Source organism: Schistocerca serialis, chromosome 6, assembly GCF_023864345.2.
Source record: "Schistocerca serialis cubense isolate TAMUIC-IGC-003099 chromosome 6, iqSchSeri2.2, whole genome shotgun sequence".
NCBI classification, from domain to species: Eukaryota; Metazoa; Arthropoda; class Insecta; order Orthoptera; family Acrididae; genus Schistocerca; species Schistocerca serialis.
In genome coordinates, this window is record NC_064643.1 from 671,306,842 (window position 1) to 671,378,930 (window position 72,089).

Sequence of the window (72,089 nt, forward strand, 5' to 3'; positions counted from 1 at the left end):
CCAGATCTGTCATTGACTATATATTAACAGATCAGGAATTCAGGAAGGCTGTGAGGGACACACGTGTATTCAGGGGATTCTTTGATGACACTGATTATTATTTTATCTGCAGTGAAATTGGTACTGTGAGGCCGAAAGTGCAGGAGGTCAGGTCCATATGTAGGAAGATAAGCGTGGAGAAACTTCAGGATAGGGAAATCAGGCACAAGTACATAACAGTGATCTCAGAAAGGTACCAGTTAGATGAATGTAGTCAATCACAGTCATTGGAAAAGGAATGGATAAGGTACAGGGACACAGTACTAGAAGTGGCTAAAGAATGTCTTGGAACAGTAGTGTGTAAAGGTAGAGTGAAGCAACCAGCTTGGTGGAATGACACAGTCAAGGCAGCCTGTAAAAGGAAAAAGAAGGTGTGTCAAAAATGGCTACATACTATAACTCAGATGGCTACACACTATAACTCAGGTAGACAGAGAATGTTATGTTGAAGAAAGAAACAAAGCCAAACAGATAATTGCAGCATCCAAGAAGAAATCTTGGGAAGAATTTGGTATCAGGTTGGAGACTTTGCGGCAAGCTGCTGGAAAACCATTCTGGAGTGTAATTAGCAGTCTTAGAAAGTGAGGTAAGGAGGAGATGACAAATATTTTGGACAGGTAAGGAAAACTGCTGGTGAATCCTGTGGATTCCTTGGGCAGATGGAGGGACTATTTTGAAGAGTTGCTCAATGTAGGTGAAAATACGATCAGTAATGTTTCAGATTTCGATGTACAATGGGATAGGAATGAGGATGGAAATAGGATCACATTTGAGGAAGTGGAGATAATGGTGAATAGATTGCAGGGTAATAAAGCATCTGGGGTGGATGAAATTAAGTCGGAACTCATCAAATATAGTGGAATGTCAGGTCTTAAATGGCTACACAGGTTAATTGAAATGGCCTGGGAGTCGGGACCGGTTCCATCAGACTGGAGAAAAGCAGTAATCACACCAATCTTTAAACATGGAAACAGAAAAGATGTAACAACTACAGAGGTATCTCTTTAATCAGCGTTGTGTGTACAATCTTCTCAGGTATTGTTGAAAGGAAAGTGCGAGTACTAGTTGAGGACCAACTGGATGAAAATCAGTGTGGGTTGAGGCCTCTTAGAGGTTGTCAGGACCAGATTTTTAGGTTACGACAAAATTCAGTACCAAGACTAAGTTATCTGTGCATCGTTCAATCTTTCGACCAACTTAGTTATATGGGAGCGAAAGCTGGGTGGATTCAGGTTACCTTATCAATAAGGTTGAGGTTACGGATATGAAAGTAGCTAGGATGATTGCAGGTACTAGTAGATGGAAACAATCGCAGGAGGGCGTTCACAATGAAGAAATCAAAGGAAAACTGGGAATGAGCTCTATAGATGTAGCAGTCAGGGCGAACAGGCTTAAATGGTGGGGTCATGGGAGAAGCAAGGTTACCCAAGAGACTCATGGGTTCTGCAGTAGAGGGTAGAAGGAGTCGGGGCAGACCAAGGAGAAGGTACAAGGATTCGGTTAAGAATGATTTTGAAGTAATAGGCTTAACATCAAAAGTGGCACCAATGTTAGTACTGAAAAGGGTAACATGGAGGAATTTTATAAGGGGGACTATGCTCCAGACTGAACGCTGAAAGGTATAATCAGTCTTAAATGATGATGTTGATGATGACAAAAATATCGATTTACGAAAGTGTGTAATTCAAGGTATTAAGGGGCCAGTGTGGTGAGTGATGTTCATAATGGTGAACGAAAACAGATTAAGAATATTCAGCAAAATGCGGAATACGTAATTGAACCAGTCACACTTTCGAATTTAGTTATAAATGACACCGTACGCAGCTGTGTGGAAGTGCAGATATTCGTCCCAACAATGCAAGACTTACATATTTTTTTCGAGAATAGCTTTAAGCGTCGTAATCTAGCTCCGAAACCCACTGGCGAATCAAAAACTACGCTTAAATATTCAAATCCAATTCGATGGTCTAATAGAGTTAACACAATATCTGCAATAAAACTTCTTTTTTCTGAAATCAGAGCATTATTAGAGACATTATTCAAGAGTTCCAGCAAAGAGGAAAGTAGCGAAGCAGTAAGTATTAAAACCAAGATGCCAGATTTCGACTTCACATCCCACTGTGAATTCATGCTGAAAATATCGAATGACATCAATTATGCATCCAAATTTTGACAAAAACGCGAAATCGAATTGGACGAGGAAAGTAGACCCTTAACAGGTGTTATAACAGAAATGACATTTTATACAAACAGTTTCGAATCATTCAAGTGCAAAGCCAGTGAAACTGCAAAAGATACGACGTAGATCACGACTGTAACGAAAAAGTGTAAAGAAAGTTAAAAAATCTTTTGATGAACTGGCTTCTGACCATCAATTTCGAAAAAGAGAATAAATTTTTTTAGTTACTTGTTTCAAAAATGTCCTAGACACAGTTATAGCTCAGTTACATACACATTTGTCTGGCATGAGTGCAGTCTGTCAGATACTTATTTAATAGGCCCCAATTTTTCACATTATCTATACTTATCACCTAGGTATACCTAAATTGACTCTGACATAGACTGTTCACTAAATGTGCAGTGCTAGAATGCGACATTACAGAAGTGTTTACCACAATTTCCTTATGTTATACAATAACAGTCACATCTGCAACAGCCAAAAGATCATTCATCAAATTAAAATTAATCGAAACTTATTTAATGAATAGCATAAGTCAAGGTCTACTCCGACATTTGGTACTCATAGAAGTCGAAAATCAGACTCCATGAAGTCTTTATTTAACTGTGCCTATTGATGATTGTCTACTTCGTTTTATTGTCTACCAATATTATTAACTACAGTGTTCTACACCCACGAAAACATGGCCCCTACCTCCGACACTTACCGACAATTACCGATTGGAAATCGTTGCTCTAAACGAAATTAAGCTGATCGATACGGCGCACTGATCTCATACTAGTGTGTCGAGACTGGGTTGCGGGCACGGACAATAGCCGGCCTCCCGGTACCTCCGGGCCCCCGAGGACGGTCAAATTCTAGCTTCACTGTTCCCAGTGCGCTTCATGGCAAGGAGCATTGTTTTCGTGGTTAAGTAATACTTCTTCATTGTTTATTTTTTCCTAGCTTCTGCCCCCGACTTCGTTCGCCTAGTAAGGACCACCATTGAAAATTATCCCACAGGATCCTTTTATCAGTATGGAAGTATCCTACGTCGTAACAAGGTCGAAGTTTATCCGTGTGCAAAATTTCATTCAAATCCAGCCAATATTTCTTGTGTGAAATCGTGACAAACAAATCATCTTTCACATTTACGTTATGATTAGAAAGTACGATTAAACATTATCTGCTCCATTACACATATTAATTTACTTGGTAAAAAGTAGGTTTGTCTTATTAAGCCATGCAGTAGGCAGCAAGCGGTGATGATGAAGTAGTTTTGCATCTGTAAAGTACTTAATTTAGTTTAAACTCAGCAAGTTTTACTTTGGCTCTTGGTTACATCGCTGCGTCACTGCCTATTACATTACTTCAGCTCACTTAGTAAGGGATGCCGTACTGAAAAGTGCTAGAGGAGGAATACCTTATTGGGCTTATTGCTGATACTGAGCAACTTCAGTTTATAGAAAGAGGCATAGGTGGTACCGTTAACTGTTTATGTAGATACAGTATTGCAATCAACAGGTTTACGGTCAGTTGTCTTAATCAAACATTTGAGTTTTACATTATATATCGAGATGTTAATAGCCCTTACATTCGGGCGACGTTGCAGTATCTTCTAATCTCCAGTTTTCTAATGTTGCTCTAGAATGCTTTGAAATACTTGATGTGAAAGAATTACCAGACAATTCTCAAGAAGAATACATTTTAGAATATCGTGTGAGTATTCACAATTATCTTTCTGATTTGTTGAAACGTTCTGAAAAAGACCTCAGTCGGATAACAACAAATATGGTGTGAAAACAAATTTAATTTCTACTTCTATAATAATAAAAACTACAAAAGGGTGCACGAAGCAAAATGTTTCCATGTATACACATCGTCTTCGAGCTACATTGGCAATATAAAAGTATTTAACAAATTTACGAATATACTGCAATATTTCAGTACAGTCTGGGTAACTGCTGTAGTTTTCCTACGGAGAAATAACAGAGTAACCCTGCTGTTCACATAAATAGGTTCAAATAACAAATAGGCATTGTTCATACGGAATGACATTGTTGCTGTCAATATGTCTTTGATGAGAACAACTTTGTATTTCACTACACAACTCTAAAACAACTTTCGTATCATAAACTGGTATCAATAAACTTTTATAGAATTACGTCATTTTCACACTTCCCCTGGATGAATTCCTGCACACAAATTAATGGACAGATATGTACGAATGCAAGTAATGGATTCAAGACTGTGCAGAACGTAGATATAAGACTTGCAGCTCCATGGAGCTCTAGATACGATGCTGTTGCACTAATGATTGGAAAAATAAACGTTTATGTAATACTCTGGGATGTGAGTGAGAGAGAGAATTGTTCGTATGTGTGTATTTTATAACAGCGTTTCCCAGGCACTGTTATAAAATTTCGGCTACCATGGGAGTAGCGAAAACTGTGTTTTGTTTTCGAGTGCTAGTGTGCATTACGACAGTGACAGTGGTCTTTTATGGTGGCAGTTGGCAATGGATTGCTTTTAGTACTATAGGCTTTAATTTAATTTGCTGATTGTGTTCGCCTTGTGTACCATTTTATATATATCATTATCATAAAATTTAGTCTCAATAGGGACTACGAAATTCTGTCATTCCAATTATGATCACGAAGCAGCTCATGAAATTAGTTAGACGTCGCTTTTCAAATTATCTCCTTCCTGTCTTAAATAACTCAGTGACGAGGATAATCACTACTATGGTTAATAACAACTATCTGTGGCCTTATTCACAATAAACATACTTAATCTTACAATGGATTCCACCTATCAGCATATCAAAAATAAATTAAACTTTTGACTAGAAACGATTGTCAAGATATACATTATCTGATCGATTTAGGAAGCTCTGATGACGAAGTAAAGCTTAAGCACAAGTAGGTCTTCACAGAAGTGAACTCTAAAGGAGAATGTGAGGCTCACAATAAGGCAACTATGCCGTTTATATTTTCTAATAGTCAGCGAGTAGAACGAAAATGCTTACAGCGATGTTTGAATTACGTGCGGAAACATCTGTTGAACTTAACCGACCAACAGTCAAAGAAATAAAAAACGTCTAAAAATGATTCGACGTGGAATACTGTACAGTCCCTAATGGTAACAGAGTCTCTTTACTGAGTAAACAAGTATATTGCGAATTTAATTGTAGTCGTTATTTATTTCATTTCATGGCATCTTTGTTAATCTCTTTCTCAAGTGTTCGTGATAATACTTTGGGAATTTTTGTTTTCATTATCGTTTGGAAGATATCTTTTGTTTTTATTTATCTGGACGTGGGTGCTATTTCTGGTTTACGTTTGTTTACATGCTTTTCTGCACGTAGAGATGGAGACAGTTCAGAATAAAGTTATTCCTCTCGTGCATTATATTGTGTGATTACATTTCATCGAGTAACAAGAACCACACATTAATATTTCTTTTCGTGTTTACGGTGTGTGAATACAGTGCCTGCAGTCTGTGTTGACAATATATCAGCCTGATCGTCATGTTTATATTATTGTAAGGTTGGAATTTAATTATACATGGACTCGAATTTATAAATCCTCCCCCCGCCCCCAACCTTTGTTCAGTCATGGTCCGCGGAAAAGCCGGGAAAACCTGGAACGTGGCCTCAACCTAGAACAACGTTTGTCAAGTTTATGATCCATGAAAGTTAACAATAAGATTTTTATGAATCATACTTTTTCCAGTACAGTTCTTTTTTATCATGGATCGATGAACATCGCTTCTTTTCTGAAAGATATACAGGGTGAGCACAAAGTCTTCTCACAATAACGTATTACGACCTTTTCTCTTCGCGGAAAAATCCATTACCGCTAACATTTACTAAGACGTGTTGCTGCAGTTCATGGCCCCACAGTTAGAATAAAATAAACCATGGATAATTTTCCAGCAAGATGGAGCATCCCCCCCCCCCCCCCAACTCCTAGGCTTTGATAGTGCGTGATTTCCTGGATGAAACATTTCCGGATCGTTGGATTGGAAGGAACGGTCCAACATCGTGGCCAGCCCCACTCTCCAGACATTACGCTCCTTGACTTTTTTTATTTTCTGGGTTACATCAAGGACAGAGTCTTCGACACACCAGTTGCTGAAGTCGACAAACTGAAGGCTAGGATACAAGCTGCTGTGGGTTCTGTGACAGATCGCATGTTACGAAACGCCTGGAGGGAGCTGGAATACCACCTCGACATTCTCCGAGGTACCAAGGGAGTACACGTTGAGGTTTAGTAAAGTAAGTCGTCTTAAAAAAAAAGCAAGTAACACTGACCTATGTAACGGCATCAAATGTAAATTATTATGTCAAACGGTTATTCTGCAATAAATTCTTGTAATCAAGGCAAGACATTTAGCTCAGCCTGTACTTCAATTGTCTTTTATCTTTCAGAACGTGGAGATACAAACATGTTATGGTAGGTTTATCGATTTCCACATGTGACGAGCAACTGTGCTGATGGTAAAATGCTTCGTCCTTGAAGCAGATGCTGCCCCAGGCAAACATGCAACTCTTCTGTCAGCAATTAGACCCTCAATACGACTGAATGTGCAACTTACAGAGTCGGTATCTAGGAAGGGATGGCAGAATTATGCGAATCAGTCGTAGAAAACCGTTGGCTTGGGAACTGCTAACATGCTAATAACTTCTTTAGAAAGAAACGCGTGAATAGGCAAGCAAACTTAGTATGCCTCACAAAAAAAAGAAAAAAAAAAGAAAAATACGACTTGCCAATAATAGGGTGGATTAGAGAGAAGCTGTCAGTGTTACGAGTTTGATAGCAAGCACCATAACTTTTATTCTATATGTATTCGTCGTTCATGTGGTGCTCATTAGCTTCAATATATATTCATCATAGTAGATTTACACTATTGACTTTAAATCTGCTCTGTCTCTTTTCCAAAAAGGCAGTGAATCATCAGCTATTAATAACTTAAAACACTGTCTAAGGATGTTTCTAGCATACAGTTTGTCCTGCTTCGGTCGTAGGTTCGAATTCCGCCTCGGACCTAGATGTGTGTGATGTCCTTAGGCTACTTAGGTATAAGTAGTTCTAAGTCTAGGGGACTGATAGCATCATCATCATCATCAAACTCCGCAAAATCTCAACACAGTGTCTAAAGTTCTGAGCATTGGCTGAAACACTATATCTACAAGAGTGAGAAGATATAGGATGTTTCCCCAGTAGTACCTCGTTTTCTACCCCATACTTTTGTAGCTTTTCTCGTAGATCAAAGTATTTTCTGTACATACAACTTTTTCAGTTAATGTTATAATGGCTTTGCTCACTTTTTCATCACAAATAATGTTATCCTAGGCATTTTAGGTAAAAGATTGATGCATTAGTTTCTTTCTACCTTATTAAAAATCAATTCATGGAGTGTGCATGCTGTAGACGTATTTGGTAAATTATAAATTGTTTCTTCAAACAGAGGTAAATAGCTTATCCATCACCACTGTTTGGTGAGATATTATGTTCAAACACGTGGAATGGAATTGACATAACGACAGTAGGTTTAATTTAGGTAATGCTCGTATCATATAATCGCTACTGTTCCCTCTTAAAATATTTGGCATAGCTCGGCAAAGTACTTCCTCAGCTTCTGCATTGTTCATGGTTTAAGTAAGTACACTGCCCTGCCTTTTCTACAACTCCTCGTTCACATCAGTCACAACACTCAGTAACTGTAATTGAACATGTACCTAAGTTTTCTTTCTGCTTCTCATTCTGACCTTCAAGGGCTGGAAATGTTTGTCGTGCCCTGCTTCAGGTTTTAACACGTCTATCTGTAACATTCTTTCGTTAATAATCATTTCGTATTACCCCGTAGAAATGTCAATTGTTGCATCCCTTTCTCGGAGAAATTCTATGCCTGGGATGCGGTCCGCAAATAAAAATTCTACCACTAAAAACGGTCATAGTATAGCTACATATCCTAGTGTGAATGGTACGAGGACCTGCCATCGTACGTTAAGTAACTTTTGACGTACCTCCAAGTACCTTACAAATACTCACTGGGAAAGGCGGTAGAAGCGTTTACCTGAACAGTTTCTTGTAAAAGCCACGCAAGAACCTGTTTATCCCATCCTCCTGTGTCCAGAACCACTGTGATTAGAATATTGCCTGTATACACTTTGAATGCCTATTGTCACACCGTCACATGTTTATTATTGCACTGGTAGTCATCAAAATACAACTCATTGCTAATGTCATTGCCATGATCGTAGCGGATCAATTGCATACATTGATAACTGCCACTACTCTACCCCTCAACCACTACTCCCCGTTGCTTGTGGTCATAGGTCGTTTTCCTGAAATAGTGTTGACGGGTAGTTAACCGTATCTGTCATATCACTAACTCGAACTATGCAATGCCACGTTTGAGTTGCTGGATACATTTGTGAGTGTGGCTGATAGTAGCTACTACAAGCCATATCTCGGACTGAACCTGGTGTCATGACGCTTTGGTTTTCGAGCGTTCATGTTGATTTTATAATTATTATGGTTGCCTGAATTTCCTCATTTTGCTAAAAACACTCTAAAGCCAAGATCAAATAAATATTTCTTTATTTCAAACAGTTGGCTTCGACAGACTTCACGCTGCTTTGTTGTTGATGCTACAATTCTGTCAGTCTTCTGCACCACTTAGCAGCGTGCTTTGATAGACACTGGAATTTTGTTCCAAATTTGGACTGCAGCTTTCGCCATTAAATTTACCATTATTAGACGCTGCCTTTGCATCCTTATGAATTAGACCGATGGAGTCTAATACTGAGAAGACTCCCTCTAACTTAGATTCCGGCACTGTGGTAAGTTTCTCTCTTAAATGCATAGATACCGTTGCGTTTAAATTCCGTAACACATCCCCCCGTGTCTCTGGACTGTTTTCTTAGTACAGTTTTCAATATAGTTTCTAAGATTACCTTACCTTGCCTGAACGGTACGGAATTATAAACGTCCTTGCGAAATTGTTCCTGAACTCCAGCAGATCAATACTTTGCGGGAGAAGCCTTATCGAATCTTTATATGTGTTACACTTTTCTGCAGCCTCAGTAGTCCATCACGCCACAACACCCTGTATAAAGCAAATGATTAGGCCTATTATCTTTGCATCTGCCAGGGTATACTATTACTCTTCTGAAGGAACGAAGGAAAATAACAGTGTGCGTCGCTTTTTTTCCTATGAAAGTCTTCTATCGCCTGTGGCGTACCCTATTTTCTTCTAACATTATCATATTTGTTAACGTCACAGCCCAAATAAATATTTCTTTTGCGAGGCAACTATGGCAAGAATGAAAAGGATTGCTCGTATGTTCTGTGCTGCAAATGATTTAGTTTCGATTCAGGAGTGTGTCCCTTCTCACATCCTGGACTTAACGATTGCTTATCTTGCATGACTTCTCTCATTCTAGCTAGTTCTTTTTAGGTTATCGATTTCTTCACTGACCTATTCCGGCCACCACGAAAACACATAACCTAGACGTATTTTTTTAAAACTCTTCTGTCTAGTTTGAAGCGCCTTGCCGCGAGGAATTCCTCTCCAGTTCCATTTGCTGAATGTATTCCAATGCCTGACTTCCCCTACAGTTTTCAGCGTAGATATATAGTTCAAGCATCATGGAAGTTATTAACATGTGTCCTAACATCTAGCCCCTTCTCCGTTCAGTGTTTTCACAAATATTCCTTTCCTCTCTGGTGTTCAGAGAACCCCTTCACTGCGTATCTCATAAGTCCATCTAATTCTCTACATTCCGCTGCAGCGCCGAATTCAGATCTGTTTCCCTCTGTTTCGATTTACCACAGACCATGTTTCACTACAACACAATGTTATGTTCCAAACGTACAATCTCAGAAGTTTCCTCGTCAAATGAATACTTGTATTTCATACTAGTGGACTTCTATTGGACAGGAATTCCCTTCTTGATAGTGGTAGTCTGCTTTTTAATTCCTTAACTTCAATATTAAACTTCGTGATCACCAATTATGACGTTAAATTTCTGCTAATTTACATTAGTGTCACCTTTCTTCGAGCCACTCTCAGTAAACATCCGGTACTCTTTAGACCGTTGATTACTTTCATCTGATCTTGCACTTCCTCCTCACTTTCTCTAAGGATAGCAATGTCAACAGCGAATCCTAATTTTGACATCCATTCACCTTGAATTTTAATCATAGTTGAACCTTCCATTTATTTCCGGCTTCTACCTGTAGACTGACAGCTCGGACGAAAGTCGAATTCCGTATCTTACGCACCTTCTAATCTGTGCCCTTAATCCATCGTTTTCCACAATGAATGCACATGCGGGCTCTTGCAGTCTTCAAAGTTGTTTATGATGTTCCTTCGAAAGTCCGATGGTATATCATCAGTCTCAAACATTCTATACACCAATCATGTTGGCGCCTTTCACCCCAATCATTTTTCAAATTACGATCAAATGTTATCGCTCCCTTTTGCCTTATTTGACTTTGAGTCTTGCAGAATTCTTCTAAATTCTGATTCTAATACTGGATCCCGTATTCCTTCCCAGTCGAGTCCTGCTCCTTCTTGTATCACGTGCCCCCCCACCCCCGCAACGCCTCTTTATACGCGACCTAAATGTAATCTTTCCACCTGTCTGCCTTTAACAGTGGACTTCCCGTAGCACTCTTAATGTTACCGCCATTAATTTTAATTTCACCACGGTTGTTTTGGCTATTCTCTATGCCGAGTCAGTCATTTCGGCAATCGTTTATTTTTCCATATCTTCACATTTATCATATAATCATTTTGCCTAACTTACCTGCACCACCTGTTCTAAGTGGCTTGTATTTCTGAATTTTCCTGAAAATGTCGACGATCAGCTGATATATTTCTTAACTTACCCACGGTTTTTTCGGAGTTAGCTTCTCTGTAACAACGGTTTTCTTCCCAACTTCAGTGACGGTCCATCTTGGAGGTAGCCATTCCTCTTTATCTGAACTGCCTAATGAGCTTTTCGTTAACGCAGGATCCATAGCTACAGAGAACTGCAAGTGGACATCTTAATTTCTTAGTACTTCCGTATACCACTGTTTTCCTAATAGATTCCTCCTGACTAGTCTCTCATTCTTCAGCCTACTCTTCATCATTACCAGATTGCGGTCCTAGTCTATATGTGCCACTGGGTACACGATGCAACCCAATAACTGATTTCGAAGCCGTTTTCTGATCATGATGTAATGTAACTCAAATTATGCTGTATCTCCCAGCCTTTTCAAGTAAAAGTCCGCGTTTTTGTGATTGTTTAACAAAGTATTCGCTGATATCTGAAATGTACTGTAAAACTCAATTAGTCTTTCTCCCCTCTCATTCTTAATACCAATCCCATATTCTCCAGTAGCCCATTCTTCTTCTCCTTCCGCTACAATCGCATTCCAGTCCCGGACGACTATTAGATTTTCATCTTCATAATCTCTCTCTTTACGTACTGAATTATCCGTTCAATTTCCTCATACACTTCCTCAGTCTCTTCATCCTCTGCTTTCCAAGACGGCATATGTGCATTAAATGTTGTTGTCGGTGTTTGTTTGCCGTAAATGCTGATGAGAAAAATCCTGTCAGTGAACTGTTCACAGTAAGTCATTCTCTGTCCTACCGTCCTATTCGTAGCGAATTCCACTCCCGCTCTTGCTCTTGTTATTACACTATAATCATCTGACCAGAAATCCTACTTTCCATTTCGCTTCAGAGTCCCAGGCTCTATTAGCATTGCTTACCTCATCATTCCACCTAATTAGCCACATTCCCCTGGAGCACCGAATTCTGATGTATTCCCCTCTGTTTCGTTTTTCCGCCGACCATGTTTTACTACAGTAAAATGTTATGTTCTAACCTTGCAATCTCAGAAGTTTCCTCCTCAAATGAAGACTTGTATTTGACACTAGTGAATTTCTATTGAAGAGGAATGCCCTTCTTGTTAGTGGTCTGCTTTTTAACTCCTCCTTGCTCTGTCTATCATGGATTATTTTGCTGCGTAGGTAGAATTCCTTAATTTGATTATTACGTTCGTGATCACCAATTATGACGTTAAATAACTAGCTCTTCTCATTTCTGCTAATTTACATAATTTTCACCTTTCTTCAAGTCACTCTCAGTAAACATTAATTACTCTTTAGATTGTTAATTACTTTCAACTGATCCTGAAGTTCCTCCTCACTAAGGAAAGCAATGTCAACAGCGAATCCTTTCACCGTCAATTTTAATCGCAGTTCAACCTTCCACTTATTTCCGGCTTCTGCGTGTAAACAGACAGCACGGGCAAAAGTCGAATTCCGTATCTTACGCACGTTCAAATCTGTGGCCTTTGTCGGCTGTTTTCCACAAGCTCTTGCAGGCTTGAGAGTTGTTTATGATGTTTCTTCGAAAGTCTGATAGTATGTCACCAGTCTCATACATCCTATACACCAACACAAATAATTATCTTGGCGCTATTCACCCCAATAATTTTTGAAATTACGATGAAATGTTAACTAATCCTTTTTCCTTATTTCTAAATTCAGTTTGTAATAGTGAATCCAGTATTTCTTCCAAGTCGTGCCCTTTTCCTTCTTCTATCACGTGCCCCCCCCCCCCCTGCCCCCTTCAACGCCTCATCATACGGGACCTCAATGTAATCTTTCCACCTGTCTTCTCTCTCGTCCGCATTAAACAGTGGAATTCCCATTGCACTCTTCATGTTACCGCCGTTCCTTTTAATTTCTCCGACGGTTGTATTGGTTATTCTCTATGCCAGTCAGTCCTTTCAGCAATCACTTCTCTTTCGATATCCTAACATTTTTCGCACTTTTCGACTAACTTTCCTGTACTTCCTATTTATTTCATTTCTAAGTGACTTGTATTTCTGAATGTCTCTGAAAATGTCGTAGATCAACTGTAGTACTTCTTCTCCTACCCGCAGTTCCTTCAGAGTTAGCTTCTTTGTAACTACAGGTTTCTTCCCACCATCTGTGTTAGTCCATCTTGAAGATGGCCATTCCTCTTCCAAGTCCCCGGCTCTATTTACACTGAACCTCAGCATTTCCCTTTTCAGTTTTTCTAGTTTCCCTCTCATATTCAAAGTTGAGTTATCGTACGCAACTGCATATAGACCATTATTCTTTCGATGGTTATTCTGTCTTTTTTTCATGCTAACCTCCACCTGGGGTTTCCAGTCCCAGAGATTCAAATGGGGGCTAGTTCGGAATCTTTCGCCTGTGGTGAGGTCATCATGACATTTTTTTTCAGTTGCAGGTCACATGTCGTGTGGATACCATATGTTCTATGGATTCATAATATGTGTCTTTATGGCAGTGGTTCCCACTGCCTTGTGCATCCTGATACCGTGGATCATCACTGTTCTTTCCACCATTTGGGACAATTTACCACTCAAGTTCAGGAGAGTGCCCTAGTCGTCAGTCACCTTCTCCGACCTCTCTGACAAGGCAGTTGGCAGAATAAGCCTGCCATTGCTCATAATTTTATAAGCAGTGGACGTACTGGTTACTATTCAAGGATGTTACCCTCCCTTTTACCATCTTCTTTTTCTTTGTTGTGGTCGTCATTGTTCTCGGCATTTAATATGGGCGCACGTCACATGACATCCATTCAAGTTAATCTTCGAATATTTAACTTTTTCTTTCGTAATGGGGGCAGCCAGTTTTCAGCATCGAATACGCTGGAAGTAGGTCCGAAAACGAATGAAGTAGGTTACAGAACACTTGTTCGTCCACTGCTTCAATACTGCCCACCGGTGTGGGATCCGTACCAAATAGGGTTGATAGAAGAGAAACAGAAGATCCAACGGAGACCAGCGCGCTTCGTTACACGATCATTTAGTAATCGCGAAAGCGTTACGGAGATGATAAAATAAGAGAAACTAGAGCCCACACAGAGATACTGTCCCGTCGGTCCCATGGATTACAGGTGTTCGTTGCTTAGGCTGTCTGTGGAGGTTCTTTCCACGTGGACATCTTTCACAATTTTACTGTCCACTTTTTGAATATGCATTTCTATATGAAATCTATGAGGGCATTTTTTCATATATTCACGTATTAATTTCTTATACGTATCGCTGCCCTTGCTGTTCAAATTCATTCAGCAACGATTTTTCCTGCCATGCTTCCACATTATCCACCCTTGTAGACAAATCACTGAAAATTCCGAATAAATGGACTGTGGCTGCCGGATTTATTGGCAAGTCATGTTCTACCGCTTCCGGAAAATGACGTGCTTAGGCTAATTTTTACAGTTCGGACACGATAACTTTTTGATTTCGAGTCATAATTTCCTGATTTAGTCACACATTTTTCATCTCTGATGAGACTTTCTCTTGCTTTTGGAGCAATTTTCTCAACTCGAATGACTTCGTCACGTGATTCTGTGACAAGGTCGTGAAATCCAATGCGACTTCATTTATCAGTAAAGACGTAGCTTGAATCTTTTACATAAATAAAGCGATCGGATCTGTCGGTAGGTTTTCTCACGAAATGGTTTCACCCACTGCCGATCCCAATTGGACAGTACTATTCTCGCGCAATTCCATCGATATTCTCTGAGACCTATTTCTTAGCATACAACTACCGCGGGCGTGGTAAATAAAATATCTATTCTGGAAACACACTGAATTTTCATATTTGTATTTCCACAAGCTGTTCACAACAATGGCTGCTATTAGAAACAATCAAGCAACGCGTGAGCTATGAAAGTGTGCTTAAGATTTTTCCCTACAAATTTTTCATCTGAGAATTGTTAAAGCCCTTTTAATAAAACAAATGTTGTTAACATTCTACATCACCATCATGTCTACATGTTTGCAGCTGTCACGAGACGTCTCCGAACTGTAGCGTGTAACATGGCGGTGTACAACGTAACGGTGTTGGTGCCTAAGAAAGAGCGTGCTGTAATAGAGTATCATTTATTCTAAGAGTTCGGGCGAACATGAAGCACCCTCTCCTTCGGCATGCTAATGCCAGACCACACATGAGTGCTTGGCTCTCTCCGACTTCTTGGGTTCATTGTCATCTACCATCCTCCATTAAATCCCGAGAGCCGGTCGCAGTGGTCGAGCGGTTCTAGGCGCTTCAGTCTGGAACCACGCGACCGCTACGGTCGCAGGTTCGAATCCTAGCTCGGGCATGGATGTGTGTAGTGCCCTTAGGTTAGTTAGGTTTAAGTAGTTCTAAGTTCTAGGGGACCGATGACCTCAGATGTTCAGTCCCATAGTGCTCAGAGCCATGTGAACTATTTTTTGAATAAATCCCATGATGACTATTAACGATTTTTATCCTGTACCGTAACTTCAAGAACGCATTCGAGGACTTCACATTGATAGTGATGAAGCGGTGTAAGCAGAGATTAGGTAGCGGCTCGGTTAACAAAGGCAGACGTTCTACAGTGACGGTATAAACAAATAGATCCCTCTCTGGGAGACATGCGTTGGTCGCCAGGGTGACTACGTTGCGAAATAAATGTATAGACACGAAGAATAAAGATGAATTGTTAATGAATTTGGTATTATTTAAAAACGTTTAACAATTTATACATAAAAAGTGCGTAGGAACTACTTTCCTTCACGCCTTCGCAATTATTGTGAGCACGCTCAAATTTCTGCAAACATTTCAAGAATTTCGTCATTGAATGTAATAGAACACATTCCCTATAGCAGGATCATCCAAGAATTGCGCCCGGCGGGCGCGCCCGCGCCCCGCGGGCGCAATGCAGTGTAGTTCAGCGCCCCGTCCGCGACCGTGTGTCGTCGCTAGTGTCGGCATAGGAGCGAGAGAGAGAGAGAGAGAGAGAGAGAGAGAGAGAGTGAGAGAGAGGGCTGCGGAGCGAATGAGACCGCACAGCACTGCTCTACGTTGGACCGTCCCGCGGTCAGATCAAACGTAAACAAAATATTCTATTTTAGCGATAATTTTATGTAAGGAATATAGAGTCTCATTCTTAGTGATAGTAGTTACAAATAAATATTTTTTGTTATACTTCGTGCTACAGCTTTTTGTATCCCCTTTCAGAGTTTAGAAATGGGAACCTTAGGTTGCTGTTTCGTACGTAATAGTTATAACTGACGAAGTTTGAAAACTTATTAAAAGTAGAATTAAGTTTATAAAGCTCTTTAATTGTTACAGTCAACATTGTTAAAGAAGACAATTAGCATTTTACACGTTTTTCTTTTTCGAGGAAACGATTTTGTCTAGGTTTCGTACGATATTCCGTGAGACTGCTAACCTCAAAGGATTAGTCAAATTTTTATCGCCAACGCCAAGTAATGAACGGTTCTTAGTTTTAGCAAGCTTTAAAAGAGAGAAAAAGCGTTCACACATATACGTGGAGCCAAACATTGAGAGCACTTTGGCCGCGTGCTTGTGCAAAAGAGGATATTTCTCTCGTGGAAGACAGCTGTAAAAGTCATCCAAAGTTTTACACGTAAGAAAGCGGTCCTTCAGGCGGATATCGCGCTGCAGGTCAATCAGCTCTAGTTGAAGCAGCTGTGAGGCGTCCTCTGCCCGATGGGAAAAAGGACGGACAAATATATCTAAGGCCAGATGAAGCTCAGTTATCTCCAAAACTCTGTTTTCAAACTGTTCTTATAATTCGCAAATGATTTGAACATAATCTGAAAAATCCACATCTTCTTTAACACCGTCTAGTGCACGAAAGTGTGCACAATTACTCTCGCGCAACTGTTTTTCCCACATAATAAGTAATGTTCAAAGTATTTAAATGACCAGTAAGGCCACTCAATAAAGCCAAATTCGCCACCCACTTAGGATCACAAAGTAATTTTTCTGGACGTCCTTTCATTTCCAAAAGCCGGCCGGAGTGGCCGAGCGGTTGTAGGCGCTAGAGACTGGAACCGCGCGACCGCTACGGTCGCAGGTTCGAATCCCGCCTCGGGCATGGATGTGTGTGATGTTCTTAGGTTAGTTAGGTTTAAGTAGTTCTAAGTTCTAGGGGACTGATGACCCCAGACGTTAAGTGCCATAGTGCTCAGAGCCATTTCAACCATTTTCGAAAACGTATTTACGTCACCCCTCAAGGAGAAAAGCCAATGAAGCACCTTACCTCTGCTCAGCCATCTTACTTCGGTGTGGTAGGGCACGTCCGGGTATTCTGATTCGATATCAGCCAGAAATTCTTTAAAGTGGCGATGTGTGAGTCCATGGCGCGGCGGCCTGTCGGCCTTACGGAGCGCACGTACAGGGGCATGGCAAAAGCGCCGGGTGGTTGGGCGGTCTGCACGGCCAGCTAAGCTGCGCGGCTCGGCCACTGCGACAACATACTAATTCGCCCGGGGTGCTGGCCGAGGGCGATCGCGGGCGCTAGCACCGCAGGGGCACAGTTTGTACGAGTCTGCCCTATTGAGATCTACTCATCTGGAATTTGAGTTAACGAAAGCAGTTCTCGGTTACAAGTCAGTTTGCATGGAAAATAGGAATTTAAGCTTACAGTTTTTCAGCTTCACCGGCCAATTCCACTCTCACCTCTTTGTACAATGTTTTAAACGTTTTCCACTCGTACGTCTGTTTTGTTGGTGCGTGAAACATAAAATACGTAAGCATATGGTTATACACCAAAGAATCCCCTACAATTTACGTCTTGACTCTAGCTCCACACTTTATAATAACGCTGGCACGGTATTATTACAAAGTTTCGTTGACCATAGAAGTAGCGAAAACTTGCTTTACTTCCGAGTGATGGTATTCAATACGACATTAACGTGCATCTTAACTGATAGCAAATGACAGGGTTTAATTTAGGCTGAACTATTGTACGTCACCATATACAAAATTAGCCTCAATAGCAACTATACAGTTCTGTCCCTCTGGAAAATGTACAGAAACAGCTCATTAAATTAAAGCTAGACGACCTTTCACGATTAGCCTTTTCCTGTTTTAAGTAATTCGGTGATGAGGATAAGTAAATAATTCACATTTACAGTTGATAACAACTGTCTGTGGCTTTAGTCACAGTAACCTTAAGCAGTTTTTAAATGAAAAGGTAATTTAAACTATGCCTTGAAATAATTGGCAATATACGGTGTATAAGTCATCTGTTCGATTCAATGATGAAGTAGGTTCTAAGCAAAATCTGTCGCAGAAGTAAATTTACACAGGAGTGAAATCTGAAGCTGACGTTAGACTCGTAAAACGGTGGCTATATTTTTTATGTTTCCTAATATTCGGCGAATACAACGAAGAAGGTAGCAGCTATGTTTGAATTACATACTGATTCGTCTAGGGAATGTAACCCGACCAACAGTCAAAATATGACATACGCGTAAAAACTATCCGAAATAAGTTTAGATATTATAGTATATGTATGTATGTATGTGTGTGTCTGTTTTAGGTCAGGAGCTCTCTGCTAACTATAACATTTGGAAAACGGACGTGACACGTTACTGCTTCTGTGGCAATTTTGGGGCAGATTTTCCCATGCAGCAACAGCTGTAACAGCCATTTGCGGCTTTATGTGAGGTCGTGCCGATAAGCTGCGCTAAATAATATTTGTTTTTAACGCAGCCAATTTAAATGTATTTATAGACGGATCTCATAATTACGTTCAGTGAATGAATGCAGCGTAAATATCTATTAATCTATCAAATATCCCACTGACAAAGAACATTTGTTACTCTGTTGAATGATACTCGTGTCCTGGTATCCAGGGTTCTTTCTATGTTTTTTGACGCTATTGGTTAAGAAACGTTGTGTAATACTGGCCAGTATTTTCCCAGCTTGCGAGTTAGTAAATGTGAGGAAACCGTTTTGATCCCAGAGAACACAATGTAACACGGTTTACTTCCCCTTGGTTATAAAATTAACATGTTTCCGCAGTCTCATGCTCACGTGAGAAAGCAATCTTCACATATAACTTCACAGATTAATATACCACCTTTATACAGGATGTTTCCGTAAGAGCGTGCAAAAATTTAACAGGACATAGAGGATGCTCCACTGAACGATCTGAGGCAGCCAAAGTGGGATCGGAGAAACCAGCTTAAGGAGATAAGAGGAAGAGAATCACATTACTGAATACTATTGTGTTTCACTTACTTAAAGTTAACTGCAAATACCATTATTGACACAATTAACACATCATTTGTACTGTATCTTGTGCTGTAACGGACAGACATCAACCACAATACAAGCGTGACATCGGCGAACAAGATTGTGACGCATCCTCACAATTATCCCTGGTCTGTTTCGAATCACATCACAGACAGCTACGATTCCAGCAACTAATTCAATCTCCGTATCCAGTGGCGTCTCATACACTAGTGACTTTAGGTAGCCCCATACAAGACAAAGTTCATTGAGGCCATGGAATAAGACATCCGCTTCCAATCCAGAGACCAGGATATACATCACTGAGATGATTGACGACGTCCACCCTGGGGTCAGGCGGTACACTGCCATGTTGTATCCACATCTCATCACGATCAACCAAGGATACGTTTTCCAACAACTCACGTAGAACGCTTTGCACTAACCTCAAGCACAGGTGGCAATTCAGACAGCCAGGTAGCAGATTGTCGCCTACAGTGCCGGACCAGATATTAAAAGCAAAACGTACTTGATAGTGTGACCCTACTAGAGCGTGAGGGTTTTCCTCATTCCACACATGGCTAGTCCAGCTGTTGGAAATACCACCAAGATCAAATGAGATCTCGTCAGTAAACAGCACGATATGGAGGAAATCTGGTCGATTAATCCATTGTAGAAGGAACCACTGAGCGACCCTTCGTGCAAAATCAGTCACAAGCATGGCATGGACTTGTTGTGGGTGATATAGGTGTACTTGTTGTTCGTGAAGTACTCGCTACACGCTACTATGTGTAGCGTCCATTTCACGTACTTGCAGTAGGATCGACTGTAACACGTTCCACCACCACCTCGTCAGAAATTCGGTGTGCAATTGATCCTCATGTTGCCAGGTCCGTCGTTTCTTATTGCCGACAAGTCAGTCTCCCGCATTCGTCGATCGAGATTTACAAGCACTCATCGCGAAGGATGATGCTTGTCAGGAAATCGTTCCCTGTACAGGCTTTCAGCAACGAGAGCATTGCAACGTACTTCCCCATAAACAAGGTGCATTCCAGTGAGTTCTGAGTAACAGTACCGGTGCCGCTCCAGCGGAATGTACTCTATATCTCTGAGAAGCACTGAGTAGTGAATGGGTCTGTCATTGATTCATAGCACGTTCTGTCATGGGACAATGTAAATAGGATACAAGAAACCCATATTATGGACAACTAAAGTTACTAAAACCTGCATCACGACTTCCTTGTAATCAAGCTCGTCTTCCTTGTTACCTTGCAGGAAATCAAGAATGTACGAGTAAATAAAAAGAGCACTATACGTGTAAACCTGTACTCACGTTAGTTGTAACTAAGCTGATAACCAGTAATGCTAGACAAATTTACTTCCCTATCTCCTTAACCCTTTCAGACATGGCGTCCAGTATATTAGACACTGACTTTTATACACATTTTATAACATTAAATGATTTCACCCACCATCGAAACCCAGTTGCCTGTTTACTGGACATCTCTCGCGTTAAGTTCCATGCATCTTGCTGCCCTCTGTTGCTGGAACTGTGTACTACATCGAAAAACAATCAAGATGGAGGACCCGTTGCGAAATGCTCCAGGTAAGTCATGTTTACGCCTTAAATACTGCAATATACACATTTCTTATGCTCAGAAAATATCTTGGGTAAGAGTCATCCGTAAAGATTGCGTCTAACGTAAGAGATCTGAGATTATGAACATAATTGAGCCTTTATGACACTAAATTACGTCGTTCAAAATTGTGGACATCGGCGTGCGGCGGTAATATGGCTTTCCCAGTAAGCTGCAGTGAAGGCATTGATATAATGGTTGTTTTCAACCTACTACTGCCTTATAAAGTTGTTTCAACTAATGTTGCGTTTCTCTTAGGATTCATAGCATAATATGTTAGCTAATAAATTATTTTAATTTTGGTATCCGGTAATTAGCTTTCTATTTTATGATTTTTTCATCTGTAACATACATGTTAGTTTGCTAAAACTCGGTTTTAGTTTCTAGATCACAGGAAGGTATACGACACAACAAATCCAGACCACATCAAAGAGATCCTGGACCTCTTAGCAGCATAGATGTTTCTGATATCGATATTTCAGATGACAAAGACCATCTTTAAAATATCCCAGCGCTGTTTCCACAACTCCGAGGATAGGAAGCGCCAAAATGATAGCGGAAGATGATTTTTTGGTGACATAATTTGAATTCACAGAAGATGCAGTGGAGGTAGCGTCAGTTCATAATGATCTAGAAGGTGACGAAGAGCCACATGAGTTATTTGTAATTGCAGGGACTGTACGTAATAGTGAACCAGAATATGACTATCTCACTAGGAAAGAAGAAATAAAATATAGACGTCACCCTTGGTTACCTCCTCCTATTCATTTTGAGAATCAGTGCTGTATTCATCAAGAAATTGAAGAAGTACCTGTCTGTTACTTTATGAAATATGTAACTGAACAAGAAAGGGATAGGTTTTAGACATACACAAATATCTATGCATTACAGTCTGGTTATACAAATTTCAAACCAACTAACCTAGATGAAATGAAAGCATTCATTGGCCTGCATATAGCGATAAGAAACTTGAAATTTCCTCGAGTGAGACTTTACTGGGACAAGTTTGTTGGAAAAGGTTTATTCTTAGATTCTATGGCTAGAGATAGGTTTTTCCAGCTGCGAAATGCTCTGCATATTGTCAACAATTTGGAATGTCCTGCAAACTCAAGTGACAAATTGTATAAAGTTCGACCTTTGCTCAATGCCATCAGAAGAAGATGTTTAGAACTCTCCCTTGAATGGAAATGAGCGTTTGGCGTCATTGGCCGGGAGGCCCCTCGCGGGGCAGGTCCGGCCGCCATATCGCAGGTCTTATTACATTCGGCGCCACATTGGGCGACCTGCACGCCGGATGGGGATGAAATGATGATGAACACAACACAACACCCAGTCCCTGAGCGGAGAAAATCTCCGACCCAGCCGGGAATCGAACCCGGGCCCAGAGGACGGCAATCCGTCACGCTGACCACTCAGCTACTGGGGCGGACTCTCCCTTGAATAATCTATATGTATTGATGAACGGATGGTTCCATTCAAACGTCAGCTTTCAATCAAGCAGTATTTGAAAGGCAAGAAATGTCCTTAGGGAATTAAAATATTTGTTTTGGCTGGAAGATCTGGTGTTGCTTATGACTTCCTAATATATCAGGGTAGTGCGACTGAGCTTGATGAACAGAACAGGAAACTATTCAGTTTAAGTGCATCTGTTGCTCTCCGTTGTGTGACAGAATAAAAAATGAAGGACACAAGCTATATTTTGACAATTACTTCTCTTCTGATCTCTTTTTCAAGCACTAAAACAGAAAAATTTTTGCTGCTGGAACAGTTTGTGTAAACAGGTTTTCTTCTCCTACGTTGATAAATGATGAAGATGTTAGAAATAAGGAGATAGGATTTTCTGACCAGGTTGTCAGTAGAGACAATAATGTAGTCCTGACAAAGTGGCTTGATAACTGAACTGTGGTATTAGGTTCAAATTTTGTTGGAATAGGTAAAGGAGACACTGTTGAACGATGGGACAAAACCTCAAGATCATACGTAAAATTCAGCTGCGCAGATGTTGTTAAATTGTACAACGAATCAGAGGGTGGAGTAAACTTGTTTCATCAGCTGATTGGACTGTGCAGAACGTTTATTACACCCAGAAAATTGGTTCTAAGAATGCTGATGCATGCTGTTGATTTGGCTTTGGTCAACAGCTGGTTAGAATATCGAAAACACTGTTCAGTGAAAAAAATTCAAGACAACAAAGTACTTGACTTACTGCATTTTCGAATGAGTGTAGCTGAAAGTCTTGTGAGAGCAGGGAAAATCACAAAGAGAAGAAGAGGTAGGCCTAGCAGTGAAGAACCTGGAAAAGAGACTGAACAGAAAAGATCCAGAGCAGATAGACGACCTCAATCAAACGTACAATACGATGGTATTAACCATCTCCCCGTGGTAGATCAACGCAAAGATGGAGGTAGATGCAAAAACGCACCATGTCAATGGATATCAAAAATAATCTGTTCAAAATGTAATGTTCACCTTTGCCTAAAAAAAGATGCAAATTTCTTTGTGGCCTTTCATACAAAATGAATGTAAAGAAAACTGTCTTCTGTAAGCGTTCAGCTTATTAAGTGTTCCTCAAATCATAATACCAGCAGCTAAAATTATTAATATAACGTATAGATTCCTGTATTTTGTAAAAAAAATCCACTCTTGAAAGGATTTTGCACAATAAATATTGCTGTATAATTTGTAACTACTTACTTCTTATTTCACATTACCAACACCTCCAAGACCCAATGTCCAATTTATTGGACAACATTTCATTTTTTAAATCTAGTACGACATATTGAAATTTTGCTCTAATATACTATAAATAGGTCCATATTGACACGATAAAGTGCAATTTTTTTCTATTTTTAAAATAATTCAGGACTGAAGGGGCTAAGCTGATCTCTCTGACCCCTTGGTTCCTACCTCAAATTGCTCAGTTGAGCATTCCCTGTGTCCTTTTACATTTTTGCATGTTGTTTCGGAATCACTGTGTAGTACGCGAAACAACTTACCCCCCTTCTAACAGCCGTGTACCGCAAGTCTCTAGAGGAACGGAGGGTTCCAAATGATTGGAAAAGAGCGCAGATAGTCCCAGTCTTCAAGAAGGGTCGTCGAGCAGATGCGCAAAACTATAGACCTATATCTCTGACGTCGATCTCTTGTAGAATTTTAGAACATGTTTTTGCTCGCGTATCATGTCATTTCTGGAAACCCAGAGTCTACTATGTAGGAATCAACATGGATTCCGGAAACAGCGATCGTGTGAGACCCAACTCGCTTTATTTGTTCATGAGACCCAGAAAATATTAGATACAGGCTCCCAGGTAGATGCTGTTTTTCTTGACTTCCGGAAGGCGTTCGATACAGTTCCGCACTGTCGCCTGATAAACAAAGTAAGAGCCTACGGAATATCAGACCAGCTGTGTGGCTGGATTGAAGAGTTTTTAGCAAACAGAACACAGCATGTTGTTATCAATGGAGAGACGTCTACAGACGTTAAAGTAACCTCTGGCGTGCCACATGGGAGTGTTATGGGACCATTGCTTTTCACAATATATATAAATGACCTAGTAGAGAGTGTCGGAAGTTCCATGCGGCTTTTCGCGGATGATGCTGTAGTATACAGAGAAGTTGCAGCATTAGAAAATTGTAGCGAAATGCAGGAAGATCTGCAGCGGATAGGCACTTGGTGCAGGGAGTGGCAATTGACCCTTAACATAGACAAATGTAATGTATTGCGAATACAGAGAAAGAAGGATCCTTTATTGTATGATTATATGATAGCGGAACAAACACTGGTAGCAGTTACTTCTGTAAAATATCTGGGAGTATGCGTGCGGAACGATTTGAAGTGGAATGATCATATAAAATTCATTGTTGGTAAGGGGGGTACCAGGTAGAGATTCATTGGGAGAGTGCTTAGAAAATGTAGTCCATCAACAAAGGAGGTGGCTTACAAAACACTCGTTCGACCTATACTTGAGTATTGCTCATGAGTGTGGGATCCGTACCAGATCGGTCTGATGGAGGAGATAGAGAAGATCCAAAGAAGAAGAGCGGCGCGTCTCGTCACAGGGTTATTTGGTAACCGTGATAGCGTTACGGAGATGTTTAATGAACTCAAGTGGCAGACTCTGCAAGAGAGGCGCTTTGCATCGCGGTGTAGCTTGCTCGCCAAGTTTCGAGAGGGTGCGTTTCTGGATGAGGTATCGAATATATTGCTTCCCCCTACTTATACCTTCCGAGGAGATCACGAATGTAAAATTAGAGAGATTAGAGCGCGCACGGAGGTTTCAGACAGTCGTTCTTCCCGCGAACCATACGCCACTGGAACAGGAAAGGTAGGTAACGACAGTGTCACGTAATGTGCCCTCCGCCACACACCGTTGGGTGGCTTGCGGAGTATCAATGTAGAATGTAGATGTAGATGTAGATACATTGTTTTGCAGCAAGAGAAAGAAAAAGTGAAATCACACATCTGCCATCTACCTGGGACGGTAATTAGTGGTCTAATAGGAGTGTATTTCACTCTGGCAGATTAGAACTGTTTACCGCACCAAGACTTGAACTCGGGACCTTTGCCTTTCCCGGGCAAGTGTTCGAATGACTGAGCGACCCGTCCCCACAGCTTCACACCCGCCAATACCTCGTCTCCTACCTTCCAGACTTCACGGAAGCTCTTCTGCGCGTCTCGGTCCTGCTCAAATGGCTCAAATAAATCGCAACTCATTTTCAATCTACTGACAGAACTGTGACTTACGTTAATAGAAATAGTTAGGCCTGTATCTAATGTTGCAGTTTATTTTTATTCGGAGACTACTATATGTTTCTGATTCTACGTTGTGAATTGTGACAAGTTGATGGTATGAAGTAATTTGTGACCTGGTGTAGCTTTATTATGTTGAGCGAAGAGGAATTTGTTAATTGGTAACAACGAAATAAACTTCTGGATAAAAAGAAGAAAAAGTCATCCTTACTCAGGAAAGGGTCATTCCTCAAGAATTTAATAGCTGCCTTGATGCAATACATAGAGAAATCTGCTAATTATTTCTGCTTGTTTGTGTTTTTGAGTTACTTGTGCATTTTACGACGTTTAGTCTGTTTTCTTTCCTTACCTAGGCTATCAGTATTCAGATATACCATCCAATATTAATCTCTATCGACATTAACGTGTCCCCTTTTGCTATGGTAAATCAAGTGCCATATTACTTCACATCTTAGACAGTCGAAACGTTATTACTGATATTTTTCTCTGATTCAGTAATTCAGTTAAGCTCTTTTCCAAACAAAGGTTCCCTAGTTTCAAATTGTTTCGTAGAATGGTCAGTTGATACAACAGTTTTTGTTACACTTGCTCTAAATTTTGACACTGATCACACTGACTGGTTTGAAGCTTTAGTCGTTGACTATAGTAGCACATTCACACCCTGCTACACTCATACCTTGGGTATTCTCTCGACACGCATGTTGAATAAATACTTCTTCGGTGTCCCCTTACCATTGCATACAATTGTTTCATACATACAAGAGTGCCCAGTGGAACAATAATCAGCTGTTGTGTCGGCTGAAGATGAGTTCTCCGGTTCCCACTCAGAGAGTAGCTTGTTATGGTCCAGTTTGCTACTAAAAGCGTACTATCTACTTTTTGTCCGGTTGAAATCGACCCTTAGTCCTTCAATTTTGCAGCCTGTGACATTCACTGTTGTGTCAGACTTCCACATTCGAAGATTTAAATATCTTTATAAGTTTTTTGGCATCTGCATATTTTGTCGTATTTGAGAAACATCATGCGTAAAATTCGTTTCTAATCCATACATGTTCGACACTGTTACAACTCATTGCGAATTTCAATTCAGAGATTTCCTGGAATTTCTCAGACAACTTACGCGTTTTCCGTATTGACATAATTCCTTTATTTTTGCAAAATACAACGGTATGAAGAATTATTCACATAATGGGTAGCGGTGTTGCAACTCAGATATGAGTAGAGACTGACTTCTGACAACTTCAATCGGGTGTTTACTAAGTGTTGTTCATCTTCACCTGGCGAACGTACATCACGTACGTTTAACTGATGTACATCTTCTGATTTACTCATACACATGAGAGACTCTAATCTGTGAGGTAGCTCACATGTTTAGCAACCAGGATAAGAGTGTCTACCTACCCATGAATTATTACTTACTCTGTCCGACATCTCATGACACATAAATACAATGCTATTCAAAAAGAAGGAATAAATTTCACCCTTTTATTGTTTCCAAGCCACAAAAGATAGAAACACAGTTCCAACGTACCTGCGAAGAGCTAAGTTCAAATTTCTATGCGTTCAATGTAACCACAAAGTGTTTCACGGCAAACATCATAACGGGTTCTTACTTCGTTCCGAATACGAAGCAGCTAGTCTATCTTTATCGACTTCATAGCTTCAACAATACTATGTCCCATGTCCCAGACTTTCAAAAGTGTGAGGAATACACTATGTGATCAAAAGTATCCGGACACCCCCAAAAACCATATGTTCTTCGTGTTAGGAGCATTGTGGTGCCACCTGCTGCCAGGTACTCCATATCAGAGACCTCAGTAGTCATTAGACATCGCGAGAGAGCAGAATAGGTCGCCCCTCGGAACTCATGGAGTTCGAACGTGGTCAGGCGATTAGGTGTCACTGTGTCATACGTCTGTACGCGAAACTTCCACACTCCGAAACATCTCTAGATCCACTGTTTCCGATGTGATAGTGAAGTTGAAACGTGAAGGGACACGTACAGCACAAAAACGTAGAGGCCGACCTTGTCTGTTGACTGACTGAGACCGCCGACAGTTGAAGAGGGTCGTAATGTTAATAGACAGACGTCTATCCAGATCATCACAAAGGAATTCCAAACGGCATCAGGATCCACTGTAAGTATTATGACAGTTAGGTGGGAGGTGAGAAAACTTGGATTTCATGGTTGAGGGGCTACTCATAAGCCACATATCACGCCTTTAACAGCCAAACGATGCCTTGCTTGGTGTAAGGAGCGTAAACATTGGACGATTGAACAGTGGAAAAACGTTGTGTGGAGTGATGAATCACGGTACACAATGTGGCGATCCGATGACAGGGTGTGGGTATGGCGAGTGCCCCGTGAACGTCATCCGCCCGCGTGTGTAGTGCCAATAGTAAAATTCGGAGGAGGTGGTGTTATGGTGTGGTCGTGTCTTTCATGGAAGGGGCTTGCGCCCCTTGTTGTTTTGCGTGATACTATCACAGCACTAGTATACATTGATGTTTTAAGCACCTTCTTGCTTCCCACTGTTGAATGAGTAGTTTGGGGATGGCGGTTGTACCTTTCAACACGATCGAGCACCTGTTCATAATGCACGGCCTGTGGCGGAGTAGTTACACGACAGTAGCATTCCTGTAATAGACTGGCCTCACCCGAATCTTTGTAACGATCTTTCTTTAGTAAATTATTGAGATAGATCACGATTACGTTGAATGAAGTCTGACCTGTGGTGTGGATACAGAACTCGAATTGTCGTTTGGCGTGTTGTAACTGCAAGTAGTGTGCCTACTCTGTGTTATTGTTAGCAAAACTTTACACCAATCGATTGGGCAATGCAACTCCCAATAGCAATAACGGAGTACAGTCACAGCAAAATACATTAAGCCCCTTGGGCACTTAATCATCTGGCCCCGTTCAAAACAGATTACTTTGGTCCCTGTCCACATAGCAAATAAATCAAACTGTCTTACTTCTGAGGCATCAACGGAGTAATGCGATGTATTATGGTCTCTCATAAAAAATATGAATATGTTAACTACAGGCTCAGTGGTATGCAATGCTGGCCATAACAATTGAAATGCACTTGACATTCTTTTGGCTGATAAACGAGAACATTTAAGAAAATGAAACTTCTTAAAAAGATATATGATCTGGACTGGGAGGCGGTACTGACTATGCTGAATTACTAACACTGAGTTTTCTTAGGAAATGGTGATGGATGGATATGGTGTTATGGGCGCTCAACTGTGTAGTCTTTAGCGGCCGAACGAGTGTCACTAAAATCGAGCAAGTGCCAAAATAAGGCTAAAATTTAAGGTGACAGTCTACATAGGCAGTGTGCACGTCAACAGGAGGAAAGTGGAAAGCAGCATGTAAAGAGGAGAACTGCAGGAGAACGTAGGGGAAGGGCTTAAAATGAAACAAATAGCACATGTTGGGAAGTGGCCTATTACAAAAATAAAAAAGGAGTGGTCAGCCACTCGGCAACACACTAAAAATTCCAACCTAAAGTTTTACGCTAAACCCCAGAAACATCACAGTACCTTAGAACTTTCTTGACACTCGCCTCGTCATCGGCTAAAATCGAGGGCAGATCCCCACTAATATTAATTTCCGCCCTGACCAAACGATATAAATCACACTCAACCAAAATGTGGCGTACAGTGATTCGTACGCCACAGGCATCACACAGCGGGGGTTCCTCTCGCCGTAGTAAGAAGGCATGCGGAGGAGGACAGTGCCCTATGCGAAGACGTGTAAGGGTCACTTCGTCCCGCCTAGGTGGCCGGCAGGAGGAACACCACAGCTGGATTGTGGGTTTCACCAACCGCAGCTTACTTTCTCTCACCGCCAGCCATTCCTCCTCCCACAATTGCACAGACTTCCGCCGCAGCACAGAGACGACACCTTGCAAAGGAATAGAACATTGTGTCACCTCCGGTAATCTGCAGGCGCACTTGGCAGCTCGATCAGCTTGTTCATTTCCTCGTATGTGCACATGCCATTGCACCCTGCAAAAGGACACTTCCTTGCCCTGTCGTTGGAGGATGTACAGTTGGTCGTAAATCAGCTGTTCCAACTTCTCCGCTGGGTACAGGTTCTGCAGTGACTGTAATGTGCTCAGTGAGTCAGAGCAAATTAGAAAGTGTTTGCCCTGAGTACACCGTATCTGCTCCAATGCCTTCAGGATCGCGTGAAGTTCTGCGGAAAAAACAGTATATTTCAGGGGAAGGCGAATCCTGATGACACGTTCGGGGAACACTACTGAGCAGCCAAGAAAATCCCCCTGTTGAGATCCACTGTAAAATCATGATGCCTATCCAAAATATTAAAAAACAAAGATTTGAAAGCAAAATCTGATGTACTGTCTTTTTAAAAAATTTTCCAAATGGAAAATCAGTCTGGGCCTCTGGAGGATCCAAGGTGGATATCTGCTCCAACCTCTACGTGAAACATTAAAACTGGCCACACCCATCTCTAAAATGCAATCCTTTGCACGAATCGCATAGGGCCTTGTTGCTCGTTGCCGGTTGCAAAAAAGCCTTTCCAGTGGAGGCCGAGCAACAGTGTGGTATGCAGGTGTGTATGGTGTGGATAATGTTTTATAGGCCTGGCGCACCATTAGTAGACGCCGCTGGAGGTGAAGTAGCGGTTCACCTGCCTCTGCACAGAGGCTCGGTATGGGGCTAGTTCTGAACGCCCCATTGGCCAACCTAATCCCCTCATGGTGCACCACATCCAACAGCTTTAAATAAGTGGGTCTTGCAGACCCATACACCGTGCATCCATAATCAAGCAGGGACCGCACGAAGGCTCTGTAAAACCGGAGCAGACAAGTCCTGTCTGCTCCCCATCTGTGGTGTCTAAGACATTTTAAAATAGATACTGCCTTAAGAGACCGTTTCTTCAGTTCCTTAATGTGTGGCAGCCACGTAAGCTTAGAATCAAAAGTGAGGCCCAGAAACTACACCGTGTCTTTAAAGTTCAGAATGGTGTCCCTCATCCTCAACTCAGGCAAGTCAAAAATGGAACGAGAACGGTTAAAAAGAACACACACTGACTTATCAGTTGAAAACTTAAAACCACCCTTCTGTGCCCATTCATCCAAACGTCGCAGAGTGAGTTGCAACTGACGGGTCGTCGTTGCAAGGCTTGAAGAAGAGCAAAATACAGAGAAACCGTCCACAAACAATTAACACTGCACATGACTTATCACGACAGACGTAATACTATTAATAGCAATGGGAAAGACCGTCACACTTAAAACACTACCTTGAGGGACACCGTTCTCTTGTTCAAAGCGACCAGACAGTACGTCTCCGACTCGGTACCGAAAATAACGTGGGGACAGGAAGGACCGAATAAAATTGGGAAGACATCCACCAAAACCCCATTCGGTGAGCTGCCGGATGATAAGATGCCTCCAAGTAGTGTCGTATGCCTTTTCAATGTCAAAAAATATTCCCAACTGGTGATGCTGGCGCATGAAAGCTTGTTGTATAGCCGCCTCCAGGAGGGCCAGGTTATCAAAGGTGGAGAGGTACCTCCTAAACTCACACTGAAAGCGATTAGGGAGTTGTCTGGATTCTAACATCCAGACAAGGCGGTACTTGACCATCCGCTCCAAGGTCTTTCCCACGAAGATAGTGAGGGCAACACTACGGTAACTACCCGGTCACGTGCGGTCTTTCCCAGGTTTTAAAAGAGGAATTGAAATTGATTCACGCCACGAGTTGGGGAAGTGACTGGACATTCAAACAAGATTAAAAGTCGGAGGAGGATTTCTTTATTTCTCCCTGTGAGGTGCCGTAGCATGCTATAGTGGATTCTATCTTGACCAGGGGATGTATCACAAGCCCCACACAATGCAGAATCCAGTTCCCACATGGAAAATGGGCAGTTGTACTCTTCTGTATTGGGTGAGCGGAAGTGAAAACTGCTCCTCTCAGCAGCCACTCTGTGGGGCTGGAAAGCTGGATTCTGACTGTCGGTTGCAGTAATAGCTGCAAAATAAGCGGCCATAGACAGGGCAATATCTTTTGAGGTCGTTTGGAGAGTACCATTCCACATTATAGCAGCCATAGGGCACCTCCCACCTCTCCCAGAAATCCTCCTGATGGTGTCCCATACAATTGAATTTCGGGTAGGAACTGTTGCCACGACCTCTTCTTGCTCTCTAGTATAATCCGACGACACTTTGCCCACGCCACCCGAAAGGCTGCAAGGTTCTCCACAGTTGGCCAACATTGGAACCTACGCAGAGCTGCACACCTAGCCCTGATAGCAGAGTGGCATTCGTCGCTCCACCAAGGGACAGGCTGCCGCTTTGGTTGTCCTGTGGACTGTGGGATGGACGCTTCATTGGCACGGTGGATCACTTCAGTAATATGATCCACCCATTCCTGGACACTGGCCCGATGTTCAAACTGGGCTAGCTGACTATACAGTGCCCAGTTGGCTTTACCGAGCACCCATCGAGGCGGTTTCCTTTCAGGTTCCACTGCATGTGGCAGGTGAATCCAGATGAGGAAGTGACCGCTGCCGTGTAAGTCATCAACCACTTCCCATTGAGCAGCGTGGGCGATGGCTGGAGAGCAAAGCGATAGATCAATGGCAGAGAACGACCCAGTTGCAATGCGAAAATGCGTGCTTTGACCCATATATATCAAATAGGCAGTGGAAGACAGAAGAAGCCTCTGGATTGCTCTACCCCTGGGGCAAGTACTCACAGAGCCCCAAAGCATATTGTGTGCATTAAAATCACCACAGAGGATGAAGGGGTGGGGGAGCTGTGTGAGAAGATCACTGAGAGCCTCTTAGTCGAGCACATCATGTGGGGTCAGGTAAAGCGAACAAACTCTTAACATATGACGCACATGTACTAATATTGCAAGTGCCTGTAAATTCGTCGTGAAGGAGAGAGGCGAGGAGTGGTAGTCGCTGTTGACGGAGATACTTACTCCTCCTCGAGCTCTCTGTCCACTCAGGTCGTCCTTTATGTGGAGGACATAACCACGTAGCTCAGGGGTGGATGTTTCACTGAAATTAGTCTCTTTCAGACTTACACACATAGGTCTATCCTGAATCAGTAGACGTAGTTCCTCCACTTGTGTCCTGAACCCTTGCAGGTTCCATTGTAATACAGGAGCCATCAGGTGGTTGTATCTTCTGCCTCTCTTTCCGCCGGGGTGGGGAGACTGCAGCGGGTGGAGGCTCAGTCTTTGCGAGAGATGATTGCCCCATATTCTCAGACTCCATCAGCTCTGGGAAAGAGCCTGATGAAGCGTCTGGTAGGAGTACATTAACATGATCCGAGGGTTTACCAGCCGATTCAATCTGTTGGTGCTGCTTTATGTGTGCTTTCCTTTGTTTAGGGGGCTTTGCTGGAACTGGAGCTGGGGTGTTTATGACCATGCTGGGCTTTGGAACAGCCTCAGCCATCGGAGATGCCTGGGGCTCATCAATGTTAGCTACTGTACCTTTCTCTGCTCTTCGAGGAGGAGCTACAGGCTCTGATACATTTGCTGCCTTGCAAGTACACTGACATGTGCAGGTGTACGTGCCAACACTAACAACCTCCGCATGTGTAGATGCATCGACTTTTGGAGGCGGCTACTGAACAATGGAGGCAAAAGACGTAACGAATGCGGGGGGCAGCATGGCCTTAAAGATCTTTTTGGCTTCACTGTAGGGGATACTCTTAGTTGTTTTTATTTCTTGTATTTTACGTTGCTCTAGGAAGATTCTACAGTCCCTACCTCAAACAGGGTGGCTTTCAGAACAGTTTATACATCTGACAGGAGACGAACAGTCAACTCCGTCATGGGCAGCCTTACTACAGTTGCCACACATCGCTTCTCCTTTATACCCTAGAGTTGAATGCCCAAAACGCTAGCACTTAAAACAGCGCATTGGGTTTGGGACATACGTCCGTACGTTTAAGCGAAGAAATCCTGCCTTGACGTGTTCTGGAAGTTTGAGGGTATTGAAAGTAAGAATGAAGGAGTCAGATTTCACCAGGTTCACATCCACCCTTTTCATGATGTTCTGAACGTCAACAATTCCCCCCTGAGCCCACTCACTCTTTAAATAACAATTCCCTCCTGAGCCCACTCACTCTTTAATTCTTCTGCAGGAATGTCAACGAGATCCCTACAGGTCACACCACCCTTACTGAAGTTCAGGGTGCTGTGAAGCTCTGTATCGATTGTGTATTCCCCCAAACGTTTAGCTGTTTGAAGGTTAACTGCTTGCTGAGAAGTTGATGTTTCAACAAGCAGTGTCCCATTCCGTAAAAGTTTCCCTGATTTTAAAGTTCCAGCTATTCCTTCTAGACCCTTTTGGATATAGAATGGCAAAACCTTTTCAAAGGAACCCTCTTTCCTTTTTATTATTAAAAACACATTCTGGTTGCCAGTATGTGCTCTGTTACTCTGAACTGCTGTACGTTTGCTGACGCCTGAGTCAGGAGGACTGGCTAACCTAGCCCTCCTGCTTGATTGGTTGGTATTGCCTACCAGCGGTCCACCCGTCCCACTGGCAAGCCAAAAATCAGAAGGAGAAGAAGAGGAAGAATTCGTGGTATCCATGGTCGTCCCACGAGCAGCTATGGAAACTTATGTCCATCCAGACGGAGCCCCGCATGCCTGGATAAGCCTTGTACAACTGAGGTGCAGCAGGTTCCCCAGAGGTTGCCCGATAGCGACTGTTCCACCTCAACAGCCATGCATTTTATCAGCGTGCAGCACACCTTAAGATTGAAGGGTTTTTTCTAGAGGTATGTGCCGTCCTCGCAATCAAGCCAAGATCCCCGGTCCCTACGACACACAACGTGCCACCCTCGCGCCACACGGTGGTCGCTGAAGCATGCCCACAGATTACGCTGTCAGCAGAGTGGAGGCGCACACCAGTCCATAGCTCGAGGACCCCGGGTTCGCCAAGCCCGTACACAGCAAATGAATGCTGAGCCCCTGAGGGATTTCCTAGCAAAATTATATAGCAAGTTAAGTTCGTTTTTTGAAAAGCATCTGCCAATTGAAGCTAAATTACTTACAATTGATTCAAAAACTATGAGATTTATTTTACTTAACTAATCCAACATAAATGCAAATCATCAAATTACATACAGCTCTGTTCACTAATCTTAAAAGAATTACAAAAATGAAATATTTAACTAGTCATTTCCTCGAACAATTACAAATGATCTGCCAATTCATCTATACTAACGCACTAGCAAAAACAGAAATCATAATTATTTAAACCTTCACATTATTTTCCTGAGGACTTCTGCTTCCATGTTCAACAATATCGTCATACCTAGAGCAATCTAACTCTTGGTGGCTTCACACTGCACACCACAGAAACTGCCTACGCCATCGTCTTTCCCTCACAGACAGCTACCTACAACTGTGCCCCGGCAGTGCAGTATCTTAGGCTCTGTGGTCGCACACAGTCAGCGATCCACATTACCGAGCCTATCACAGACTTTCATTGTATACTAGTTGCATTTTAATTTATTAAAATTCTTATCTTATTCTGGTTCCATATACAGATGTGCCCCAGTATACTCCTGTCATTCAACAAAACATGTTTGGGATATTTTGGAAGGCCGACTTCGTGCCAGGCCTCACCAACCGACATCGATACCTCTCCTCAATGCAGCAGTCCATGGAAGTTGTCATAGGGCTAATGGTGGGCCAACATCAAATAGAATTCCAGCATTACCGATGAAAGGCGCCACGAACTTGTAAGTAATTTTCAGCCAGGTGTACGGATGTTTTTGATCACATAGTGTACGACGGATACCAAACAAAAATTTGGTAAGCACGTCCTACGTTACCTGAGTGACACCATTCCAGGACGCTGGATTGGAAGAAGAGGAGCAGAAGATGAACTTCATAGCCGTCGGCCTCCTAGGTCTCCAGACCTCACACCTTGTGACTTTTATGTGTGGGGTTACGTGAAAGACCGCCTTATCATCCCACCTAAGCCTGACGCTATTAAAAGTCTACGACATTTCATACTTGAAGCTGTGAATTTGATAACGAGAGATTAGCTGCCTCGTGTGTAGCAGGAAAAGAGCCACCGATTTGGAATTTGTGGCGTAACACGAGGTGTTTACATAGAATGTATACAAATTTGAACTTTTCTCTTTCCAGGAACGTTAGAATTGTTTCAAATTTTTTGTGTTTTATAAGCAGTAAATGTCTAAAACCTGTTCCTTCTTTCTGAATAGCCCTGCACTCATGGAATGAGTATTCAGCCTTCTGGTGAAGTAGGTATATAATACAATAGCCGTAAATTTCGCTTCTGTTAGCAGTGACATTACACTGTGTTCTTTAGGTTCCACTCTTTTCGATCATTTGCTCAACGTTTTATCAAAACTACGATCCCAAGTAGCAGTCTGCATCATTTTTCTGACAATCGAAGATTTTTAACGGATTTACTCAAAAGACACTTTTTCAGTATTTGAAGAGTATTGTTCACACTACTATAATAAGATTACAATATCTACGATGTGATACCAAATGGCAGGAGACTAGAAAAATTTATAGAACCAAATACAGCATCTTCGGACAGATTGAAAGAAAACATAACTCTTGCAAAGACTCTGAATAGAATTGAAATTGCTTCGTGAGCAGTTGGCGGATGATTTATTCAGCGATTTTTATTAGCGTGTTAACTAAATTTATGCTTCAATATGCTTCATATGAATGTGTTTTCGAATTATTTACTCCCTAAAGACTTTTCCAATCAGCGGAATATTTGTATCATGTGACGTAAAGTGGGCTCTGTGTGACTTTTTCGGAGAGGCAGATGTCATGGGAATTGATACATCGATGATACCAGTGAATAATGATCGCTTGATTATGTGAATGAAATGGACAAAATAGGCCAATAAGACACTTAAATAGCTCAAAAGTAGCACAAATCCGTAAGATAAGGTCAGACGTGTGCGTACCTGGAAATGTGGTGTTACGCTTCATTAGTATAATGTGAGGCGATCTGTTATGGCGTATTTACAAGACGTAAAAAGGAAATCATAATTTTGGTCATTTGCACCCGGACCATTAATACATACGCAATGTGACATGCATTTGCAAGATAAAGTTTCGACATTTAATGTGACATTAATCAAAACTGACTCCCGAGGTATATAAACATGAGAGAAGTACTTGCATAATGCTACTGACGTTGGTCGTATGCAATACTTCGAACACTTACAGGTACCGTAAAATGACTTATGTGATATTTTATATGCGGTCAACATCATTTCGACAAAAAACAGTCTTCAGAACTTTAGGTAACGATCTATCTTCTTCATTGCTAACCGTCCCACTCTTCGTTGAACAATGGAAGTGCAGCAGTAAAATGCGAGGATGGTCGCTATCGTTCTGCTGTCTCTTTAATCACCAAACTATGATCCGCCCACATCCGCACGATGTAAACCGTGATTATGACAGCTGTATCAGCTTTGAAGCAACGCCAACTATAATTTATGACCCCAATAATCGTATCCGTCCGAAGCCGATTCATGAAGAGGGCTCCACAAAATATAATGCTGACCGGAATTAATGAACAGTAATGAAGGACTGCCATTAAACGGAGCTCAACCTACAAACACAATGAAGGGCTTATTCCTGCAAAGCCCCTAAACAGAGCATTGTCCGTTGATTTACCGCTTGGTTGCTATAGTCGCAGCCTCCTGTTTGCAACCCAACGACACGTCACGTCGTTGGGGATTTCATCACACAAAGCGATGCGGCAATGATGGGCACTTGGTATGAACGATCTCACCAAGGCGACAAGACAGACTTCTTCCATTCATCGCATAAGGATCAAATACGAAGTTCCTAGTTGTGTATTAGAGCAAGTAGAATGGTAATTATTAGTTTAAAATGTTTCGATTTTGGTAAACCTCACATACGAAGCTGATAGTTTTCCACGTTGCGAGGTTATTACCAATTTAAAAAGTTGACGTGGGAAATTGATGTGTTTTATAGTACTGCCTACATCATTACCTAATTTATGTATAGGAAACGCTCAATTTCACACCACGCTACCGTTAGCACGACGGTCGCACTACGAACTACCTTGGAAGTTACCAAAGATTCTAACATAATTGTGGTACTTGTAGATTCACATGTAGAGAAAGGTTTTGGTAATGTTAAAAAGTATCCCTCACAGAAATAATGAAGGGTGGTGGGATAAAACGCAGGATGTGAAAGGCTGCCTATAACTTGAACGAAAACCACACTGTAGTAATAAGAGTCGAAGGGCAAGAAAGGGCTGAGTTTTCCCATGTTTTCTCGGCACGATTAATTAATGGTGTGTTCCCTGCTGTGAAGCCGAGTCATCGTTTCAGTTTTATGCACAGTAATTCGACGACAAAATCACTCGTCTTTCAGGTGTGCAAGTTGTGCAGTGATATGTTACTCTTTGTATGCATCAGTTTGTACCTGAGAGTGAGGTTTTAGTCCCTTACATGCTCTTTTTTTTCAGATTCCACACTCACATTCCGCGAAATGCACACTGTGACAGCGTTTCTCACCTCTGTTGGATGTTGCGGTCGACGGAATTTTAATAGATTTACTGCCGGACCTCAAGGCGCCTATAAATTGTGACACCCGTTCCTGCTTAATAGGTCGTCATGCGTCTTTATTTCGATACACTCCCTAATTGCAGTGTCCCTAGAAGTTGGCTTTAGCACCGCGATACTGGTCTCATTAAAACAGAAATTAACTGTCATCTTAACACCCCGAAGCATACCGTTAGACATGGAAGGTCATTCGTTGAGAAGATAGAGAGATGTGTAAACTGTCCTCCATGTAATTCAACCTGTCTACTGAACAAGCAGTAAAGGATACGACGCTGAAAACTGGAAACACACCTAAAGTTGAGCTGGAATAAGAGAAATTTGACGGTTTACCAACGACACTATAATTCAACCAGAGGCAGCAAAGTACACTTGAATGGAACAGCTGGTAACTCGGAACAACGGTAATATAATTTAGTGGAATTAAATCGCATGAGGATGCGGATATTAGGCTCGTAAGCTATACACCAAAACAAGTAGATTACAGGAATGTTCTCATTAGTATAAACCATTTCGGTGAGAAGTCTCTCGTACAGGTAAATAAATAATCTGACAACATATTACTCAAAAGTATAAGCTATAAACTTATTTACAATTTACCAACTATTAGATTTTAAGCTAGATCATTTTACATAATATACACTCAAGGAGCTATACAAACAACAACATTGGAACGTATTTACAAGTAGAAATATAAGAGGTTACATAATTTATATTTACTAAGTGCTAGATTTCCCTTCCGTAAAATTACAAAAGGATAGCTCTCCAAATGCAAACTGGCACAAATAATAGTAAGCTGACAAATGAAAGGGTAAATATATATTGCGTTTAATTTTTATATTATTTGAATTTACTTTTGTAGCAACGTTAGAAGCATTTTAAGTATGAAAGCGATGTAAAAAAAAAAAAACGAAATGGTAATAAAGTATTCAGCGGAAAATAAAGTAGGACCTGAATACTCAGAAGAGGAACTTTGGAATGCGAAAGAACAAAAACGAGATTGGGAAATTCTTGGAGTTAAATCTCTATTTTGTTATGTACAATGCAGAAGATACATGAAATGAAGATGCGAAATGCGACCAAGAGAAGGACGAAGGGAGAGATGTCTGAAAGGTATCGAAGAATGAGTTGAAAAAAGAGTTGAGTACTGGGCTGGAGTGAACACAGAAAGATGGTGGGAAAACAGGACTAGGTGGCGAGCCTTTTGTTCCAAACAGATCCAGTCTAGAGCTGGAAACCGGTCAACATGATAATGGTTATGAGCGCAGAAAGCTTACAATGTGAAATATTTGGTAAACATTTACTCACAACATCCATTCAAAAGGAGATTACCCTGTAAAACCCAAGCAAAAATAAAGATTAAGTTGAGGTACAAATGGTCACTAAAGCGTACCAGTGCCATTGCCTCTCTTTCGGCGGTAGTCGGTTCGAATCATGATGGTGGACGAAATTTTCACTGCCAGTATTTGGATGGCAAGGAGAGGAGATGTGGCATAAAATTCCTGATCACCCATACTAGTCCTGAATTAAATTGGAAACGTGCCCACACTGTTTCATGAACTGAAATAATGCGAAGATTTGATGGTGATGTTCACCATATGGGGCTGTTAAATTCGCTGGTTTGCTTGATACTCTAGATGAGCTGGCTATGCACCAGCGCCAGGCATTACCCTTTACTTTCTCCTCTCTCATTATCATTCAACCTAACTTAGCACAAAACTATACATGCGGGTACTCGCATTTCTCTACCCACATCAACCATGGACCTTGCCGTTGGTGGGGAGGCTTGCGTGCCTCAGCGATACAAATAGCCGTACCGTAGGTGCCACCACAACGGAGGGGTATCTGTTGAGAGGCCAGACAAACGTGTAGTTCCGCAAGAGGGGCAGCAGCCTTTCCAGTAGTTGCAGGGGCAACAGTCTGGATGATTGACTGATCTGGCCTTGCAACAATACCCAAAACGGCGTTGCTGGGCTGGTACTGCGAACGGCTGAAAGCAAGGGGAAACTACTGCCGTAATTTTTCCCGAGGGCATGCAGCTTTACTGTATGGCTAAACGATGATGGCGTCCTCTTGGGTAAAACATTCCGGAGGTAAAATAATCCCCCATTCGGATCTCCAGGCGGGGACTACTCGAGAGGATGTCGTTATCAAGAGAAAGAAAACTGGCGTTCTACGTATCGGAGCGTCGAATGTCAGATCCCTTAATCGCGCAGGTAGGCTAGGAAATTTAAATACGGAAATGGATAGGTTAAAGTTACATATAATGGGATTTAGTGAAGTTCGGTGGAAGGAGGAACAAGACTTCTGGTCAGGTGACTACAGGGCTATAAATACAAAATGAAATAGCGGTAATGCAGGAGTATGTTTAATAATGAATAGGAAAATAGGAATGCGGGTAAGCTACTACAAACAGCATAGTGAACGCATTATTGTGGCCAAGATAGATACAGAGCCCACGCCTACCACAATAGTACAAGTTTATATGCCAACTAGCTCTGCAGATGACGAAGAAATTGAAGAAATGTATTATGAAATAAGAGAAATTTTTCAGATAGCGAAGTGAGATGAAAATTTAATAGTCGTGGGAGACTGGAATTCGTCAGTAGGAAAAGGGAGAGAAGGAAACGTGGTAGCTGAATATCGTTAGGGGGTAAGAGACGAAAGAGGAAGCCGCCTGGTAGAATTTTGCACAGAGAACAACCTAATCATAGCTAACACTTGGTTAAAGAACCATAAAAGAAGATTGTACACATGGAAGAAGCCTGGAGATACTGACAGGTTTCAGATAGATTATATAATGGTAAGACAGGGATTTAGGAACCAGGTTTTTAACTGTAAGACATTTCCAGGGGCAGATGTGGACTCTGACCACAACCTATTGGTTATGAACTGTAGATTGAGACTGAAGAAACTGCAAAAAGGTGGGAATTTAAGGAGACGGGACCTGGATAAACAGACTAAATCAGAGGTTGTACAGAGTTTCAGGACGAGCATAAGTGAACAATTGACAAGAGTGGGGGAAAGAAATACGGTAGAAGAAGAATGGGTAGCTTTGAGGGATGAAGTGGTGAAGGCAGCAGAGGATCAAGTAGGTAAAAAGACGAGGGCTAGTAGAAATCCTTGGGTAACAGAAGAAACATTGAATTTAATTGATGAAAGGAGAAAATATAAAAAGGCAGTATATGAAGCAGGCAAAATGGATTACAAACGTCTCAAAAATGAGATCGACAGGAAGTGCAAAATGGCTAGGCAGGGATGGCTGGAAGACAAATGTAAGGATGTAGAGGCTTATCTCACTAGGGGTAAGATTGATACTGCCTGGAGGAAAATTAAAGAGACCTTTGGAGAAAAGAGGGCCATTTGTACGAATGTCAAGAGCTCTCATGGAAACCCATTTCTAAGCAAAGTAGGGAAAGCAGAAAGGTGGAAGGAGTATATAGAGGGTCTATACTAGGCAGATGTTCTTGAGGACAATATTATGGAAATGGAAGAGGATGTAGATGAAGATGAAATGAAAGATATGATACTGCGTGAAGAGTTTGACAGAGCATTGAAAGACCTGGGCAACATTCCATTTGAACCACTGACAGCCTTGGGAGAGCCAGTCCTGACAAAACACTACCATCTGGTGAGCAAGATGTATGAGACAGGCGAAATTCCCTCAGACATCAGGAAGAATATAATAATTCCAATCCCAAAGGAAACAGGTGTTGACAGATGTGAAAATTACCGAACTATCAGTTTAATAAGTCACGGCTGCAAAATACTAACACGAATTCTTTACAGACGAATGGAAAAACTAGTAGAACCTGGCCTCGGGGAAGATCAGTTTGGATTCCGTAGACTGATCTTAGAAGCCAGATTAAGGAAATGCAAACCTACGTTCCTAGCATTTGTAGATTTAGAAAAAGCTTTAGACAATGTTGACTGGAATACTCTCTTTCAAATTCTGAAGGTGGCAGGGGTAAAATACAGAGAGCGAAAAGCTATTTAGAATCTGTACAGAAACCAGATGGCAGTTATAAGGGTAGAGGGGGATGAAAGGGAAGCAGTGGTTTGGAAGGGAGTGAGACAGGGTTATAGCCTATCCCCGATGTTGTTCAATATGTATATTGAGCAAGCAGTAAAGGAAACAAAAGAAAAATTCGGAGTAGATATTAAAATCCATGGAGAAAAATAAAAACTTTAAGGTTCGCCGATGACATTGTAATTCTGTCAGATACAGCAAAGGATTTGGAAGAGCTGTTGTACGGAATGGATAGTGTTCTGAAAGGAGGATATAAGATGAACATCAACAGAAGCAAATCAAGGCTAATGGAATGTAGTCGAATTAAGTCGGGTGTGTCTGAGGGAATTAGATTATGAAACGAGACACTTAAAGTAGTAAAGGAGTTTTGCTATTTGGGTTGCAAAATAACTGATGATGGTCGAAGTAGAGAGGATATAAAATGTAGACTATCAATGGCAATGAAAGCGTTTCTGAAGAAGAGAAATTTGTTAACATTGAGTATTGATTTAAGTGCTAGGAAGTCGTTCCTGAAAGTATTTGTATGGAGTGTAGCCGTGTATGGAAGTGAAACATGGACGATAAATAGTTTAGACAAGAAGAGAATAGAAGCTTTCGAAATATGGTGCTACAGAAGAATGTTGAAGATTAGATGGGCAGATCACATAACTAATGAGGAAGTATTGAACAGGATTTGTGGGAAGAGCAGTTTGTGGTACAACTTGACTAGTAGAAGGGATCGGTTGGTAAGACATGTTCTGAGGCATCAAGGGATCACCAGTTTAGTATTGGAGGGCAGCGTGGAGGGTAAAAATCGTAGAGGGAGACCAAGAAATGATTACACTAGGCAGATTCAGAAGGCTGTAGGTTGCAGTAGGTAATGGGAGATGAAGAAGCTTGCACAGGATAGAGTAGCATGGAGATCTGCATCAAACCAGTCTCAGGACAACACTTGCATTTCAAGCAAAACTCTCACACGCTGCGGGGAGAGGAGTCATTCTGCGTGAACAAACGAACTCTTACCTAATAAGTGTTTTTTTTCCTTTTGTGGTAGTACCAAAACCATTCATTAGACTGGCGCACATGTCATGCAGGCGAGTCGTCGTACACATTCATTTCCTCGAGATCAGTTCCAAGACACCAAGACTGAAGGGTAAGGAAAAAACGTTTTTTCGACTGAAATATACTTCCTGTTCACTGTTCTGAAATAAATTAATTTGCCATTTAAAAAACTGTTAGTAAGTTGAATTATTTCAACAATAATAGGCTGCTTCGTTACTTTCACTACTTTGGCACATTGAGACCTTCCATACATGCTGGCTGTTCTTACTCATAAAATTTTGTAATCTTTAGAGTCTGCAAGATAGTATAACCTGTGTTGCCTGAAGATGGGTCAAATGACTCTAAGCACTATGGGACGTAACATCTGAGGTCATCAGTCCCCTAGACTTTTAACTTCTTAAACCTGGCTACCTTAAGAACAGCACACACATCCATGCCCGAGGCAGGATTCGAACCTGCGACTGTAGCAGCAGCGTGGTTCCGGAGTGAAGCGCCTAGAACCGCTCGGCGCCTGAAGAGATCAGTTGCTAATACGGGCTTCCTTTCAGGAGTTATAATTTTTAATTATTATGACACCTGCTTCCGATGCTATCATTCGTCAGCCATTGGAACACCTACTCTTGAGCAATATATGCTTGCCTAAAGCTTCCTTGTTCATCATGGTTAACCCAGTTTACAGTGATATTTTCATCGAACATAGAGGAAAAATCGGATAGCAAGCAGCTCTTACGGTCGCCTACTTTTGAGTCAGCTACCTGGGGTCTTGTATGAACAGAAACATAGAGAGACAAATACTGCTGTAATTTACTCGGGGACCTAGTGGTTCATTAGGAAGCTGACCGGTTCCAATGAGTCGAAGTAGATGGAGCGGAAGTCAAGACAGTGAAAGTGCATTTGGAAGGAACTATCCTGAGCTCCATTCTGCTCGTCCCGATTTAATAAGTTCTTCTAGGTGTACAAAATCGCTCATTGCGAATCACGCTACAGTTCCTTTGAAACCGAAGAATCGGAATATCTGTGCTACCTAGCTCTATTAGAGCTAATGATTTGTCTCTAATCGTCGCTGATGACATATTAAGCAGTGACAGACCTTACTCCGCTACTTCTTTACCACAGTCACATTCACAGCAGTCGACGTACACGCAAGACTTCCAGGTAATCCTTAAGTTCGGAATTTCTTTGAGAGCTGGTCATAAACGTGGGTTCCGACACAGTTTCATCCCAGACCACGTTTACAGTCCATTACGTTCGCGGACCATTTGAGAGAGTCTCTGTAGCCAATGGTCCGAAAACCAGTGATCATCACATTGCAGCAATGATAAACTGCGTCCAATATTTACGGAAGTAATAAGCGAAATATGTTAGGAAACCCTTAGTTCTGCTGTTGTTCCCGTTCGGCAGTGCACTAATACTTCGTTGAGATATTTTTCTCCAGCATTGCAGTAAAATAACAGCTGTTCTCCAACGTGTATGCAATATTACAAACGCTAAGTACTCTAATTAAATTGCTACTATCAGTTGTTAAATCGGTACTTTGATTTATATAGTAGTATCTCTGAAACTCTATAATGAACGTTACTGTATATCTTTTTCTGCTATGCAGTCATCCGATAATAATATTACTGTAATCATCCGATACCAAATGCCGGCCGAAGTGGCCGTGCGGTTAAAGGCGCTGCAGTCTGGAATCGCAAGACCGCTACGGTCGCAGGTTCGAATCCTGCCTCGGGCATGGATGTTTGTGATGTCCTTGGGTTAGTTAGGTTTATCTAGTTCTAAGTTCGATGGGACTAATGACCTCAGCAGTTGAGTCCCATAGTGCTCAGAGCCATTTGAACCATTTGAACCGATACCAATATTATTGTAACAAACGAAAAGAAAATGATATGGATGAAGCAAAACGTAAGATCTTCTGGAGCGAATGGGACGTTTATGGAGACTGATACTGTTAAAATTATCACTTGAGAATGACGTGATGAAGAACTAATATTTCACATGACACCTTTCATGCACGTGTTCAATTATATGCGAGTCGGCCATTGGTTGCAGGAGTATGGGGTTTGAGTGTTTTATTATGAATGCAATATGATATCTCCGATGACTCGTCGAAAGTTTGATAACCACGGTTCTACCACGATTCAACGACTTAAGCTCGTATTTCATACCCTACTTACCGACTTTCCAGAGACGTGAAGCAGTTTCGTAATTTATCATAGTGCGACTGATAAACTAAAGGATGACAGCGATGGCAGATACGTAGTAATCGATGTCGCACTCTGCCAGTGCGAAAAGAGTGTCAAATAACAATTCCAGAGCCAGGTAATTCAAGTTTTGCAATTAATAAAGATAAGATCCTAGCACCTTAATACTCTCTCTCATATACACAAACATACACACACACACACACACACACAAACACATACACACACACACACACACACACACGCACGCCCACACACAAGCGCTCTAGGACAATGAACAGACAAAAACAACTTCCAGTCTCCCACTTTCCAAAATGGTTTCCGGAAAGTTTTGTTCGGTAATTAGGCGAATGTGAGAACTACAAATCACTCGTACAACATTTTCTGTTGATATTGTCGGCTAAAAGAGTTACAGCTCTACAACACATCCCCCAGCTATGGTTGAAAGAAATAAACATGTACAACAGCCCATCTGACACGCCTAGACGTGATACGATGAATGACAACGAAACATCTTTGCTGTCTTCTCAGTGCAATAACTCACAACTGATATAACACTGTAGTCATAGACTCTCCCATAAATGCACGCTGAGTTATTAGTTTTGTGAATTCTTTTCATCTTACCAAAAGTAATCCGGGCTCTTCAAATTTTTTACAGAGCGAAATGGGTAGTAATAAGACAGTGGACTCGTATTCTGGAGAAAGGCGATTCCTGTTCCTGTATGGTCTTCCAATGAAGCTTTTATGTGGTTTCTTTAAACAGGTTAAAGCTAATGCCGGAATGATTTCATTGAGAAGGACACAGCAGACGCCAGCCCACTAAAAAGGGTTTGTTTATCATCTATGACGACAGTCGTTGACAGGACGTCAGATCCTAATGGTTCTTCCTTCCATCCAGACATTCGTGTGCGAGAAAGACGGTATTAACGTGCAATGATCTTACCTATGTATCAATTTATATCTTTTTCCACCATTTCAGTCGTTTCTTTCACTGCATAAAATACAAAACATCGTCTATGTATTCTGCAGATTCAGTTTTCATGTAAATGGTTTCCCTTTATATTTGTTGATAATATGCTATTGTAGTTTATTTATAAATAACATTGCAACTTATTTTCAAACTTACATTACATATCCTATCAATCTCTGTCGAACCTTACCTGCACTAGGGCGAGTGGTATTATGACATACGCATTGTAATGGTGGAGTAGGTATATTCCTTCATTATCCCAGCTTATGCAACTGAGAAGTTTTATAAGGTCTTCTGAAAGTTGAGGGGTTGTTACAGAAGATTCTTTTCTTATTCATCTTTCGGTTTTGAATGTTGCACTACCATCAGAAAGTTTGATGTACCTTACAACATTAACAAACAGCTTTGCTTCTATAGGACTAATCTTTTAAAACAATCTATAGTATAGAATTGAAAGGAAAATCGGCATTTAACGTATTTTATAGTTTTATCGTCAGCAAAATCAATTTTGAGTCACTTAGTGATCATCCTCAGTACTGTAATATATAGAATTAAAATTGGTAGACACTGGTATGAAGCTATAACCTCAAGCTAAGAACGATCGCATAATGTAATCGCTCTAAGCTTGTGGTTATAGCTTGATTAGCTTGATACCAGTGCCTACCAATTTTAATTGTATATTAAAGGACTGAGGATGGTCGCTAAGCGACTGAAAATCGATTTTTCTGACAATAAAACAACAGAATACAGTCAATACTGATTTTCCTTCCAATTCTATCCACTATTTGGTCGTGGTGCACACAACACTCCATGGAGTCGCCAATCAATCTATAGTATTTACTCTGTTATATCCTCTTCAAAACGAGCATGATTAAAATCTGTTACTCCATATAGCTGGTAATTATTTTAATGAAATCATCTTTTGTACCACAGAGAGGAGGTTGTCCGACGTTTTATCAGTTTAGAAATTTGCTGAGTCCAAAACGGTTGGTTGAAATCATTAAGAATCGCTGTACCTGCTGTTGGGAACCTAATTATATATATATATATATATATATATATATATATATATATATATATATATATATATATAATAGAATATTCCCCAACTATTGCAAATATTTTACGCTTTTAGTAAATCATAAAAGTAATTTTAGTCCTTTATTTGTAGAACATGCGATTTGGAACTTTCGGATAAATTCCCTTTCGAACAAATCCTCTTAAAAACAAAGATTAGCTATAGTGCAGATTCTAATCTATACTGCGTTACACATTTCACACTGGCATATTCCTGACGATATAAATGGGCAGAGAATATTTTAAATGCATCTCCCTTGTAGTGGTATCAATTGGACGGTGTTTCTCTACAGCATAACGTGTCTTATAATTCGTGTGTACTTATATTATACGTATGTAAATGTTGTTCTATAGATTCTGCAATATACAATGTCTGTCACATTTTCAAAACCTCTTCAAAATGAGGTCATTTAAAGACAGAAACTACCGGTAGACTAATTATAGCTCTCAACAATAACAGTTGCGGTTTTTCATTGATTATTGAAGGACAGTTCTATACTTTTCTTCCATTTCTTCAACAGATTTGTTAACGTGTCCCTATATGTAATTATCACGACCATTTTATATTTCTAATAAATTAATGAACAGAGTGACTTTAATAAAAGAAACTCTATATAACGCAAAAACTAGTGAGAAAAAAATCAGTGGGCATGGGATATAAGATTGTTAATTCTACGAACTATGTTCAGGTAACCAACGACAATAGAGGCTCGATATAATGTGCAACGAAACGGTATATTTGTATCTGTGACCCTTATGGTTTCACGTATGTATAAATGCTCCAATATGATAGCATGTCTCTCCTTCACATTCTGTCTCTGGCGCTATTCCTGTGATGCTGTCGTTTTTGTAAGACCGCTTGCATTTTCCAGGTCTGTACGACTGTATAGTGTTTCATTAATTCTGAAATAGATATTTAACTTAATCTGTTATTTAATGCTTTCATTTCGTGGTTGTAACCGTCCTGTGTGAAATAACGAAACACTTACAGCAATTCTAGCATGCTGAGAAGTCAAGACAACGTTGCATCGCAGGAGCTACAATATTTTCGCCATTACGTAGCAGATCTGAGTTTTAATAGTTTTCTTTACAATCACAAACTGCTTACGCCGCTAGTATAACATATTTATTTCACAGGAGCCTGCGGATCTGGAGGTGATTTTATTTACAGCTAAACGAGTAGGTGTACAACAAATCATTGATCTTTCAACTGGCCTGGCTACGAACCAATCCTTTTCCTTGTTATAAAAGAAAATTGTGGGACTATGTACTTTTAAAACATTATAGCAAAAAAATATTTACAGTGATAGTCATTTACAATGGCATAGTTTATTGCCTGGTGTGAAAATAACTACTTTACTTAGAAGTTGTTATATCCACGCAAATTTTTTATGCCAAATAATATTCACGACTGCATTGTATTCGGAATACGACAGAACTTTCATGCTATCTCGTAATACTTAAAAAAAGGACTTCGTCGATAATAAAGTATTAAATAATCATTGTCAACGACCAAATTAAATATCAGGTAAAAAACAATATCAGAGACATTTCCAAATGATTATGAAAATCTTAATTTTTTTGCTATCTATGATTTCGTACAATAATCCATTGTACTCATAGGATGTGATTCATGACCCGTAATAAAAATGCGATGTGCAATGTTGCTAACCGATGTTTGAAAATAGGGTTTATGTGTATCTGAAATGAATCTACTTTTCTTGGAGTTTTATTTTATTGTGACTCTCGTCGTACAGAAATGCTAAGTTTTCTGCTCAGCTATCAAAGGGCGCAGATATTAGTACTATTGATCTACAGACCAGTTTATTGGAAAATGGCGAATTTTAATGCGTTTGTAACACTCAGAAATATTTTCAAATGTTAATTCATATAGTGAAAGTGACAAAAGGTTTAATATGTATTGTATTTTTATTAAAAGTAGAACACAAGCTGAAGCGGAATCGGTAAGTGAGTGTCATAGTGAAATATTGCAGCGGCTGTTTTAAACTGATTTTCTATACAGACTTCAATGCTGTTGGCCATAATTGCAATAATATAAGTGTGTTTGTGGCCGATAACCTACCCTGAGGTAATAAATTCCAGTTAGACTGTGAATGCATTGTACTTCTATGAATGCAAACAGCATCTTACGTGATGTAAATTCTTATCTGCTGATGAATGAAGCCTGGTATATTCGTAACAACTTTTATGAAATATATTGACAGGAAAATACATTAATGTTGTGTAAGTGTTGTACTGTGTGACAAAACTGTTTCTTCTGCATAAAGAAAAGAGTTGCCACCTCGAATAACAGTAGTGTAAATTTTGATAAGGAGTCTGCAACTAGCTCAGAGTCTTTTAAATAACCACTCTGAAATTACCAAAAATCATTAGTCTTGTATAGCTGAGATTACTTGTCATACACTTAACTTGGTTGTAAATGATTATTTTTGTGAATTAACTTATTGACATTTATACTGCTTGTCAGGCAACATTGCTACACGTTCCCAGGTGCAGATTTCACTAACAAAATAACGTTAATTAGCCTAGAAAAGCAGATTTTAAATAAATCCTCATGGTACATTAACAATAAGAAACTAATTTAATTGTAAATTTGTTGAACTTATACAGCATAACATTCGCACAGTTAAACCACACATCACATTTCTGAGAAAGGAACAGAGGTCGAAAATGGACAACACTTACTATAATGTTACATTTATCGTAATTGTTAAGTGACAGCAGCATTAAATATCAGTTTTCAAATATTCCGCCTGCCAGTGTATTATTTTCAATTCTAATTATTGTGGTAGACATTTTGTGTACACATTTCACACATTTAGCCGTTGTTACTTGCGTATGTTTTAGCTGTAAGATATTTTGAGCAATTTATTGTTCCCGTCCCCGCCTCCCCACCCATGAACCATTGAACTTGCCGTTGGTGGGGAGGCTTGCGTGCCTCAGCGATACAGATAGCCGTACCGTAGGTGCAACCACAACGGAGGCGTATCTGCTGAGAGGGCAGACAAACGTGTGGTTCCTGAAGAGGGCAGCAGAATTTTCAGTGATTGCAGGGGCAACAGTCAGGATGATTGACTGATCTGGCCTTGTAACACTAACAAAATCGGCCTTGCTGTGCTGGTACTGCGAACGGCTGAAAGTAAGGGGAAACTACATCCATAATTTTCCCGAGGACTTGCAGCTTTACTGTATGGTTAAATGGTGATGGCGTCCTCTTGGGTAAAATATTCCGGAGTTAAAATAGTCCCCCATACGGATCTCTGGGCGGCGACTACTCAGGAGGACGTTGTTATCAGGAGAATGAAAACAGGCGTTCTACGTGTCGGAGCCTGGAATGTCAGATCCCTTAATCGGGCAGGTAGGCTAGAAAATGTCAATAGGGAAATGAATAGGTTAAAGTTAGATATAGTGGTACTTAGTGAAGTTCGGTGCCAGGAGTAACAAGACTTCTAGTGAGGTGAATACAGGGTTATAAATACAAAAAGAAATATGGGTAATGCAAGAGTAGGGTTAATAATGAATAAAAAACAGAAATGCGGGTAAGCTACTACAAACAGCATAGTGAATGCATTATTGTGGCAAAGACAAATACGAAGCCCACGCCTACCAAAGAAGTACAAGTTAAAACACCTCCGCAGATGACGAAGAGATTGATGAAATGTATCATGAGATAAAATAAATTATTCAGATACTGAACGGAGAGGAAAATTTTTATAATCCTGGGTGACTGGAAATCGGTAGTAGCAATCGGAAGAGAAGGAAACGTAGTAGATGAACATGGGATGGGGGTAAGGAATGAAAGAGGAAGCAAACTGGTAGCATTTTGCACAGAGCTTAACTTATTAATAGCTAACACTTGGTTGAAGAATCATGAAAGAATGTTGTATACATGGAATAAGCCTGGACATACTGGAAGGTTTCAGATACTTGATACAATGGGAAGAGAGAGATTTAGGAACCAGACTTTAAATTGTAAGACATTTCCAGGGGCAGATGTGGACTCTGACCATAATCTATTGGTTATGAACTGTTGATTAAAACTGAAGAAACTGCAAAGAGTTGGGACTTTGAGGAAATGGGAACCTGGATAAGCTGACAGAACCAGAGGTTGTGGAGAGTTTCAGGGAGAGCATTACAGAAAGATTGAGAAGAATCGGGGAAAAAGTAGAAGAAGAATGGGTAGCATTGAGAGATGAAGTAGTGAAGGCAGCAGAGGATCAAGTATGTAAAAAGACGAAGGCTAGTAGAAACCCTTGGGTAACAGAAGAAATATTGAATTAAACTGATGTAAGGAGAATATATAAATACGCAGTAAATGAAGCAGGCAAAAAGGAATACAAACGTCTCAAAAATGAAATAGACAGGAACTGCAGAATGGCCAAGCAGGGATGGTTAGAGGACAAATGTAAGGATATAGAGGCGTATATCGCTAGGGTTAAGACAGATACTGCCTACAGGAACATTAAAGAGACCACCTGCATGATTATCAAGGGCTCAGATAGAAATCCAGTTATAAGCATAGAAGGGAAAGCATAAAGGCGGAAGGAGTATATGGAGGGTCTATACAAGGGCGATGTTCTTGAGGACAGCATTATGGAAATGGAAGAGGATGCAGATGAAGATGAAATGGGAGATATGATAATGCATGTAGTGTTTGACAGATCACTGAAAGACCTAAGACGAAACAATGCCCTGGGAGTAGACAACATTCCATTAGAACTACTGACGGCCTTGGGCGAACCAGTCCTGACAAAACTGTACCTTCTGGTGAGCAGGATGTTTGAGACAGTTTAAATACCCTCAGACTTCAAGAAGAATATAATAATTCCAATCCCAAAGAAAGCAGGTGTTGACAGATGTGAAAATTACCCAACTATCAGTTTAACAAGCCGCGGATGCAAAATACTGACATGAATTCTTTACAGACAAATGGGAAAACTGGTAGAAGTCGACCTCGGGGAAGATCAGCTTCTGTTCCGTAGAAATGTTGGAATATATGATGGAATACTGATCCTACGACTTATCTTAGAAAACAGATTAAGGAAAGGCAACCCTACGGTGATAGCGTTTGTAGACTTAGAGAAAGTTTTTAACAATGTTGACTGAAATACTCTCTTTTAAATTCTGAAGGTGGCAGGGGTAAAATACAGGGAGCGAAAAGCTATTTACAATTTGTACTGAAACCAGATGGCAGTTATAAGGGTAGAGGGGGATGAAAGGGAAGCAGTGGTTGGGAAGAGAGTGAGATGGGTCTGTAGCCTATAACTGATGTTATTCAATGTGTATATTGTGGAAGCAGTAAAGGAAACAAAAGAAAAAATCGGAGTAGGAATTAAAATCCATGGAGAAGAAATTAAAACTTAGAGGTTTGCCGATAAGATTGTAGTTCTGTCAGAGACAGCTCAGGACCTGATAAAGCAGCTGAAAGGAATGCACAGAGTCTTGAAAGGAGGATATAAGATGAACATCAACAAAAGCAAAACGAGGATAATGGAATGTAGTCGAATTAAATCTGGCGATAGTGAGGGAATTAGATTAGGAAATGAGACACTTAAGGTAGTAAATGAATTTTGCTATTTGGCTAGCAAAGTAACTGATCATGGTCGAAGTAAAGAGGATATAAAATGTAGACTGGCAATGGCAAGAAAAGCGTTTCTGAAGAAAAGAAATTTGTTAATATCGAGTATTGGTTTAAGTGTGAGGAAGTCGTTTCTGAAAGGATTTGTGTGGAGTGTAGCCATGTATGGAAGTCAAACGTGGACGATAAATAGTTCAGACAAGAAGACAATAGAATCATTCGAAATGAGGCGCTGCAGAAGAAGCCTGAAGATTAGATCGGTAGATCACATAAATAATGAGGAGGTATTCAATAGAATATGGGGAGAAGAGATATTTGTGGCACAAGTTGACAAGAAGAAGGGATCACTTGGTACGGCATATTCTGAGGCATCAAGGGAACACCAATTTAGTATTGGATGTATGCGTCGAGGGTAAAAATTGTAGAGGGAGACCAAGAGATGAATACACTAAACAGATTGAGAATTATGTATGTTGCAGTAGATACTGGCAGATAGCGAAGCTTGCACAGGATAGACTAGCATGAAGAGCTGCATCAAACCAGTCTTTGGACTGAAGACCACAACAACAACATATTGTTGTTGTCCGCCATATATTTTTGTGCAATACTAGTGTCAATCATGGTTAGACCGAAGAAGCAAGTAAAGTCGAATGAGTATGCTGACGCGGAAATGGAATCAGACCGTCAAAGAAATCAGCCTTCGCATACTTTAGTGCAAGTCTCTGATAATGTAAATATAGATGACAACGATTCATTACGTGATATTCCGAGTGAAAATGAAACTGAGTAGTTGTCAACACAGACGGACCTTGTTGCAGTTAAACCTTTAGAAGTGAATCAAAATATTTCTACCCTGCAAGCGGCAGAAATTAGCAATTCTCAATTTATGTAACTACCGTATGGTAAATTGCTGACATTATTATTTGGAAAGTTCAGTGCCATGGATCACGAAAAGGAAAAGTGCAGGCCAGGAAAGGCTATAAAAGAACAACGACACGAGCTCAGGGGGCAGGTGCGTGATAGAAAATTAATTTAACAAATAAACAATATCTTTATCCTACGAAAATTGTGCAGAGAATTAATGAGGTCTTAGTCCATCGCGATACAGCAGTTACAAACCATTTCGACAAAGAAATCAATGAAAGAAAGTCTAGTATTAAGCAGCTAGCAAACATTCCAAATGAAGTGAATAATCTTCAAATCGAAATAGATAAGTTAGAACTGCATTTCAAAGCTTTGACTACTACTGGGGAGTCAGTACAGAATGGTATACACACTGAAGCACAGAAACAAGTCCGGACGGAAGCAGCCAATGCAGTCAACACTGAACATTTTCAGTGAAACTTTGAAACATTATCAGCACACAGCAATGAGGAAGCTGGTACTGACGGTCAAAAGAACATTGATAATTTACCAACAACCTGTACTGCAGTGCATAATAGACCAAGTTTCGGTTATCAATCTGTATTACCCCATCAATTTCTTTAACCAAGAAACCCCAATTACGAAGCCGAGTGTACTTGCAATAAAGTCAGTACACCGCCTGCTAACAACAACTCCATGCACTTAATTAAGTACATTACTGCATGAAAATATCTTGATCAAACACCGCCAATACAGGTATTCAACAAGAGAGTAAAAAGAATATTCATCCTGTAGTTTCTATTAAAAACTTAAAAAGTGTTTTTTGAAAGTCTTGGGATGAGGAACAGAAAATCCAGTTTGTGGTTTCACATATTTGCGGTGACGCATCGCTCTGGGCGTTGAACGCAGCAAAAACATGCAAAACATTTAACGAATTTCAGAAGACGTTTTTCGACCTATTCTGGTCAGCTCCAACTCAACAACTAAGGAAGACTGTGTACGACGCAGAGATATATAACCCAAATACAGGTTCTTTGAGAAAATACATTGAAAAATATGTTAATGTGAGAAGATACTGGAATGAACCAGTAATTATTCGAGACCAGTTACGAGTACTGAAGGTTAGATTACCAATAAATATTAGAAAGAATCTGGTTAACGTCACAGATACTGATCTACTAGCATTCGAATGGTAATCAAAGGCAATATAGTAATGAAAATGCCAACAATAATAAAAGACAAAACGAAAATAAACAGTCCGTAGAAGGATAAAAAAAACATGCATGGCGCCAACAACTATTGGCCAAAACTAGGGCAAAGTCATTGGCACCCGCAACAAAATTTTTTGAATCCGGGTCTGCCAGTAAATTATGCACAGGCTATACCCAGGCCAAATACCCAGTATCCACAATGATGTGACCCGAGCAGACCACCTCCGACTGCAGAATCACAAAATGTGAAAATAGTGGAGGTATCCTCGGGGCCGAAACAGAATATACCAAAGTGAACAAACTGATCTTGGTTCCCGTAATCCTTCGCCAGGAGACAGAGAATAAGAATGAAGGCAGTAGGTCTACGCAAGAGGAGGTCAATATGATTCTCTATCAGGATGGTAGGAAAATCGAAGATGAACTCTATCAAGAATCTACCATCGTTGACAGGGAAGGAAAGGAAAGTATTCAGACAAGTGTCAATGAAACCATCAATGGAGTAGTAACTGCTCATTGACACAGTTGCGAGTGTATCGGTGACGAATGCACAATTTTTCAAGAAGGTAACGCAAATTATAAGACTGCCGATTTTGCCTGTTAAGTATTGCAATGTTGTAGGAGCGCTAGGACAGAAGGCACACTTTATAAAGTACCAGACACAGGTTTAGGCTTCCTTTGGAAATGATACCGTTATATTCACGTTCGTATAAATGGAAAACTTATCAATACCGGTGTTACTTGTCCTAGAGTTTTACGGGGAGGAGATGCTATAATAGATCTGGCCCAGGGAACATGTGTACTTAGTACCGGCAACGACTAATAACGCCGAAGTTCAATCGGGAATTCGGTGCAAGCCTTCCGCTGATAAGACGATTAGACGTACCTGTCGGCAAAGAAACACTGTTTGTGATAGAGTATGATCACCCACAAAAGTATCATATTAACCGAAACAATGATGCAACCAATACCATGAGTGACATCGGCACAACAATAAAGAAGAAGGTGATATAGACATCTTCCATTGACACTTAACAGGCTGTTCAATTAATAAACTTCCTGTCCGCATACCAACAGGTATTTGTAGATTTACCAGGTACCATAAAAGGTTATATTTATCATATGAAAGTCTAGCCCCAAAATACATGTTGTAGAGCTTCGTACTCGGTTCCCTGGACATAGGAAATGGCAATTATTGTACGAAGGATGATTTAAAATAAACTCAATCCCACATGACGAATGTTATGTACTAGAAGACGTCAGTGCAGGGAACTTAAATGCATTATATACACAAAGAGACGTTAAGAAATATTTCCAGTGGAGAACCACTTTTCTGTGTCTGTAAAGAGAATGATATATCCAGTGCAAATGCACAATTGTTCAAATTTAATAATTTAAGTAGCAGTTATCTTTAAAATGTTATAATAAGTAATTTCGTGATTTAATATATACTAGTCTGGAAACTTACATGTCAGTAATTAAACTGTACTATTCATGAAGTGTAAATCTCATAAGGGAAGAATAATGTTTTATGATAAAAAATGTAATTATACTGAAAAAGTCTTTTACCGTATAGAATTTAGTGTAAATGCTATCTCAGTAAACATAATTTTCTTACATTTTCTGTGCAGGTTATAGACGTTGCCAATGTATATAGATACAGTGCTTATTCATGTACGACGGCAAATGAGTCACGAATGCTGTAGTGATCCTCACCTATGGAAACACACACACGTGATGGATGTTTGTTGCGTGTTAGTTCGCGTGTTTTTTTATCTGTATCCGCGTTTACTGTGTTTGGAGCATTTTTTCTTTTTTTGTGTAGCGTTTTGGGTACGTTTTCCTTATGCGGTTATCTTTACCTTCTGCGTCCGTGAGGTTCTCTCTTGTTAGGTGAACCGGACACGGACATCTGTCCCATAATCTGGTAATAATTCTAATAAGAATATGAATGACTGAGTATAAATGAACATAAATAAAATGTATGCCATCAAATATGGAAATGTATTAGTATGTACACAGTACAATGATGATCCCATGGTCAGAACAATGTAGAGGATTCCAAAAGTCTCTAGTCAAATCTTTTTTGTCAGTATATGATATTTGTTATCTGTTACTACAATATGGAAGAATGTGAACATGAACAAAAATCATTACTTTGTAAAGTATTAATTGTATAGAAGATTGTCTGTTGTGTGGTTTACGAAACACTAACAGTAATCAGAACAGTGACGGATGTCCCACAAGAACTGCGTGAGTCTATTGGACGCGTGAAAAACAATGATTATAGCTGTGATCAGTGAACATATGAACGCTCATATAGTGTTAATGTTAGAAGCAACAACGTGGATGTTGAAAAACTTTTGACAGTATAAAAATTAATATAAAATTGCAGACCTCAAATAAAGCTGTTACAAGTCATCTTCGTGTGTCACATGTTACGAGACAGATTGTACTGCCAGCCGCGCGGCAACAGCATAATGCAACGCTGGTTGTGCAGAGCCTCGTGCAAATGATTGCATACCGCAGAAAATAAACAAAGCACACGATGGACACCATTCCGAAAAACGGTGCAGTACCGTACAAGTGTATAGCTAGTTAAAGTTGGCAATGAATCACTACACTCTAATGAACGTTATTAATGTGCAGAACTCCATCCGAAAATAAACAGTATGAATCCATGTAAATAAAAGTGAACTCGAAACTAACACTTCTCCCGCAGAATGAATTTAATAATTACCTTATTACTGACACCTAATTTCGACATTTCATGTATCCACCTAGTACGAGAGGAGCGTGGAACGAGCGTAGCAAGATCTGCTGCAGTAATACTTGGAGACAGCTACAGATCCAGACCAGCGAGAGGTCGACGGCAGCCGAAGCTCCATCTATCCGTTCCACCAGAGGTCTCCACTAGCCTTCAATCCAGCGGTTCGACATGGGGGCGGCAACATGACGTCATCAGAGAATCGTCATATGAGCTTTTGTTATTCTGAACTACATAAACTTTTAATTTTCATGTGAGACATCGTTGAAAGAATCGTTTGACCTCTGGTACAACTAACCACAATTATAAAAACGTGTGTTCAAAATTTTTCTGTTATAATTATGTCAAGCCTGACATATAAGAAAAGGTAACTGTATTCTCTTGAAGCCCCATATTTTATACTCTGTCTGTATTTATATTATACGTATGTAAACCTTGTTTTCTACTCTTCTGCAATATACCATGTCTGTATATTTATCACATATTATAAATTCTTGAAAATGAGGTGATTTGAAGACAAAAACCAGCGGTACACAAATTATATTTCTCATTAATAACAGGTGCGGTTTTCAAGGACAATTGTATACTTTTCTTGAACACATTTGTTCTAGTGTCGCCATGTGCATTAATAACGACCATTTTTATATTTGTTACGAATTACTAAACAGACTGACTTTAATAAAAGAAACTAGCGAGAAAGAAAATCAGTCGGCATGAAATACAAGATAGTTAATTCCACGAACTGCGTTTAGAAAACCAATGACAATAGCGGCTCGATATAATCTGCTACGAAACAGTATATTTGTATCTGTGACTCTTATGGTTTAACATATGTAGAGAAGCTCCAGTATGATAGTATCTGTGTCCTTCACATTCTGTATCTGGCGCTATTCCTCTGACGCTGTGGTTCTTATAAGACCGCCCTGCATTTTCCAGATCTCTAAGACTGTATGGTGTGTTATTAAGTGTGAAATAGATATTTAACTAAAACAGTTATTTAATGTTTTCATTACGTGGTTGTAATCATCCTATGTCTAATAAAGAAGCACTTAAAGCAATTCTATTCCGCTGAGATACAAGACAACGAAGCATCGCAGGAGCTACAAGATTTTCGCCATTACACGTCAGATCTGAATTTTAATATTTTTCTTTACAGTCGCACAACTCCTTGCGCCGTTAGTATAACATGTATATTTCACAGGAGCCTGCGAATCTGGAGGAGATTTTATACAGCGAAACGAGTAGGTGTACAGTAAATCATTAATTTTTCAGCTGGCCTGGATACGCAAAAAATAAGACTTAATTGCAAGTCTTGTTATAAAGGAAACTTATAGGACTATGCACTGTTAAACCATTGCAGCAAATTTAAAATATTTTCAGTGATAGTCATTTACAATGGCACAGTGGATTCTGGGGTGCGAAAAGAAGTACTTTACGTAGAAATTGTAATATCCACGCCTATCTTTTATTCAAAATAATATTCACGACTGCACTGTGTGTGGAATACGACTGAACTTCGATGCTATTCTCGTAATAATAATAAAAAGGACTTGGTCGTTAATAAAGAAAACAATTATTATTGTCAACGACATAATGTAATGTAAGGTAGAAAACTGTATCTCAGACAATAGCCATGTAAAAGTATAATGAAAATCTTAATTTTATGTTACCAATGATTTCGTAGAATAATTCTGTAGACGTGGTACTTAGAGAAAGGCTGGATTTAGTGTGGACTGTTTGTTGCTCAGTCTTTTTTTTTTTTTTTAATCACGTACACTTTATTTGAAAACATTTGCAAATAAGTTTGACAATAGGGCATAATTATCAAATGTAACTGTTAAGACACGATATCTACCAAAAATTTTCTTAAGCAAGTTACACAGCTGAAGGACTCAGGGACTTGAAATTCAAGTTATCTGTCGGCTGAATGCCCCAATAGTAATAACTAAAAAAAACAATTTGATGGGTGAAGGCCTGAATAGCAAATTCTTACGAACGAATTAAACTTCGCCAAGAGATACTAAAATATTATAAAAAGGGATAATCATTAAATTTTCACTATTCAGATACAATATCTAACAGAAAATGCTTAAGATAAATTGCATTCACTGCTGAAGGCCTTATGGACAAGAAATTCAAATTATTTGTCAGCTGAAGGCCCCTGTAGTAATAACTCAAAAAATCATTTGATGGCTGAAGGCCTACATTTAAAATTCTTAAGAAGGAGTTAACTTCCCCATGAGATACTAAAATGTTAGTAGAAAGAACAATCATCACATTTTCAATCGTAAGAGACATTATCTAATAGAAATTTCTTAAGACTAATTGCGTTCACAGCTGAAGGCCTTAGTGGCAATCATCACAATCTGACCAAATCAAGAGAGAAGTGGGCCTCAGACAACGCTCCAAGGATCGACCTGGGAAAGTCGCAACAACTTCGTAAAGGATGAGACAGGCAGCCAAGAGCTGTATTTACTCAACCGGATGACAAACTATTTACAGTTTAAACGCAGGCGAACACTCTTGCAACATCTACCAAACGTCTGATAACCAACAAAACGATGGAATATCCCAGACAATGTGGAATCTGCGGTCAGCACTGCGTCTGCAATATCTGGTGTTTACAACATCCAGAAGCAGAAGTACACACTACAACCAAAGTAGTCCAAAACAGACAAATATCCGAAACACAATCGAACTTGTTATTAATAATAAAAGGAGTAGGAAGGCTAATTAATTTCGTCAACTCTAAAACCCCACCTGTTGCTCATGGTATCAGCGACCCTTCACGCAGCAACGCGTGACCAAACGGCGTGATCTCAAAATAGTGGAGGTTTCAATACTGGGTTATTGTTCACTCAATTCAAACGTCCTGGGTCCGGTGGAGAACGAGGTTTTCACCATCGCAACTACAGCCCCTCGATCAAGCAGTGTCTGCGTGTCGCCAGCAGGCCCGGCATGTTTATGCTGCCGGATCTCCCTGCTGCTCTGTTTCAACCAAACTACCTGACACAATGCGATCCGGAATACACTTGACGTCCTTCCAAGGATAGAACCACGGTACTAGATATGGATAACCACTGCCGCTGCTACTCGGGAACAGACAACACTAGCAAACCTAGGGGGGCCAGTAAACACAAGAAGCAAACGAGATGCCACTATCCCTATTACACGATTCCAACCTACCAACGGCACAAACTCGATCAGAAACAAGGCTCAAATTCCCCCTCTCAAACACCAACTCTGGGGTAAACCAACATGTGGCCCAACCAAATTTTTTTTCATTAAGATGGACCTGGAATTGCTTACCGATTCGGTTGTCCTTAACCAGATGATAAACTGGGCTTATAATATACATAATACTACAGGCACCTCCCGGGAAAATTACGAACATACACCTGGTCTCCTGGTTTACATCTAAAGACCCGAAAGCGCGTCAATAATAACCAATACGTACCGATGGCGTCTTTTGGTGCAAGGTAAGAGCCCCACATAATCGATATAGAGTTAGTCCATGGGGCAGGATTTTCGCTCAGGACTCAGGAAGCCCTGTTTAAGAGCCGTCTTAGGCTTGGCCACACGACACAACCGACTCTGAGAAACCATCTCTCTAACGCCTCAGTCCATAGACAACCAAGTCAAATGCTCCTTAATTTTCTGCGAAGTCTTACAGGTTCCTAAAAGCCCGCCAATCAACGAGTTGTGAAAGTAATGAAAAACGGGGCGTACCAGGGTGTCTGGTAGGCAGATCTTCAACTTCTTGGCACGTCTCACCCTTTTACACAAAATGCCTTTCCTGATGACGTATCCATCCAAAGGTTTCCCCGCCGACAGCAGCTCCTTAACTGGTCTTCAAGTGGTGTCCTGTTCCTGATGGTCGGCATCGTCACTAAACAAATGAGGAATACCGCCTAACACAACATAACTAAGATTGCCTTCCTCTGTTTCTTGGACGCGCTCACTAGATGGATATTCAGTAAACTGACGTCTGAGGAAGTCCGCGAGCACATTTTCAGTCCCCTTAATATGTTCAACCTCGAATTGAAACCCTGAAATACGTACAGCACACCTGGTTATACGGCCAGTTTTTCGCGGCCTGGCTTGCAACCAGCTTAATGCTTGATTGTCGGTTTGCACCTGAAATATTACATGCTCGAGATGAAAGCGATACTTCTCCAGCACGAACATGACTGCCAATGCCTCACATTCGTAAACGGAATATTTAAGTTCGGCACTGGTTAACCGACGAGACGAGTACGCTAATGGCTGCCTTTGACCCCCGAGCCGGACAGAGTGGCCGACCGGTTCTAGGCGCTACAGTCTGGAATCGCGCGACCGCTACGGTCACAGGTTTGAATCCTGCCTCGGACATGGATGTATATGATGTCCTTAGGTTAGTTAGGTTTAAGTAGTTCTAAGTTATAGGGGACTGATGAGCTCAGAAGTTACGTCCCATAGTGCTCAGAGCCATTTGAACCATTTGACCCCCGAACTCCTGTAGGAGAACGGTCGAAATCCACGCATTAGCTGCATCGGTTTGTACAATAAATTTTTCACTAAAATCAGGCAATCCGAGAACAGGGGCGTGGCCTTAATGCGCTCAAACGCGGCCTCTTGGGCAGGTCCCCATTCAAAACGTTCCCCTTTTCGACGCAATTCATTTAAAGGAGCCGCCAAATGAGCAAAATTAGGGACAAAACGACTAAACTAATTCGCCATGCCTATGAACCTTTCAATCTCACGTTTATCAGCAGGCGTCGGGAGAACTCTCAATGCATTAGTCCGCTCCCGGTCAATGCGAATGCCGTCGCCTGATACTAAGTGACCTAAGAAGGATACCTGCTGCCTCTCTAATGTCACCTTATTGGGTTCAACAGTCAAACCGGCCCCCTGGATCCTAACAAAACCTTGCTGGATATGTTCCAAATGCTCCTGAAACGAATGGCTATAAATCACCAAGTCGTCGAGATAATTATAAACACAGACTAATTTCAAGTCCCGAAGAATATTATCCAGCAAATGATTTGCAATGCTTACACCAGTAGCCAAGCCAAAGGGAAACATATTAAACTCAAGCAGATTCCAATCAGTACAATGTGCTGTACGTGTTTACATTCTTCGGCTAAGGGAATCTGATAATAGGATTGCTACAGACCAAGCACAGTGAATCAATTAGCACTGCCAAACCACGTAAAAGAGCTATAAATATCAGGTAAAGGAACTGATTTGAGAAGAACCATGGTGTTCAGGCGCCGGTAGTCAACAACAGGCCAAAAATCACGTCCCTAATCCTTAGGAACAACTTGTATGGGGGAAGCATAAGCAGATGTAGAAGGCCTTGTAAGATCTTGCTCATGCATTTTAGTATCTTCATCTTAAGCGGTGAGAGACGATATGGGGACTGCCTAATGGGAATAGGGTCAGATTGACTAATATGGTAGTCAAGAACATTAGGAACCCCCAGTCTATCACAATGAAGCTCGGGTAACCTCTGCAACAAATCCACTAATTCAGAGGTCTGCTGTGAAGAGAGATGAGTGAGATCAAACTCATTAACCGTAGCATCAAAATCCAGCATGCCGGCATTTCGATGCACCTTGCGCTTAGCACATTCACGAAACCCAAAATTCTGAGCAGAAGCGATCTTAAAGAAGAGGGGGTACCCGGAATAATCCAAGAACAGTTTTACTCACAAATTCGCATCCCAAAATTAAATCAACCAGCAGCTTCTTAACCAGGGCCAAAGACAAGGGCCAGGAGAAATCCACAACCGAGATACTACCTCTGACCCAACCATGCAGAGGCAACACCTACCCATTGACAAGCCGACATGTCTGTACTAAAAAAGGGACCGACCTAAGTTTCGTAAGATGACTAAATTCAAGAATCCATTCCAAGCTCAACTACGAAAAGCAGCTACCGGAATCCAAAAGGGCACAAATAGGTTCGTAACCTATTCGAGAACAAATATAAGGCAGGGGAGGAGATGATCAACTAGCGAAACGGACACACCAAGCATTAAGGACTTGATCCAGAGGACGCTGCCCAGCCCACCATCTTTTATTGGCTCTGGGTGCGCGCGCCTGAACGCAAGAACGAACTAAATGACCTTTCCGACCACACCTGAAGCAACTCCATGGTACCCCATTAGCAGCCTCATCTGATGTCAATAATCCTGAGTACTCCTTGATAATGCCCATTGGGCTGAAGCTTAACTTCACAGCCTGGATCGTCCCCGAGCGGTAACCCAGATATTGCTAAAACACCATCACAATGTTCTTCCCAGGTGGAGGGACAATCACGAAAAACGAAGTGCGTCTAATCTGCCACTCGCATTCCCCTCAGGACAATAGAAAGTAACTCCCGATCTGGCCAGTCGACTAACAAGGCCAAGCTGGCTGTCTCGACTCTGCCCAGTATATTGATGTAACTCATCCTGATGTAACCAAGGGCAACAGTGTGTGGCTCAAAGCGATCCAACAACCATTAATAACCTTCCAATTTGCTTGAGTCGGTCTAATTCTGTGATGTCCCAAAAGAGATGCACCACAGGATTAGGCAATTTAGCAAACACTGCGTCTAACATTTCGGAAGACATAAATGCATCATTCCTGGATTGGCTCGTGACCCCCCCCCCCCCCCCTCCCCAACCCCCTCCTGAAGACAGCAAGTCCTGCCCTGCTACCCAGTCCTATTCAAATCAAGATCTTAATATCTAATCTTAACCTGCAATTCATTAATCTAGGACCCCAATTCTGCAGTTGATGCCTTATAATGACCCTCTAACTTGTTTTTTGTTGTGGACTTCAGTCCCGAGACTGGTTTGATGCAAGCTCTCCATGCAACCCTATCCTGCGCAAGCTTTATCATCTCCCAGTACTTACTGCAACCGACATCCTTCTGAATCTGCTTAGTGTATTTATCTCTTGGGCTCCCTCTACGATTTTTACCCTCCATGCTGCCCTCCAAAGCTAGATTTGTGATCCCTTGATCTTGATGCCTCAGAACACGTCCTACTAACCGGTCCCTTCTTTTTGTCACGCTATGCCTCAAACTCCTCTTCTCCCCAGTTCTATTCAATACTTCATCGTTAGTTATATGATCAACGCATCTAATCTTCAGCATTCTTCTGTAGCACCACACTTCTAAAGCTTCTATTCTCCTCTTGCCCAAACTATTTATCGACCATGTATCACTTCCATATATGGCTACACTCCATACAAATACTTTCAGAAACGACTTCCTTACCCATAAATCTATACTCGATGTTAACAAATTTGTCTTCTTCAGAAACGCTTTCCTTGCCATTGCCAGTCTACATTTTATATCTCCTCTACTTCGACCATCATCTGTTATTTTCCTCCCCAAATAGTGAAACTCCTTTACCACTTTCAGTATCTCATTTCCTAATCTAATTCCCTTAACATCACCCGCCTTAATTCGACTACATTCCAATATCCTCGTTTTGCTTTTATTGATGTTCATCTTATATCCTCCTTTCAAGACACTGTCCATTCCGTTCAACTGCTCTTCCCATTCCTTTGCTGTCTCTGATAGAATTACAATGTCATCAGCCAACCGCAAAGTTTTTATTTCTTCTCCATGGATTTTATTACCTACTCCGAATTTTTCTTTTCTTTCCTTTGCTGCTCGCTCAATACACAGATTGAATAACATCGGGGAGAGGCTACAACCCTGTCTCACTCCCTTCCAAACCACTGCTTCCCTTTCATGCCCCTCAACTCTTATAATTGCCATCTGGTTTCTGTACAAATTGTAAATAGCCTTTCGCTCCCTGTATTCTACCCCTGCCACCTTTAGAATTTGAAAAAGAATATTCCAGTCAATATTGTCAAAAGCTTTCTCTAAGTCTACAAATGCTAGAAACGTAGTCTTGCCTTCCCTTAATCTTTCATCTAAGATAAGTCGTAAGGTCATTGTTGCCTCACGTGTTCCAATATTTCTACGGAATCCAAACTGATCTTCCCCTAGGTCGGCTTCTACCAGTTTTTCCATTCGTCTGTAAAGAATTCGTGTTAGTATTTTGCAGCTGTGACTTATTAACCTGATAGTTCGGTAATTTTTACATCTGTCAACGCCTGCTTTCTTTGGGATTGGAATTATTATATTCCTCTTGAAGTCTGAGAGTATATCGCCTGTCTCATACATCTTTCTCACCAGACGGTAGAGTTTTGTCAGGACTGGCTCTCCCAAGGCCATCAGTAGTTCTAATGGAATGTTGTCTACTCCCGGGGCCTTGTTTCGACTCAGGTCTTTTAGTGCTCTGTCAAATTCTTCACGCAGTATCGTATCTCCCATTCCATCTTCATCAACATCCTCTTCCATTTCAATAATATTGTCCTCAAGTACATCGCCCTTGTATAGACCCTCTATAAACTCCTACCAGCTATCTGCTTTCCCTTCTTTTCTTAGAACTGGGTTTCCATCTGGGCTCTTGATATTCATACAAGTGGTTCTTTTTTCTCCAAAGGTCTCTTTAATTAGCCTGTAGGCAGTATCTATTTTACCCCTAGTGAAATAAGCCTCTACATCCTTACAAGTGTCCTCTAGCCTTCCCTCTTTAGCCATTTTGCACTTCTTGCCGATCTCATTTTTGAGACGTTTGTATTCCTTTTTGCCTGCTTCATTTACTGCATTTTTATATTTTCTCATTTCATCAATTAAATTCAATATTTCTTCTCTTACCCAAGAGTTCCTACTAGCCCTCGTCTTTTTACCTACTTGATCCTCTGCTGCGTTCACTACTTCATCCTTCAGAGCTACCCATTCTTCTTCTACTGTACTTCTTTCCCCAATTTCTGTCAATTGTTTCCTTATGCTCTCCCTGAAACTCTGTACCACCTCTGGTTTAGTCAGTTTAACGAGGTCCCATCTCCTTTTTGCAGTTTTTGCAGTTTTTTTCTTCAGTTTTGACCTATAGTTCATAACCAATACATTGTGGTCAGAGTCCACATCTGCCCCTGGAAATGTCTTACAATTTAAAAGCTGGATCCTAAATCTCTGTCTTACCATTATATAATCTATCTGATACCTTTTAGTATCTCCAGGATTTTTCCATGTATACAACCTTCTTCCATGATTCTTGAACCAAGTGTTAGCTATGATTAAGTTATGCTCTGTGCAAAACTCTACCAGGCGGCTTTCTCTTTCATTTCTTAGCCCCAATCCATATTCACCTACTACGTTTCCTTCTGTCCCTTTTCCTACTCTTGAATTCCAGTCCCCCATGACTATTAAATTTTCGTCCCCCTTCACTACCTGAATAGGGCAATAGGCCACTAGGCAGGAAAACACCGCTGGTTGAACTTCATCCATAAACACAGAGAATTCAATGATTAATAATAAAAGGTGGAGGATGGCTAATTAATTTCACCAACTCCAAACACTCCACCTGTTGCTCTTTGTGTTAGAGACCCTGCAACCAGCAATGCGTGAACAAACAGCGTTATCTAAAAATAGTGGAGGTTTCAGTACTGGGTTAATGTTCAGTCAACTCAAACGTCCTGGGTCCGGTGAAGAACAAGGTTTTTGCCCTCACGACTACAGCCCCTCGATCTGTCAGTGCCTGCGTGTCACCAGCAGTGCCGGCATGTCCTAGCAGTGCCTGATCTCACTGCTGCTTCGTCCCATCCGAACTACCCGACACACTGCGATGTGGAAAACACATTCGACATCCTTCCAAAGATAGTACTGGGGTACTAGATATTGATACCTGGTGCCGCAGTGAGTTGCGGACAGACAATGCTAGCAAAAGTAGTGGCGCCAGTAAACACGAGAAGGAACCGAGACACCACTATCTCTATTACGTGATGACAACATACTAACAACGGCACCGACGCGATCCGCAACATGGCTAAATTCTTCTTCTTCTTGTTTGACTCAGTGTACTCACAGAACGTGACTGATGTCTTGTAACACAGAGATCTGTAAAAAACTGTGCTATGTTGCTAACCGATATTTGAAAATAGAGTTTATTTGTAATTGAAATGAATGCTCTTTGTTTGGCGTTTTATTTCATTGTGATTCTGGTCCTATAGAAATTTTAGGTTTTCTGTTCAGCTGCCATAGAGCGCAGCCATTAGCGCTTTTGATTTACAGCACAGTTTATGGGGAAATAGTGAATATTAATGTGTCTTGTAATACTGAGAAATATGTTAATATATATTGTAAAAATCAGAGAAGATTTAATGTATATTATTTATTACGCGTAAAACACAGCGTGACGCAGAATCTTAACTCATCTACCTTCTTAGTGAAATTTGGCAGTCGCAGTTTTAAATTGATTTTCTGTACACACTTAAATGCTGTTGGTTATAATTGACACAGTAGTTGTGTATTAGTAGCCCAGGATCCATTCTGAAGGAATTAATTCCAGTTATAGTGTGAATACACTGAACTTCTATGAATGCAAACAGAATCTTAGGTGATGTAAATTCTTAACCCCTATTGTGTGAAACCTGATGATTTAGTAACAACATTTATGAAATATTTTGATAGGGATATACATTATTGCTATATACATGTGGTATTGTGTGACAAAACTGATAATTTTGCTTAAAGAAAAGAGTTGCCACCTCGAATAGCAGTAGCGTTAATTTAGATAAACGATCCGCAGCTACCTAATTGTATTTTAAACAACAGCTTACATATCATACATTTAGCTTGTTTGTTGGTTGTATTTGGTTACTTTTATGATTGAACTTAATGACATTTACACTGCTTGTCAGACAACATTGCTGCATGTTCGAAGGTGGAGATTTCATTAACAAAATAACGTTCATTAGCCCAGAAAGGCAATGATTAAATAAATCCTCGTGTTACATTAATAATAAGCAATTAATTTTATCGTTATCTTGCTGAACTTGTACAACACAACACATGCACATTTACACCACACGTCGCAAAGTGGCTACGAGCACTTATGGTCCCGAGATTATTTTCTTCTTGGCCATTGTTTGTATCATCATTTACAACACACATACACAGTTATTCGATGTAAGACTCAGTTGTTGACTATCAAAGTAAATATGGCTAGTAATTGTACTGTAACTTACGTTGCAAACGGACGTGTTATGCTCAGATATCATGCAATATTTGGGAGGTGTGTGTGTGTGTGTGTGTGTACTACGACGTATATTCGTTTTATGTATGTTCTTTTTTCATGAAGTACGTATCACACTGATCACAAGCAGACTGATCACAAACAGATACAAATATTCCTGAGAGGAAGATACTAGCCAAAAAATATACAGGAAATATACGATTACTGTTCAACACGTAAGGTAGGCATTTTATAATTCCCTGTTGTCGAGTATTTATTGAAGTGAATGTACAGAAGATTATTTCTGGTGTTGCTGGCATTTGTTTCTGGTGTTGGTGGAATTTCTTTCAGTATTGCCGCACTAATACATTTATTTGTGTATTGCAATCGAGCCGAGAAACTGTGCAAGTTACTGAAGTAGATAACCCAACATGACATACTGAAGCCGATACTCAGCAAGGAACCGACATAATTAGTGAACCTGGTGCGCTATCATTTTACAGAAAGTAATACGATTGAAGGCACAGGAGTTGAGACACCGGAAAGACGAGTTGTCGAAAGGGACATGGATGGGTAACAGAGCAGGTCTATTTGTTCGCCTATACCAGATCCGTTTGCTGAACTTACAGGTAAGTTAGGAGAACGCGACGAAGAACACGATTGCTAAGCAAGCAGATTGTGAAAAGGATCGCGATTGCTCGCAAGTAGAACGTGAGAGGACGTGATAAGGTACTGGAAGAACATTAGCAGAACGTGAAACGGAATGATAGCTCACGAAAAATACGTGAGATAAGGAGTGACAAGAAATTAATCGTGGAAATGAAAGAATTAACGGATCAATTTACAGAAAGAAGAAGAGAGTGCTAAGTGGACGGTCTTTGGCACCAGACGCAAATAATAAGTCGAACAAAACTTTACTGATGAAGCAAATGACGGACGACCTGAATTCAATAATTGTTTGGATAAAAAAGAAAACGCGATTACCGACCACATAGACACTCCAGTATAGTGTTCGATACAGCGTCTAACAAACGAAATACCAAGCAACAATGTTGGCAACATCGATTCCTCTGCAGCTGTGTTAGACGACACAGAGCACAAAAACTAACGCAGCAAACTCTCTGGCAGCGAAGTGCTGCAGAGTGTTTTGACATTGCAGTCCAGTAGACAGTAGTCATATTGAAAACTGTGGTGTGACATGTGAAAATATCTCTTGTAATGAGCACATTCCAGCAGCAATAGCATGCGCGTAGCATGGTCGTAATCAGTTGACATCATTCGTCAGTTGCGGGGGCACTACCTCGGGTTTATGATTTATTGCTTGAAGAAAGTTTGATTAAACATAAGCTGTGAAAAGAAGTTTTTCACCTGATTGTGTTCATTAAAGGTTTTAAAAATATAGCACCTACTACTTGGAGTGAGAGGCAGAAAATTTAGTTTATTTTGTCTCACATTCAAGGTGCACCAGCATTATGGGCCACACAAGTGGCAGAGACTTACAATTTACAAGAACAATTGCCGGCCAGGGTGGCCGAACGGTTCTCGGCACTACAGTTTGGAGCCGCGCGACCGCTACGGTCGCAGGTTCGAATCCTGCCTCGGGCATGGATGTGTGTGATGTCCTTAGGTTAGTTAGGTTTAAGTAGTTCTAAGTTCTAGGAGACTGATGACCATAGAAGTTAAGTCCCATAGTGCTCAGAGCCATTTGAACCAATTTGAGCAAGAACAATTCGAAAAAGCATTTCTAGTGAAAATCTGGTCAACCAGTATTGAAGAGCGTTTACGTAAACAATTTACAGTACAGAATTATACAACTCAAATCAGGGTTCTTTGAGGAAATATTTCGGGAGGTACATAAAAAAACGCATTACTGGGATGAACCGATCCCTAATAATGACTTCATTCGCTTATTGTAAGCTAGGTTAGCTCAAAATATCAAAGAAACCTTGATCAATGTATCCGAAAATGATCTGCAGCAATTTATGTCCATACATGACTCTAGTGACCTTATACAGGAAGACATGAGGAGTAATAATGAGAATGGGAAGCATGAAGCAGCTCTATCCAAGAGAGATAAACGCAACCAGTTGCTGCATGGCAACGACAATGGAAGTGGTGGTAGGAGTGATTACAAGCAGCCAGGCGGGATTAGCCAAGCTGTCTCAGGCGCTGTAGTCATGGACTGTGCGGCTGGTCCCGGCGGAGGTTCGAGTCCTCCCTCGGGCATGGGTGTGTGTGTTTGTCTGTAGGATAATTTAGGTTAAGTAGTGTGTAAGCTTAAGGACTGATGACCCTAGCAGTTAGGTCCCATACGATTTCACACACATTTGATCAGTTTTTTATTACAAGCATAACAACAATACACAACAGAACGATTATGGCAACCAATCGTTTAACTGAGAAAGGCGTGTAATATTTCTGGCTTATTCAGCCATCATATTAGGCTCCAGGAGGATATTCCCAGGGCAGTGTACATGCAAGAAGCATAGAGATGACGCCAATGGTTCAAGTGGTTCTGAGCACTATGAGACTTAACATCTACGGTCATCAGTCCCCTAGAACTTAGAACTACTTGAACCTAACTAACCTAAGGACATCACACAACACCCAGGCATCACGAGGCAGAGAAAATCCCTGACCCCGCCGGGAATCTAACCCGGGAACCCGGGCATGGGAAGCGAGAACGCTACCGCACGACCACGAGATGCGGACAGAGATGACGTAATGTGGGTTGAGGTACCGGTGACAGATGTTAGATTCGGTACCATTCCCGTGAGAAAGACCTCCTGCATGATGCTGCTGCTCTGTGATTGGCTGCTGTGTTCGGCGCTAGGGCGCGAAAACGTTAAACTTTAGTTGTTATTATTAATTAAACCTGTCATCCTAATTACTTCATTTTTTTAAATAAACATCTCCCAACAGCTAGCTATCAATCAGTCATTTCAACATTATTAAAATCAAAGTATTACTAAAACAAAAGACTGACGATATTACTGCCGA